The 72,089-nt window shown below is 32.9% G+C and overlaps 2 protein-coding genes and 2 long non-coding RNA genes across 4 annotated transcripts; 2 read left to right on the top strand and 2 right to left on the bottom strand.

Moving 5' to 3' along the window:
• Positions 1-24,851: 24,851 nt before the first annotated feature.
• LOC121211308 (uncharacterized) lies at positions 24,852-25,660 on the bottom strand. Its single transcript, XR_005906616.1, has 2 exons — positions 25,508-25,660; positions 24,852-25,206 (listed from the first exon to the last, which is right to left on the bottom strand). It is a non-coding gene; the product is annotated as an uncharacterized lncRNA (long non-coding RNA).
• A 5,588-nt stretch (positions 25,661-31,248) lies between these two features.
• On the top strand, positions 31,249-33,535 carry LOC121211365 (uncharacterized). The gene is made up of 3 exons (XM_041084120.1): positions 31,249-31,878; positions 31,990-32,238; positions 32,384-33,535. Exons 1-3 carry the CDS (start codon positions 31,249-31,251, stop codon positions 33,533-33,535), a joined length of 2,031 nt encoding a protein of 676 aa, XP_040940054.1.
• Positions 33,536-61,916: 28,381 nt separating this feature from the next.
• On the top strand, positions 61,917-62,971 carry LOC121211309 (uncharacterized). Its single transcript, XR_005906617.1, has 2 exons — positions 61,917-62,188; positions 62,729-62,971. It is a non-coding gene; the product is annotated as an uncharacterized lncRNA (long non-coding RNA).
• Positions 62,972-64,339: 1,368 nt separating this feature from the next.
• LOC107945801 (cold shock domain-containing protein 3) lies at positions 64,340-65,532 on the bottom strand. The gene has a single exon (XM_016879930.2). The coding sequence runs from the start codon at positions 65,336-65,338 to the stop codon at positions 64,607-64,609; it is 732 nt and encodes a 243-aa protein (XP_016735419.2). The 5' UTR covers positions 65,339-65,532; the 3' UTR covers positions 64,340-64,606.
• Between the last annotated feature and the right edge of the window lie 6,557 nt (positions 65,533-72,089).

Here is a 72,089-nt window from a genome sequence, read left to right on the forward strand (position 1 = left end):
ACACAACCTGAAACGCAAACAAATCCAAGTCAGATCTAAAAAAATTAAAAGAAGCAATGAAAATAGATAATTAAGATAGAAAGAAAATAATTAAATAAATCAAATATTTGAATAATTAAACAAGAACAAAATAGAATAAAGAAGAACATAAAGAAGATAGATGGAAAAAGATGACATGTAGAAGTCCTAAGGAGCTTTGGGAACCCGGTGACTCCACAACCCCCTTTAAACGACTCTAATTTTCCTTTCAAAAAAAAACTTTGCAAGAAAAAACTTGAAGATGATTCCCACAATCTGAAAAGATTGTTAAAACTCTTCTAAAAGAAAACTCAAGAGAAATTTTTAAAAAGAAAACTCAAAGAGAATTTAATTAACTCAAAGTGAATAATGAATGAATTGATTCCTTATTTTGTAAAATGAAGAGACCTTTATATAGGCTAGCTAAGTAAATCTAAATAAAACTTTTAAGCATACTAAAACTCTAATTAACCTAAATAAATAGTTTTAAACTAAATTTTCTCATTGACATAAAACTCCTAAATAACTTAAAATACTTAAAAACATCCAAAATTCAAAATAAATAAATAATAAAATAATAAGAGCTAATAAATACAATATTAGACTCATATATAATAAAAATTAAGCCTAAAAATTGAACCCAGTATGATTTAAACTCGAATTAAAAATATGAAACTCTTAATTTTCATAATAATCCCATCTAGAAATTCTACTTGCACAGTATTTACTAAAACGATCATAACTTGAGCTCTCGAACTCGAAATCGAGTGATTCAAAGTGCATTGTGAAGCTAAGATATGCATATCCAAACACTATACACACATCTAACCCCATTAATTCCTAGATCTCATCAAAAAATGCGTTTCAAATTGACTAATCTTTTTAGCTTGAAAATTGGCAAATTGGTCGAATTGACTTTAATAAATTTCACCTATTTTGTGCATGTATCATTCCCCCTTTCATTGAAAAGATTCATCATCACACATTGTCCTTGACCAAATATTGATTTGATTTGCTTAACCTTGACCTTGTTATTGGGCCTTGAGGTAGTATAAGCCTATCACATCCATGAGCATAAAATTGGGCCTTAAGACTCGGATCAGATTCTCACACTTTACTATCTCAATCACTTAGTAAGTATTTTCTAACAAATCATCTAAAATAATAATTTATCTTTCTAACAAAGCATCTAAAATAATAATTTATCTTCTAATAAAAAAGTGCCTTGATGAATATATTTTCCACTCTAAACTATCCTCATTAAATCTTCATCAAAGCTGAGACATTCTTTGTTTAATATAAACATTTTAATATCAACATTATCCCTTATCTTCGATTCAAAAGCATGATTCACTCTTTATGTTAGGATCTAGTGCCCTAAGTGTAATTTATTCGTCAATTGTATGTGTAATTTTTCAATTAGATTGGTTTAATAAAATTCCATTACTGACATTATAATTGTTTATATTTGTCCTCAACGATTCTTGTACGCAAAGCAAAATATAGAAAAATATTGGCTTTCTGATTGCTTAATATTTAACTAATATTAAGTTGCATTATATTAACAAATACAAAAGCTCCTTAAAGCTTAGGATTTTCCTGATTCCACAAAATGATATCTACAAGGGAACATGAAAAACAAAATGAGTAAGCTTCAAGGAGTTTAGTAAGTTCAGAGGCTGAAATGATATAACTTACCTTGAAAACATAGTTTAATAATTAACAAACTCTTTAACTAATATTAACCCTGTCAGCCACAAGCATTCAATAGGTGATGTTCTAATTTGTATGATATCAAACATTACCAAGTCACGATATAATATCAGAAATCATGAAAAGCTGTAACAGCCCGATTTTAGGTCTAGTCGGAACAGTGGTTTTGGGACCAAAAATTTGACGCAGAAAAATTTATTTTTATTATATTTTTATGATCTACAGTTTTATGGAATGATTTCGTGAAAATTTCGTTCGAAAATTTTGACGTTTGAGCACTCAATTTAGCAAAAAAGACTAAATTGCAAAAAGTGCGAAGCTTGAGTTCTATTAGCTAGAGGTGTTTAATTGCTGTGAAATTTTAAATTGGAGGTCCTTAGATGGGAATTAGACCATTTTTTAAGTTAGTGGACAAAAATGGACATGATTAGGTGAAATTTTTAAAGTTATGCATAAAGGGCATTCTGGTCATTTGGTAAATAAAGCCAAAATAACTAAAATAAAATATGTTCATCTTTCCAATTTCATCCCTTAGTGCCAAAAATTGAAGGGTCTCCATATCTAGGGTTTTGGCCAACTTTCAAGCTCGATTGTAAGTCCGTTCTTGCCCCGTTTTTAATGCTCTTACATTTTTGAAGTTGTCGTAACTTGATCTACCAATTTCTAGACTAATTTGAGGTATGATTAAGGTCTAGGGTTTGACCCATGTTAGATATGTGTGTATTTTGATGGCTAATGGTAGAAAATACATGTTTGTTGTTAGAAAAACAACTTTTGCTAAGTGATTTTCGGTAAAAATGTCAAAAAAGACTTATTTGTAAAAGTTATAAAATTAGAAAAAGTGTGATTAAATGAAAAATGTGAGCTGGTATAAGTATGAAAGTGGTTCGTTTAGGCTTGGGTTTTGAAGAAATTGAATACATTTCTTTTTACGAGCCTAGGGACTAAATTGTCAAATGTGAAATATTCGGGGAAAAAATGTAATTTTGTAATAATATGATTTTTGGACTGAATTGAATAATGTGTGTATTAAATAAGTTAAATTTGTTATTATAGATCAAGAAAAACAAGGTTCGTACCTAAATCGGGGGAAAATTAAAGTGTTTGACGATTAGGTCCAATTTCTACTATTATTGTACCGAGGTAAGTTCATATGTAAATAATGCATTGTTATAATTATGTTTTAAATGATTTAATGTTGTATGAATTGTGATTTAATCTTTGGACGTATTCGACAAAGTTTCGACAAGCGAGAATTCTCAGTTGAGCCTTAGGAATAGAATAAGATACGAGTGACATGTCACTAGGAACCCATGTGTTTATGTAATCCGGGTGTTGGTCTCGTATTTCCTACCAGTGACTAGGTAGTTCAGCATATGTTATGGATACCTGGCAGCTTGTGTAAACAACACTGTGTAGCTACGTCCCGACTGACAACTTGTGTGAGCAGGCCCGAGAATAGCTCGAAAAACGATCCTATATGTATTGTGAGATATGTGGTAGCTTTGACTACATATATGACACTTATGTGCAAGATTTTCGAGTATCCGTTAATATTCCAAGTGTTCAATAGGAATGTCAAAGTTGTGAAATACTATGGTTATGTTGCGAGTTGGTACAAGTATGTGCGTAAAACTCATATAAAATGAGCTCGATATTTGATGAACTGTTGGTAAGGTTGTGATTGAATAAGTTATGACTATGAGAATTCAATAACAATTATGCAAATTATCTTCATGTTAATTGTATGTTAGATGTGTGGTTATGATGCTTATTATTTGCATAGGAACTTACTAAGCTTTAAAGCTTACTCCACTTCCTTTCCCTTGTCTTATAGTGTCACCAAGCTAGGCCAGGGATTGGAGACCATCGGAGATTCCCTCACACTATCAAAAATTATTTTGGTACCAATGATTTCAACATTTTGAGTTATGGCATGTATAGGGGACTTGGTCATTTTGTTATGTGCCATAGTTGATTTGGCCAAATGTGTTGGCTATTATTGGTTGAAAGTTCAATTTGTATAAGGCCATTTGAAATTGGCTACTATTGGTATAAGCAATTTATATGATGATGTCTTTCTTGGATGTGGGATTTTACTTGATTTGAATTGATAAGTATTTGATGTTTGTGTATGATAGATGGTAGCATATGAATGATGTGTTGATGTCTTGGTTGTGGCTGATTTGGTGGTACATAGATGCTTGAATTGGTGTTATGTTATGTTGTGTTGTGTAGGTGTGTGCATCAAAAGGTGGCAAAATGGCTTGGTAAATATCCTTACTTTTTGTCCACATGGGTAGCCACCCGGGCGTGTGTCTAGGCCGTGTGTGACACACGGTCTACCTCATGGGCATGTGCTTAGGCCGTGTGCCCCCTGCACCTAAATTTTGAGAAACAAAATGCTCAAAATTGAGTACACGGGTAGAGACACGGGCTATTTCTCAGCCGTGTGGATGACATGGCCTCAGGCACGGGGGTGTGTCCTAGGCATTTGAAGTCTGCACCTATTTTATGAAAAATTATAATTTTTAAAAGCCTAGCACAAGGGCGTTTGACTCGGCCGTATGTCTTCAATTTATTCTTGGGTGACAAACAGAGAGTTACACGGGTGTGTGTGACCACACCGCCTGCCCACACAGGCATGTCCCATATCCACACTGGCGTGTGACCCCTGTTTGGTGAAAAAAATTTCCAAGTTTTATAAAAATTTCTAAAGTTCTCGGTTTAGTCCTGAACTGCCTCCAAAGCATGTTTTGGGCCTCTTAGGCTTGTATTAGAGACTTTATGATTAATTGCAAATGGTTTTAATTTGGACGAAAATTTACAGCTCGAAAGTGTATGTTTGTTTGTGTTTAAGTCCGGTAACACCTCATATCCTGTTCCGATGTTGAATATGGGTAAGGGGTGTTACAACATATACAATTCATCAACAAGACATCATAATCAAATAACAATTACATATCATCACCATGTCATATAACCATTGAAAATCTGCTCGATGAATGATATAAACAGATATAGATAAGCGCTTATCCACCCAAGACATGCCAGAATGCTTAACCGAGCCAATCCAACCAAGGACACACCTGGGCACCAAGTGCCAATCCTGTAGGCTTTACATCCACCCCTAGAAACATGTCAAAATCACTGTAAATATAACTCAGAAATCCACAACAAATGTTAGACTCTGGTATATTCAGTGAATAATAACAAGTCAAGATCATCATATCATCACAAGTCAATCTCGTGCAGTGCGCAAAATAATTTATTGGCATGCCAATTGTATCGTATCCTATGTTCATTTGGGTCCAATACACAAATTCACGTAATACTTTATAGTTTAATTACATTTCTCACCTTGAATCAATTTGATACAATTTAATTATATATAAACATATTCAACAAATTATAAATCACAAGTCGATATAGTATTATATATTGTACTAAATTAAACTGTATGAACTTACCAAGGCTAAACAACAAAAGTTGCAATATCAGGGACTAATTAACAATTTTCTCTTTTCCACGATTATTTACTAACTCTTGACCTAAACAACAATTTATTTCAATTACCAACCCAATTATTTTATAATAATCCATTTTATGCATATGACTTCTTTATTGACTTTTTTCACAATTGCCCTAAACTTTTACATTTTATACAATTTAGTTCCTAAACTCAAAACTAAGCAAAATCACTTTACAAATTAGTCCAAAATCATCATCAAGCTTCAAACCAAAGCATTAACATCTAAAAAGCTTCAAAACATCAATGGAAAGTTATTGAAACTTTGGCAATTTCACAAAATATTCTGTGGGCTAGATAGATTAAATTACAACGATTTAAAAAACCTAAAATTCATGAAAAACGAGTGAAAATAGACTTCGATTAAAAACGAGTGAAAATAGACTTCGATGCAAGTTTAAAAACAAGGCCGAAGCTTGGAGGTTTAACAACAATAGTGTTCGGTGGTGAGACTTCAAAATGGAGAAGATGACAACTTATGCTTATGTTTTTAACTTTTATTATTTTAACATTTTAACATAAACATAAAATTTATTTACATCTTATTTACAACTGCCCATTACCATTATTATGTTCTAATTACCATGTTAATCCTTCCACTTTATCCATTTAATCTATTTAATTAATAAAAACCATTAGCGAGTAACTTTTGCATCTTCTACGATTTAATCCTTTTTTTAATTAACCTATCAAACATCAAAAAATTCTGGACCAAAATTAAATACGCCTATATAGTAACTCCATAAATATTTAATAAAAATATTTACGATTTGGTTTACAAAAACGAGGTCTCAATACCTCATTTTCCAAAATCACTTGACTTTAGGGACAAACCACTTGTACTTAACTAATCGTTCAATTAATAAAATTTATCATATCAAAATTCTATATGACACCATATTTGACTTGTAAATATTAAATAATAATATTTACAAACTCACTCGTCGGTTTTGTGGTCCTGAAACCACTATTTTCGACACCACTGGAAAATAGATTATTACAAGATATCTTCTGCAATGAAGTCTAAGTGTCTATCATTAAAAAACTCTACTTATATATTTTTCAAAATAATTCTTCATTACACTCTTCATGGAGTTAAATAAATCAAACCAATCCCTTCTAATTGTTCAACGAGATGGAAGACGAAACTGTGGGCATGCTATAGAAAGAAAGCATTTGAACCCCATTCCCTCTACAAGTTTAAAAGGTAGTTCATCCATAATTATCATATGAACCAATATCTTTCTAATGGCATCTTAGACAAACACCCAAGTTGATAAATCCATTGTTTCTTGGCTAGTCTTCACAAATGTTAATTTCGATTGCTCCGAGTCAGAAGTATTACCTCAAGGTCTTTTTAAGCATGTCTTCAAATGATTATTCAAATTGGTTGTAGAACTCGAAGTTGATTCCATGTTGTAAGTAACATAACAATCATTGCACCTTGTTCTCTTCTCCCCCTCTTCAGTTATATATTTGGTGAAATGGTTCCAACCAACTACTTTTGGAGTAATCTTTCTTCTAACACTTCCTTTGGTTGTTGTTTGATTATCTTTACTTGGAGAAGAATTTTTTGAATTTTGAGTTGAACCATTTCATTCTAAATCACTCATCTACAAGTAAACAAAGAAATTTAACAAATTAATTTATATTTAATACATATAATATTTATAACAAATTCTACTTGTCTTTATGTCTTATTGTGAATAAACATGTTGGAACTAGTTTTTGGCTTATTTCTTTGGAAACTTGATTATTAGTCTTTATGATTGATATGTTTTAAAATTTAGTATAATAAATGAAGTTCTTCAATTTCTAAATTCACGCCTTGGCTTCGTAGTACTGGTATAGCTTTACCTTAACACTTAAGCACCTAAAAAACATGTATGTATGTCATCAGTATTGAATACTTAAATGAAACTTTTAAACAATGTATTAGGACAAATCTTTTGGATCAAGAAAACAGTGTTAGCAAAAAAAAAAAAAAAAGCCATAATTGACATAAACTAAACTTTTCAGATTTTGAAGTTTATGATCCAGAAAACCATGATTTTAAAACGATAAACTAAAAAACTTTTAATTGTATTTTGATTTATTAATGTTGTTTCACAGATATTATTTCCAGATTTGAGGAAGACAAAAAAAAGTTGTTTGTGCGATATGAACAATTGAGTAAGCTATAAATAAATAAAAATGTTGTTCCTTAGTTTTAATAAAATATAATTTATACTAATTTTGGTGTTGGTTGGTACATTAGGAAAGAAAGATAAGAGCTTGATACTCAAGCAAGAGAAATTCTGTGCTGATAAAATTGCTCAGTTGGAGGAGTCGTTGAAGAAGAAGAAACATGTTATTAAACAATGAAACTAGCAAATTTGTTGACTTGGAAAAGCTTTACACATCCATTTTTATACATTATGCAATTTCAAGATGACAGAACTTTCAGCATTTTGAGGAAAACTTTTGGGTCTTTCATCCACTGCCACCCACTGTAATCAAATTTGTTATTAACTTTCATCCCTTCTTAATATTTTAAAAGTATCATAACAAGAAATAAGGACAAGTCAATCAGTAAAAGGTAGCACGATTCATCGAAATAGACCTTTTAAAAGTAATCAAAAGTTTAGTTGACATACCTTCTAAGGACAAACGCACCTTGATAAGGCTCACGCAACTTGATACTGAAGAAACATGATAGTGTTACGTCATTTCAAAAGCTTATTTTCTGATAAGGCTCAGTTTGGGGGGTTTGCAATTTGAATGAACTGATGAAGATTGAAGAAGAAGAAGAATGGAGGGTTTGAATGAACTGATGAAGAAGAAGGATGGATGGCTTGATTTAGGAATTTTGATTTGGGGGTTTGAAACTTTGAATGATCCGATAGGTTTGATTTAGGGATTTTAAATTTTGATTTAAGGGAAAATGGTGGGGTGGGGTAGAGGCGGCAAAGTAAACTAGATTTGAGGGGAAAATGTAAAAAAAAAATAATAAAGAATAATATAAATTTAATTAATTTGGTATTTGGTTTATTCAAATTATTCGAATTTAAAAATTTAACTCAACTTGAACTCAAAATTTGAAAAAAAAAATCGAGTTGATTCAATTAACTCGATTCGAATAATTCGAAATTTAAATTTTTTATTATTTTTCTAATCGAATTAAATTTTACTCACTCTTACCCAAAAACCCTTGCCTTTAGCTGAAACAGCTGCATTGCTAACAGCAAGATTGGGTTCTCCAAATATTTTTCCAAATAGAGAAAGAAGTTCAAATCTCAACTCGCCCTTGAAATCATCCTTGAATTCCTTGAATCCGGTCTCCAACTTAGCATACCATTGTGCAAGTTCACCTTGGAGCTTAGCAACCTCCTATTGCAGCACTCCAACATTCCTTTGCAGCTGAGTAGTGACCCCATCGCCAACCATGGAGATCGTCGAAGCTCCGATACCTTTGATGCAACTAGAAAATCGAAAGAAAAACAATAGAGAGAAGAAAAGAGAAAGGGAAGAGAATTGAGAAAAAGAAAGAGAGAATATTGAACTGCCCAACAAATTTGATAACCAACTTCCCCAAGTAACAAATGCTTAAAGAGGGAAAGAAAATGGCCATTACAGAAGTTCGTCGGTCCTCTAATAGCTAAGATCATTACCCCCCTAAGTGCACCGTTTCATTAATTCCCTCCTATACACATCATGTATTTTTTTATTTCATATTGTTTCAAGTTTTTTTATTATTTTTAATTAATGTTTATAATTAATAAATATATTTTTCATGTTTTTATTTTTAATTTATCTTTTTAATTAATAATTCTTTTATTTATAAAATCAAATAATTATTACAAATATCATTATTTTTAGTAAATATAATTTTTATATGTGTAATATTTATCTTTCAATTCATATCATGAGTGTAGCAAATTGACATATTATATATTTTTGTATGTGTATTTGAAATATTTCACATATAAAAATATTTCAAATATCATACCCACAATGCATATGAAAAAACAATGATATTTGAAATAATTATTTGATTTTATAATATTAGAAATCACTATACCCCCACAATATAGGTGGAGAAAATAAATATTTGACATATAAATATTATATATAAAGAAAAATATATCTAAAGAATTAGTTGATGTTTTTAAAAAATAATTACATATTTATTATTTTATTTTATAAATAAAAGAGTTATTAATTAAAAAAACTTGAAAACAATATATGAAATAAAAAATACATATTAAAATGCTTATAAGAGAAATCGAACTTAGTGCTCAAAAATGAAATTACAATTATCTAACAATTTAACCAAAAGAGCTAATGTGTCGAAAATATTAATTAAAAATAGAGTGAAAATCGAACAATTGGAGCATATTTCAGGAGCCACACAAGCTGCCACACGGCCATGTGTCAGACAATGGGGATTTCGCGATTCGTACTCTGAACACATGGAAAAATGTAATTTTTAGTTTTCTCAGGCATTATAAGACCTATAAATACCAAATATAAAAAGAGGAAAGGGTGCCGTTAGAAAAGATTAAAAGAAAACAACTAGGAAAATACCATTGAAGCTAACTCTGAAGCAGATTTCCATCAAGATTGAAGATCTCCTTTTGATTTATTTGAAGTTTATTATGAGTTTTTCTATTTGTTGTGGTTATACTGACTTTGAGATGTTTTTATTCGCAATTATAAACTAATTTTCTAAATACCTAAGAGAGATGAACCTTATGATAAATTCTGTCTTTTGATTTCTATTTTACGCAATAAATACTTGAATCTTGTTCTCAGTTATGTATGCTTAATTCTTGATTTAATGTTTTCGGATTATTAATTCATGTTTGATGTGCTTAATTTTGAGGAGGAATAGACTCTCTCTAAGAGTAGATCTAGTATAATTGAGTGAAGTTGCATGCAGTCCTAAAAATAAGATGACATAAATCTACCAAATTAGAGTTAAATCTAATAAGGGAATCTATAAATCGAGTTAATGCGATAATAGGAGTTTTAATTAGAAAGAAATTTCAATTAATCAACCTAGAGTTAGCTATTTTTAGTCTTGAAGAGAAATATTAGCATAATTTAGGAATTTCTACACATCAATGTATTAAGTGAATAAATTGTTTAATTCATATTTAAAATGATAGATGCAGTCTAGGTGGATTCTTTCCTAGGTATTGTTTCACTTCTTGGTTATTATTCGATTATTTTCTTGATTTGTTCTCTGTCAGGTTCTTAAAAATTAATTTAGTTAATTTTAGTTTAATTCAATCACTTCGATTTGCTCATTAAATAATAGAAAAACGGTAATTACTAGTACTTTTAGTCCTCGTAGGAACGATATCTTTACTCACTATAACTATACTATGTATCGATAAGTGCACTTACCTTTATCGTATTTTTAATTAATTTCGTGGACATCACTAGCTCCATCCGCATTTTCTGACTTTCCAATATTTTTTTAATTCCAACATTTAGTCTCCTAAACATTATATTTTATTAAATATTTCCAAATTTGAAGTTAATAACAAGTATGTACTGACTCTTATTGTTTAAATATTATTATTAAAACTTAAAAAATTCAATACTTATGCCATCTGTATAAAAATTACATAGATAATAATAAATTAAATTTCTCAGTAGTTTTTTAATATGGATTATATCAATAATTATGTTACATGTTTTAAAATTTTTAATCACTTTAAAAAAAATAACAACTTGATAAACATAAATAACTATATATTCATTTTTATTTAAAACTTTACTCTAAAAAATATAAGTTGTGACTTCATATTAATTTCAATAAATTCTAAAAAAACATGTTCATAAATTATTTTACATTCCACATAAATACTGAAATTACATTAAAGAGTAAAAAATTTACACAATATTAAAATTGATTAAGTAAAAATAACAGTTTACACACATTTCATTATTTTAATTCATTATTTATATTATTTTTACATTCATTATTTTTAAAAAATATATAAAATAATTTATAATTTTAGTTATTAAATATAATAAAATATGAATTAATTAATATATTATGATTTATCCATTACAGTGCATCCAGGTATTAGTATACATTTTTTCTACTGAATATCATTTTTATGGTTAAATTAAATCTATGATATTTGTCAGTTACTAGCATTGCCACATTTATAATGGGTTATTAAGTCTTACCTTTCATAAATTCCATTTAAATGCTAGCTTTCTTTATGGGAACAAATTCCCATTAATCAGTAAGTTTATACTTTCTTTTCTTTTTACAAAAAAATTACTTAAATTAATTACAAAATTTAAATCATCCTCCTTAACGGGAAGTCTTCGTAGGAACATAAATCATAAAATCCATAATGCACTAGTTTAACCAATCTATCTACATTCAAATAAACATTCATTAATAGATTAGTAATATGTTTTGAAATTTATCCAAGTCAACATAATCTGACAAGGATAAGTTGCATCAATATCTGTGAAAATAAAATAAAATGCACATAGATTTTTACGTGGAAACCCTTTTGGGAAAAAAACCACAGGCAGAGGAGAAGAAAATTCACTATGTTGAATTCGAATAATTACAAGAGAAATAGACTATGTCTATTTATAAGCTTGTAAAGCTATATTCTAATAGGAGTGTAGTAAGATTGAGACACCTTGTTCTAATCAATATAAAATAGTGGAGTTTAATAAGGTTTAAAAAACCTTATTCTAAAATAAAATAAAAGAAGTGTAGTTCTATATGAATTTTACTTTTATTTTCTTTTACCACTATATTTTATTTAAATAAGGATTCGAATCATTTAATTCTAACAATCTCCACCTTGATACGAATTCTCAATGAACAAGTTCTTCATCACGAACTCTCAACGAATAAGTTCTCCACCTCTTCCATAGAACCCTTTAAGGGTTTAACTTCAACAATGAACACCAACCAAGTCTAAGCAATACTCAAACTTAGTTATAGGAAGTGACTTAGTCATCATATCTGCAGGATTTTCATGAGTACTAATTTTGCTCACAACAATATCACCAAGAGCAATAATATCATGAACAAAATGATACCGAACATCAATGTGTTTTGTTCTCTCATGAAATATTTGATCTTTTGTAAGGAAGGTTGCACCCCAACTGTCACAAAATACTGTACTGATTTGAAGGTCTTCATTGAGTTCACTAAAGAGTCCCTTCAACCAAATAGCTTCTTTACAAGCTTCAATAATCGTCATGTACTCAGCTTCAGTGGTAAACAAAGCGACTGTATTTTACAAAGTGGCTTTCCAACTGATTGCACAACCTCCAATTGTAAAGACATAACCTCTGAGGAATCTTCTTCTATCAAGGTCTCCAGCAAAATCAGCATCAACATACCCAATGACTTCATCTCTAGTTCTTCCAAATTGTAAGCAGACATTAGTAGTACCTCGTAAGTATCTTAAAATTTACTGAACTACTTTGCAGTGTTTTTTACCGGGATTCGCCATGTATCTGCTAATTGCACTGACTGCATATGACAAATTTGGATGTGAACAAACCATAGCATATATGAGAGATCCCACTGCACTAGAGTATGGAACATGTGACATGTACTCAATCTCATCATCTGATTGTGGAGACAAAGCCGATGAAAGTCTGAAATGGGCCGCTAAAGGAGTACTAACAGGCTTAGCACTCTGCATATTGAACCTGCAAGGAACTTTCTCAATGTACCCTTTCTAACTTAGTACAATTTACTTGCTTTTCTATCTCTAAGAATCTCCATACCAAGTATTTTCTTTGCTGGTCCCAAATCTTTCATCTCAAATTCTTCACTTAGTTAGGCTTTGACCTTTCTTATCTTTCTTTTATCTTTTGCTGCTATCAACATGTCATCAACATAAAGAAGTAGATACACAAAAGAACCATCACTATTTTTCTTAAAGTAAACACAACTGTCAAAACTACTTTTTTTGAAATCGTAAGAAGTCATAAATGAATCAAACCTCTTATACCACTATCTTGTGACTGTTTCAAACCATAAAGAGACTTTTTCAGCAAGCAAACATAGTCCTCTTTTTCTGAGACTGTAAAACCCTCTGGTTGTTGCATGTAAATGTCCTCAAGTTCTCCATGCAAAAATGCAGTTTTTACATCTAACTGCTCAAGCTCTAAATCATGCATGGCCACAATACCAAGAAAAGCTCGAATCGAACCATGCTTCACAACTGGGGAGAACACATCTGGGAAGTCCACTCTTGGAATTTGACTGTAACCGTTTGCAATAAGCCTTGCTTTATATCTGGGTTCTTCAACTCCTGAGTCTTTTTTTTCTTTTTAAACACCCATTTACAACGAACAGCCTTTTTACCTTTAGGAAGTTTCATAAGATCCCATTTTTTATTTTTTTAGAGTGATTCAATCTCCTCTTGCATAGCAAACATCCACTTTTCTGAGTCTTCACAGCTAACCGCCTCAGAATAATTAGATGGCTCTTGATTCGCATCTATATCTTCAGCCACATTTAAAGCATAAGCAACTACATCAGCCTCGGCATACTTCTTTGGAGGTTTAATTTCTCTTCTAGTTCTATTTTTAGCAATAAAGTATTGTGGTGAAGAAGCAACTCTATTCTCAATTTTTGTACTGGCTTGAGGAGTCGACTTTGTATTAATCTGATGCTCCGCCTACTTTTGATTTTCTTTATTGGAAGAGTCTTTAAGAGATAAGTTAGGTAGCATAGCAATTTCATCAAAAACGACATCTCTGCTAATCACAACTTTTCTATTTTCAGGACACCATAACTTATACCCTTTTACACCGGCTTTATAACCAAGAAAAACACATTTAATGGATCTCGGTTCTAATTTTCCATTATCAACATGAGCATACGTAGGACACCCAAAGATCTTTAAGTAAGAATAATTAGTAGGATTACCAGACCATACCTCTTGTGGAGTCTTTTTCTCAATGGCAGCGGATGGAGATCAGTTGATCAAAAAATATGCAGTAGAGGCTACTTCTGCCCAAAACGACTTTGGTCAGTTGGCATTTGACAACATACATCGAACTTTCTCCATGATCGTTCTGTTCATTTGTTCTGTAACGCTGTTTTGCTGTGGAGTATGACGAACTGTCAAGTGTCTCATGATCCCTTCTAACTTGCACAGTCTATTAAACTCATCAGAATAGAACTCTAAGACATTGTCTGTGCGGAGGTATTTTATTTATTTTCTTGTCTATTTTTCAATTATAATTTCCCAAGAATTAAATGCGAAAAACACATCGCTTTTCTGCTTCAGGGAGAATGCCCAAACTTTTCTGGAAAAATCATCAATAAAAGTTAGCATATAATTAGCTCCACCTCTCAAAGGCACTTTGGATGGCCTCAACAGATCAGAATGAATATACTCCAACGTTCCATTCATGTTATGGATTCTTCTGGTGAATCGAACTCTCTTTTGCTTCCCAAAAATACAGTGCTCACAGAAATTTAGTTTGCAAATTCCTTGCCCATCAAGAAGTCCTCTTTTTCTCTATTCTGCCATGTCATTCTCACTCATATGCCCTAGGCGTATATGCTAAAATTTAGTAATATCATCATCTAACAAGGAAGAGGAAGCGACAACTGCATCACCAGTAACAATAGAATCCTACGAAACATATAACTTGGAAGTCTTTCTCTGCACTTTCATCACAACAAGAGAACCTTTGGAAATCTTTAAAACTCCATTTTCAGTTGTGTATCTTTACCCTTTTGAATCAAGAGTACTCAACGAAATTAAATTTCTCTTCAATTCTGGAACATGTTGTATGTCACTAAGTGTTCTGACAACTCCATCAAACATCTTAACTTTAATTATTCCAACACCTGCGATTTTACATGAAGTATTATTTCCCATCAAAACAACACCTTCAGATCAAAATAACACCTTCAAACACTATTTCGTAAGTTGTAAACCAATCCCGATTGGGACTCATAGGAAAGGTGCAGCCTGAATCAAGTATCCATTCCTCGCTCACTTTAGAATTATTGACAGAAGCAATTAGAAGTTCACCATCACTGTAGTCTTCTACAATATCAGCTTCACCGAAATTTTCTAGTTGTTTTCCCTTTTAATTCACAGCCTCCCTTTTAATCTTGTTCTGTAGCTTATAACACTCAGATTTAATGTACATTTCTTCTTGCAGAAGTTACAAGTTTTATCTCTGTCTGAAGACTTCGATCTACCCTTAGATTTACCGTGAGGATTCCATTCCTGTGTCCTTCCACTATCATCATCAACATTCCGGTCTTGTCTTCCACGAACAATAAGACCTTCTCCTTGAGAGTCGGGTTTAACCACAAGATGCTTCATCTTATCGTACGAGGTCAAAAAATCATAAACCTTATCAACTTTGAGAGACTCGCGGCTATATAAAATCGTGTCTCTAAAGTTTGAATAAGACGAGGGCAACGAACAAAGTAGAATCAACCCTAGATCTTCCTTATTATACTCAACCTCCATGGCCTCCAAGTTTAAGAGAATTTTTTTAAACACTGTTAAGTGTTCGTGTACAGACGCACCTTCCTCCAAACGATGAGCATAAAGACACTGTTTCATATGCAACTTGCTTGTTAGAGTTTTCGACATACATATTTGTTTCAGCCTCTTCCATAATACAGCGACAGTCTTATCCTTCATCACATCCTGCAAAATTTCGTTGGAAAAATGCAGATGTAATTGTGTTAACTCATTTCGATCCTTACGCTTCTTCTCTTCATCTGTTAATGTCGAAGGCATCTTATCTATCCCTAGCAGGGCATCCTCCAGATCCATCTGCACAAGAACTGCTTGCATCTTAATCTGCTACAACGTAGATCTGGTGTTGTGATCCAACAGCGGAATTTCATACTTCAAAGGCGCCATTACCGTGATCGAGATGAACAACCTGGAAGCTCGAATACCAGTTTTTGAAAATAAAATAAAATAAAAAATAAAATACACACAGATTTTTATGTGGAAACCCTTTCGGGAAAAAATCACAGGCAGAGGAGAAGAAAATTCACTATGTCGAATTCGAATAATTACAAGAGCAATAGACTATGTCTATTTATAAGCTTGTAAATCCATATTCTAATAGGAGTGTAGTAAGATTGAAACACCTTATTCTAATCAATATAAAATAGATGGAGTTTAATAAGGTTTAAAAAACCTTATTCTAAAATAAAATAAAAGAAGTGTAGTTCTATATGGATTTTACTTTTATTTTATTTTACCACTGTATTTTATTCAAATAAGGATTCGAATCATTTAATTCTAACAATATCATTACAGATTGTGTTTTCAAATTTATCCAATATTTACTAAAGAACAAATGTTCACATGTGAAACATCTTTGCAACATTGTGATATGTTTTCTATTAGAAATATGTGATACATGTATTTAAATTGCAATTAGTTGCACTTATTATTGTTTACATGCATCTTCTTTAAATGTCGTTAGGATTGAATTTGGATGGTTTAGAGTCTGCAAACATATGGTAAATTATGGTATCAAATTAAGGGATGCTCTAATACTCTTTGATGTTGGTGAATGTGAAAAAAGAGATGAAAGCAAGAGGGATATATCAGTGCAATAGATCTTACAAGGTGCTTATACTTCTTTTTATATATGAGCTTAGCCTCCATTCCCTAGTTACTTGTTAGTAGTCTTTTTGCATTGGAGTGTGTGGTCCTTTTATGATAATTAAGGTGTCATTTTTTTTAGTGTCATCTTCAGGGACTCTACACATGTTTCCCTTCTTTTTATTTTCCATGAAATGCTTGTCGAGTTGTGATTCTTCTAGCACCGAGTATAGTATTGTGATGAGAACTTAACTATAAATATTAGGAGTTCGAGCTCTTTAGGACACTTATTCCTTTAGCTTTAAACTTACCATCATAATTACATATATAAAAAAAATTGTATTATACCCAATTGGATGGGTATCAATAATACAAAAAAAAAATACAAAATAATGAAGCTACTTTATTTATTTGAAGTGTTATTCCAGAAGCTTGTGAGTCGTGTAAGCTTTCTGGACAGGGGCATAGCTAGGGGGCTGGCATGGGCCTCGGCCCCTCTAAAATGTAAAATTATATTTTTGGCCCTTTAAATTTTTTAAAAATTTTAAATTAGTAAAGATAAAATTATACTTTTACTTCCCTTAAAATTATAAAAATTTAATTTAATCCTTTACAAATTATAATGATATACATCCGACTCTCCTAAAAAAAATTTTTGACTTCGCTTCAATTTTTGGACAAGCTTGATGTGAAGCTATTGGACATATTGTTGGAAAGAAGGAAAAGATATGGGTGATGAATGATGATTATGCGCTTTGTAATGTTTTCCACTTCTCGATCGGTCCCATCATAGTCCATGAAACGTGTTGCTCTCCACTACAAGTCAAACACGTGTTCTTCATGCATCCTCTACTGCCTTTATAAACGAAAGGGTTGAGGAAAAAACAAAAGTCCCTCAGGCTTGCAATTTCAGACCATGATTTTATACGTTATTTCTGAAACAAGAATGATGGGCTCTTCTGAATTTAACTTTATAATGTATGTATCTGAGTCTGGAACTGGGTGAGGCCTGCGTAATCTCATTATGAACCCAAATCTTGCTCCAATAAGGTCCACTTTAATATCAGTAGTTGATGTATTATATAGTAGTAATAGGTATGGGCTTTCTCTTCTGTGGCTACTATGGGATCTTAAGTATAGCGAATAAAGAGGATAAAGAATCGACAAATGGTGAGCCATCGTCTCATTCGGCCGTCAAATTGTATTTTATTCATAAAAATAAAACTGAGCCACAAGAAAACAATGTAGGTTGCAAGTTCAAGTTGATTTTTTTGGTACAAGTCAAAAACATCAAGTTATGGCCATGTGAAACTAATGAAGGCTTTTGAAACACCTATAGCCCAACGGGAGGTTTCTCTTTTCATGTTGTCCACGTCTAAAGTTTGCCACATGATGTTGATCTCAAGGAGAAGGAATTTGATATCTCCAATTGCCGGTTGTAGCTTCCATCCAAAATTGGAACGTCTTGTGATAATATTCCGCCATTTCTTGCTGGATTTGGTTAATTTGCAATAATTAATACCAAAAGGTCTTAGCAGAATAAGAGCAGCTCTGAGAATGAGAATGCCCACAAGAGCTTTGCTATTGGTTTTGAAGCTTTGAACAATTGTCAGTTGAAAATTGTTGGGGTCTTGGGCCATGGCAGCTCCTCCAATTAGGTTGTTCTGTCTGTTCTGAATGATGTAGAGAGACAGTAGCCATTGTTGGGTGTTGAGGATGATAACTGGAGAGAAAGGTAACGTTCTTTGGTTGGGAGAAGGTGGAGAATTGTTTGAGAATGAGGAAAGGGTTTATTGGGTTAGGTCAGAGATAATTTTGGTTGCCAACAGAGGGGATGTGCTAGAGTTTTTAAAGATAAGGTTACTTTTGAAGTTTCTAGATGGTCCATAGTGTGCAGGTCGTGGCGGTGTATTTACTTCTTCAAGATTCTGCTGGATTATCATTTTCTTAACGTCATTAGAGTATCTATCTAGAGATGGGGATGCCGACTAAGGAGTCAGTTCGAAAGGTCAGGGGGGATCCAGACCAAACTACCCTTGCGAAGGTTCAATTGAGGAAGAGATGATCCGAAGTTTCTTTATCAGTTCTGCAGAGGTAGCAAATTGGGTCATTGGTCGAAAGTCTCCTGACAAGAAGATACTTAGTTGGAAGGTTGTTTTTGCAAATTTTCCACAAAAAGATGATGATCTTAGGGTATCTTTAAATGCCAAAGGTTTTTCCATGCGGATTGTTATGGTCTTTCAAGAGCTACACCATGATAGCTCTTGTAAATTAGTGAGTAAGCGCTTTTAACCAAAAAAAGACCTTTGAAGTCATCCTTCCAAATGATTCTATCTTGTCCATATTGGATAGAAGTAGTTCTAGTGATCAAATCAACAACTCTATCGGGGTCAAGGAGGCCTAGGGCCTTGGATTGATCGACGGTGAATTTATAAGGGATAATGTAGGAGTTTGCTGGGAGTCAAATACTTGATGCCCAACTGTGTCGATTAGAGGCTTGAGTGGGTCAGCTGATATCCAACTATTTTGACCGCTCCATAGTTGGATATCTTACCCTTGTTACAGATATCCCTACCAGAAAGAATGCTTTTCCACACCCATGAATCGAATGGTTTAGGTTTAACAAGTTCAAAAGGATCTTTGCAGCAGTATTTGCAGTGAGAACTTTGGTCAAAAAGCAATGGTTGTCGGTGAGGATACGCCAGGCCACTTTCAAAGGAAGGGCTGCATTGAATCAAGTTGATTTAAATATATCACTTTTATGGCACACTTAATATGTGAAAGGGAAATAAAATTTTAATTAAATTAAATACATGAGAAAAAAAGTAGGAAGTAGTCATTTTTATTTTTATTTTTAAAATAAATTTAGAAAATACGGAATTAGACTTTTTGATTTATTAAAATTAAAAGACTGAAAAACCTCTCCCTTCATTTTTTTATGGTGATTTTAATTTAAACTTTTAACTAAAACTATTTATATCAACCAACTTGCTTTTAAAGTCTGTGAAATTAATACTAGTATTTTGGTTATTTTAAAAAAAATAGGGTAAATTATACAAATGGTCACCAGACTATATTCATGTTCTTGTTTTAGTCATCCAACTTTAAAAGTTTTTAGTTTAGACACTAACGTTTAAATCCGTTCCTATTTTAGCCACCTATCGTTAAATTGTTAACAGAAAGCCTTTTTCTAACTAGTATAATAACACCTTTACTCCTCATTACTTACATATTTTATCAATTTGATCTTAATTCTAAATAATTCAATAAATTCCAACCTTCATATTTATAAATTCTATCAATTTGATCCTCAAACTTCTTAACCAAAGCTTTTAGCTTTTAAAACAAACACGTTCCTCATATATAAATCTGTAAAACCCAAAAAGGGGAAAAAAAACTTCTCAAACTAACGAGTTGTTTTTCGAGCCAATTTTTTATACCAATGAGTTTATCTTGAAAAAAATTTTCTTTTCTTTTTTTCATTAGTTTTCTTTTAAATATAATATTTTATAACCCTTTGATCGATAAAATTTTGGCTAAAGAAAATGAAAAAAACCTTAAAAAACACTTTAGATTTACTCTTACTATTAGTAGTAAAATATTTCCTTTTAAGGGACATAGAAATAGTTGTCGAAGTTGGTCTTTGAAATTGGAAATCAAATTCAGAATTAAAAAATATTACTTTGAAAATTCCCATTGTTCAAGCAATAATTATATAAGAAAATTTATGAACATTTAATTTTTTTTATAAGAAAACAATGTGAAAGAATTAATTGAATTTCCTTTTTCCATATTGATAATGATTTTTAAAATTTTATAAATTGGATAAGAGGTTATTATGTGTTCTATATATTTTTAGTTATTTATTTTTAATTTTAAAATCCACAATAAGTAATACATATTACTAATAATCTAATTTAGTATCAAATCACTTACCAAATTAGTTAAAAATTAAAATTATGCTATAGTGAAGATCTTATTTTTTACAAATATTAAATTATTTATATAATTTTGTTATATATTATGTTTTTAATATTTGTCTTTTCTATTGTTTTTAAAGGTCTTTAGTTAATTTCTAACACTAACTTCTTAAAAATATAAACAAAAAGGGTTATATATCGAGTTGGATAATTTCAACCATAAATAAAATAACAAATAGACATAGAATACATCTATTTTAAAAGTTTAAAGCTTTGGTTAGGAAGTTTATAGCCAATTATAATCCAACGCATATTCAATGATTTTATAATTTCTAAAACTTTCATGACATATTTAAATATTAATATTTTCTAAATGTCATATCAGCACCATCAATGACATGTCATCATTGACAAAATAGTCATGTGCCGCATCATCCATTCGAATTCCCCGAGTAGCAAACATTACCTCACTATTTCGTGGAGTATTTGATTCCATCGAAACCTTTTGTGTTGGAAGAACATGGTGACACAACCTGATCGTATTGTGTCCTTTGTTGATTCATTTTTTGCATGTTTGGAGTGATACGAATGTTGTGTTTCAATAGGTTCAATGTGCCTTTTCCAGACAATCTTTACAAGTGCAACACCAAACAAGACCTGCGATTGGATACTTTAAGTGCAATGTGGATGTTGTTATCTTATTGGATTGGCAAGTAATGATATTGGCAGCTATTTCATCAAGTGTAACATTGTTTTGGTGCAAGTTGGGATGGATTTGATATTGGCTAAAACTATGGTCATTTGTGAGGCTCTCTCATGGCTCAAGTCCTTTCACGTTGACAACATCATGGTGGAGCCTGATTGTAAGGTAGTCATTGATGCGTTATGTGTAAAATCTTTCGGATCTAAATATTATGTAAGTCAAATCCTTAAATTTGCATAAACAATTATTTTAGGATATTTAGAATAATATGATTTTCACAAGCTTAAGAAATACCTGATGCAAAATTGGAATTGACCATTAGACTTGATGAAGAATATGAAGAACACTCAGTAAATTAATTTCTCCCTTTTGACATCTTCCATTAATTACACAAACCCTAAGTAATGAAGGCTATAATCTTTAATGATTTTTTTTGTATGTAAAACCCTAATAGTAGAGAGAGGATCCATTTATAATGATCAACTGTTAATTAGGTGCGTCCATCAAGTAACCAAATGAATAGACAGAATTTAACTTCTATTCAAAGTAAAACTCTTATCTCTTTTAAACTAGGCCACATTATTTTAGACTTAATTGGGTTCACATAATTCGGCTAAAATCATACATTCTCCCCCTTGGCCCAATGAGGTAAAACATAAACTTTAAATGTTAAGCACGCATAAAAATAACGCTCATCATAATTGCCACATTATAGTGAATTGAAAATGTGTTATGATGGTCGTACATAGTTTAAGTCACATGCTTCCTTCCATATACTACAACATTGCAACTTAATACTCCCTTTTTGTATAATAACAATTCCTGTGTTGAACAATTATACATATTAAATCTCTCTGAAACTCTTTCCATATAGTTTTTCTAAGATAAACCTAACAATCTTTATGATCTATCACAGAATATTTCAATTCCTATAACATAGAATGCCTCTCCCGTGCCTTTCATTTCACTTTCATTCTACATCATTCTTTAGACATTGCATGAGACTAAATTTGTCCCCTTTTTGTATAAGAACAATTCTTGTTGAATAATTATACATATTAAATCTCTCTAAAACTCTTTCCATATAGTTTTTCTAAGATAATCCTAACAATCTTTATAATCTATCACGAAATATCAATTCCTATATGATAGGATGCCTCTTCTATATCTATCATTCAAAGTTATTTGAGGGAAAAACTTTCGTCTCGTGCAATATACTAATGAAACTAGATCTTTATTAATTCCAAGATCAAGTGTAAATAAACTACATAATCATCAGGAATGGTTGGTTTTCTCTCATTTTGAGATTTCTTAATGGTATCATTTAATTTTTCATCAGTCCTTTGTGAGTTAGTTTCTTTTAGGGGTGTTTTATCATTGTTGTTCAACACTATTTGGACATTCATTAATTGTTGAAACGATTTTTGTGATAGTTGTGGATAAAGGGACTTTTATAGGTGTAGGAAATTATACTCTAATTCCTTTTATATCTACAACTTATTTTGAAACACTCCCACTAACTCCACCATTTTCAAGGAATCTAGCATTACCAGTTTTTAGAATTCTTGAACTATAATTTGGCACATAAACCCTATATCTTTATATTTATCTGGATAACCAAAAAAGTATCCATTTATCATACGAGATTCTAGTTTTCTTTCATGTGGATTATATATTCTTGCTTCTGCTTAGCAACCCCAAACATATAGGTGCCCTAGGCTAGGTTTCCTTCTAGCCCACAACTCGAAATAAGTTTTTGGAACTGCCTTACTAAGAATCCTCTTTAATAAGTATATATCAATTTTGCGTACATGCATCCACAATGATATAGGTAATGATGAGTTACTCATCATACTCCTCACCATATTCAATAAAGTTTGATTACGCATTTTGCGACACCATTTTGTTGAGGTGTGCCTAGCATAATATATTATGCATATATGCCACGAATTTCAAGGAATTTTACAAATGGACTTGGCCATTGTCTCGATTCAGTAAATTTTTCATAAAATTCACCACCTCTATTAGATCTTTACTATTTTTACTTTTCTATCTAATTCCCTTTCAACCTCATTAATGTATATCTCAAAGGAATTTGTTGATTGACATTTCTCATCAAGCAAATACATATAACAATACCATAAAAAATCATTCATAAAGGTGATAAAATACTTTTCTCTATTAAAAGATGGAATATCAAAAAGGTCAACATATATCGATGTGTATTATCTCAAAAAGTTGGGTACTTCTTGTGGTATTTTTTTATTTTGTTTCGTTTGATTTCACTTAATACAATCCACACATACACCAAAATCAGTAAAATCTAGATTGGGTAGCATCTCATTCTTTACTAATCTTTATAACCTTTCTTTAGATACATGACCCAAACGTTTATGCCACAAGTAAGATTTTTATTTAGCATACTACACTTTATTCCAACATTGATATGATCAACAAGTAAAGATTTTGCAAAGACGTTATCCATTTTCAATTTATATAAATCATCAATAAGGTTTCCTAAACCTAAAGAATATTATTATTAAATAAACTGTCAAACTTAACATAAAACCTAGAAACATCAATTTTTGAAATAGATATAAGGTTCCTAGAAACTAAAGGTACATAAAAATTTTGAAATAAGTCTAACTGATGACCAATATCCAAGACCAAACGATAAGCACCTATGCCTTCAATCGGAACCTTCATACAGTTTTCCCATATATAGGAAATTTTTAGTTGGGTTTGTAGTTTGGATCGAAAGGAATCTCTACATCATGTTGGATACATGAGTAGTAGCACCAAAATCAAATCACCAAGTATTTTTAAGGATTTCAACTAAATTTGATTCGAAACATATAGATGTTGAAAAATCAGGTTCGAAAAATACAGCGAAAAATAGGTTTAAAGAAAAATCAGAGTTTTAATTTTTTTTCCAAAAACAAGAACTTGGTTATCTTATTATCTAAAATAATAAACACTTAATCAAAATCGTACATTTATGATTCATCTAAGATGAACACTTTGACCAAGTAGTCTTCTTCACTATCCTCAAACTCACATCTGTCGAGAATGGGCTCGCTTTGAATCATCAAATTTTTCACAAAATTACCAGTAGGCAATTTTGTAATCTTTCTAAACTTCTGGGGTCAATTTATAAATAACAAGAATATCTCTAGAAATTTTCTAAACTAATTTCTTCAGAGAATTTTCTCTCTACAACTTTTCTTGAACTCAAGTGTATGAGAATAATGACCCAGGCTCTCTTTATATAGGGAGAGTTTATAGAAAGTTTAACTAGGATTAGAATTAATCACATTAATATTAAATTAATAAAATATTATCTGTAATAGCCCAAATTTGCTCGGGCCCGTGAAATAGAATAAAACAATAAAAATTAATAAAATAAATTTAAGGTCTGTCCAGTTTACAAAACGGGCCTAAAGGCCTGATGACCCAAGACCCAATTAGCCTAAACTACCCGCTAGCCCATTACACCCTTAACCCAAAAATGAACGGGGCCCAAGAGGCCCAAACCATAAACTAAAGACAGAAGACCTAAGGTTTCAGAAACCCTAGGCGCCGCAAGCACCCAACCGACGCGCCTTTTCGTCTCGCGTCATTCCAGTGACTTTCCATCAACGTCTCCACCGGCGCCGTGACTCCGGCCTTGTATCACGCCACAATCAGTGCACAAATTAATGCCAGCACTCATCGCCGTGAGATCCTCGCTGATATCTGCAAAAGAAGGAAAGAACCACAACAACAAAATAAGCAAACTTGGAAAGAAATCAAAGGATTCTTTCCCCAAAAATGTAACAGAGGGTTATAAAAACCCCTTTTTTCTAATTTGTAAACACGGTTTTTTGGATATACACACAGATTCAATAAAAAGAACACAGTTATATACAGATATATGCAATAAAAGACCCACGATGAACTGAAGAAACAAAGGTGATTAGTTTTATTTTATTTTTCCTTTTCTCTTTACAAATACATACGAATATCATAAATAAAATAAAAGGAAAATGGGACATACCGTTAGATCTACATTAAAAAGGAGGCTTTCCAGCTTCTGGCTGCCATACGTGGCGGTGTTGACGGTGGCGCGTGAGCGCATGTAAGCCTCTGGACAGAGGCTCGACAGAGCTCCGAAGACCCTTCCAAACCCTCTTTCAAAGGGTTTTTTTGTTTTTTTTAAATCAGGTTTCAAAATGATTTTAAAGTCGACATTTGGCTTTTATAGCCTTATAAAAACGGTGTCGTTTTGCTTAAAACGATAAGCTTTGAAACGGCGTCGTTTCAAAGCTCAGGATCCGCATGTTGACCTATGACCCGGATAGGATCCGCGTGTTTTCGTTTAAAGGGCAAATTGCCCAATCGATCCTTTCGCTTTTTTAAAATTTATAATTTCATTTTTTTATTTTTAAATTGGCCGTAACTTTTATATTTGTTTTGATTTAGTCTTAATGGCCATTAAAACCTATTATGAGGAACGACGTCGTTTTTTGGGATTAGGGCTAATTGCCCAGTGAGTCCCTCTGATTTTAAATGCACGTTTTAATTAGGCCCAAAATTTTTAATAATTAACCCTGGATTTTTTAATTAAATTCAATTCTAACCCTTTTTCATATAAATTCAATTTATTTTAAATACTATATATTTTTTATAAACATTAGTTATATGTAAAATAGTATATATTATTTTTCTTTATATATTATTTATATTATTATATACCATATATATTATATTATATATTATACATTTTTATATATTATTCCATATATTATTTTTATTTTATCATAAATTATGTATTATTTTATCATTCATAAACTATGTAATTTAAAATTTGTAAGTTATTAATAAATAATCTATATATCATTATTAAATATTTAGTATTTAATCTTTTAAAAATTTATTATAAATTTTCTACTTGTATTGTTTTTATAAATTTTTATAAATATATATATTAGCTACTACATTATATAGTATAATTTTTAATGAATTATCCTTTATTATTAATATATTGTTAAATTTTTTATTTGTATTTAATCTTATCTTTTTTTTAACTTTTGTTATATATTCCTAATTTATTTTTGTATTATTTTGTGTTTATTTAATACAATTTTAATATGAAAATTGTATTTTATGAATTGCTTGTTATTCTTATTCCATTTATTATTTTATATATTTGCATGAAAATTTATGTTGTTATTTTAGGTTATATTATGTAACTTGTATTGTTCTATTCATTATTCTTTATGTTGTATTTTGCATGGAATGATAATGTATGTATATTTACGTTATTTACAATTATATATGCATGAAATGTTAATGTATACTGTGTGATTTACGTCATTATTTATCATTTTCCATACTATATTTACATAAAATGTTAAAATATGAATCAGGTAACTTAGTTTACTTAATATTGATCCTTTGTAATACGTTAAATACATCATTACTTTTAAAAAATATATCTCATTTAATCCAAAAGAATTTTAAAAAGAGAGGCAATGTTTTTGGTATTTAGAAATTCGAGAAATAGTGCCCTAATATACTGGGTTGCGATTTCCCGTCTGTCTAAATGTCTAAAGTATCTTTCTAGATAGATTTTGTAAATCACGAGATGATTTCAATTTCGAAAGATTAAGAATATCGTGTCCAATCATGCTGGATGTGATGTTTGTACTCTTTTGGAGCGAAAGAACCTCGATTTTCAATAAATTATTATAGCTTTAAAAAGGGATCTTATTTCTAAATTCTTTCAAACTTTTGACATCAAGACAGAAAATTAATTTGGTACCAATTTTGGGCGTTGCAAGGGTGCTAATCCTTCCTTGCACGTAATCGACTCCCGAACCCATCTTCTCATGTTTCCGTAGACCAAAATATTTTATAAGGTGATCCAATCACACCTAAAAAGGTTGGTGGCGACTCCTGTTTTCAAAATACCTCCCCTTTTAAAAAAGGAGGTTTCGACAATTTGGCGACTCCACTAGGGATAATAAGAGAGTCAAGCCAAGAAATTGATTATTTTCTGTCTTAATGTCAGAAGTTTGGAAAATTTTACAATTATTGATCTTTTTACATGTGTTTGCTGCATATGTTTGTTATCTTGTTTCCGCACACATTGCATTTGCATGACCGTTGTAGTCGCACCCTTAAGTGGGAGTGAGAAGCTACGCTTTCGTGAGGTTTTCACCTCCGTATGGGCTAGTGGATTATTTCCAGGATACATCTGTACCTATGTCTTCGTGAGATTTTCATATCCGTATGGCCATAGGGAAATGTGTTCCCTCGAACCGAACTTGGTCTATATGAGCCTATGATTGGTAAGGACCGAGGAATCCGCTGGTTCAGGTACCCTCGCTTTAGAACTGAAACGCATATAGTGAACTTTAAGTGCTTACCTTAGGGAGTATAGTGATAGCCTTTAGTAAGCTACCCTTATAAGTGCTTGTTTATTATACGTTTATATATAATACTGACTTATTTTATTTTGTTATCATTGCATGTCACTCAACATTTAAAGGTATTGATTCACGGTTCGATTTTTAGATTAGAAAGTTTTGTAATGAGGAACGAATATCTTGATAAAGTGGAAGACAATGCTTCTGTCTGTGCATGGTCAGAAAAAACCCAGTTACAGAAAGGAGATAGTGTCATTGAGAGGTACACGTCAGAGTTGTGGGACTTCACTCGTATCAGTTCAACATAGAATGAGTTTCAGGAGTTGAAGGACATTTGGGCCCAATGGGATGATGAGGCTAAGCAGCTGTTCTACCAAAATTATGGAGATCTTCCCTATTTGCTAGACATCAAGGTGGATAAGTATCTGTTTCGAGCTATGGTACAGTTTTGGAACCCTACTTATAGTTGTTTTACATTTGGAGAGGTAGACTTAGTACCTACTTTAGAGGAGTATACGACTTTGCTCCGCTGTCCAAAAATCCAAGGTAACAAGGCGTATGTTAGGGCTGCTAATCTCCCTACTTTCGTGAAGAAATTAATGATGATCACAGGGATGAGTGAACATTGGGCCGCAGCTCGAGTCCAACAAAATGGTGATGGTAAATGCATTCCGTGAGCAAGTTTGAAGGATTTGATATTGGCACACCCAGATGTGAAGAAGAGGGCTGATGTTTTGGCCTTAAGTATTTATGGTTTGGTGATTTTCCCTAAAGCTATTGGGCAAATAGATGAGGCAGTTGCGGATTTATTCGATCGACTTGGTAAACAGAACACACATGTGCCTGCAATCCTAGCTGAGACGTTTAGATCCTTGAGCGCATGTCGGAGAGACGGTGAAGGTAGATTCATTGGATGTGCACAGTTGTTGTTAGTATGGTTCCATAGTCACTTTTGGAAGGTTGATAAGGTTCCTTGTCGAGTGTTCTTTGAGGATTATTCTCCCCTAAGGGAAGCTGCAGCTACGACGAGAAGGGACGACATTACAGAGGAAAGATGGACGGAAATACTTTAGAATCTCTGAGAGGAAGATGTAATGTGGAAAGCTCCTTGGATGGCTCCTAATGAAGTCCTCTATCGTTGTGGAAGTTTTGATTGGGTACCTCTTCCTAGAATTTGGAAAGTCGTTGGTTATGCACCATTACTCGTCCTAAGGCAATACAAAGCGGGGCAATTTATACCGGTAACACAAGGGTTAGCTCAGAGTGATTTCTCATATAAGGGGGATCATTATAAGAAGAAGATGCAAGAGATTTTCGAGGCTTGGAAGAAAGTTTGCTGTGAGAAGGTTCTGACTGAAAGACCAACGACGACCCTTGGATACAAGGAGTGGTTTGGTAAGAGGAATATATGATAATATCCCTAGGCCAAGTTTGGGGGCTGCCCGATCAATGGAGGAGAGTTTACAAGTGATTCTATCAGAGTTGGAAGTTATAAAGCAAGAGTTTGAAAGGAAGAATTTGGAGCTTGGGAGAAAGATAGAAAAACTTGAGGAGGAGGAGATGTACCTGAGCTTAGACGTCGACGTTCATAGAATTGAGGTCGAAAAAGAGAGGAAAGAAAAAAGGAAGATTGAGGAAGACCGAAATGACTTGAAGATGCAATATAAGAGGATACAAACATCAATGAAAAGAGCTGGATTAGGGAAGTCTTCAGAGCAGTGGCAACAAGAGGTTCAAGAAGAAAGAGCCAAAGCCGAGTATTAGGAGAAGAAGTTCCAAGAGATGCAGGCGCATAATCAAGCTCTGGAGAAGGAGAATCAAAGATTAAAAACTAAGGTGACTGAGCTTGGACGATCTCTTCATCATCGAAGTCGTAACTCTGCAGTCGAGTTAAAGGCAAGCCTGAATAAGATCGAGGAAATGAAGCACAATATTGGAGGGGTGGAAGCAGCATTGCAGGACTATGAGCTACGGATTGAGCAGTTCGAGGCAAGAGAAGAACATTGGAAGGGAGAGCTTCACCATTTTCAGGATCAAGTCAGAGATAGGGACTACCTCATGGGAGAAGCTATAGTACAGATTCGAGAGGTTGCTGATCATTTGCAAGACCTGGCAGCACAAGCTAATGTATTGAATACAAAGTATGAGTTAGTTTCAGATAAAGGTATAGAGTTAGCTTTGTTATTGGATAGGGTTAAAACTCTATGCCTGAGGGTAAAGGCGTATTTGTAATCCATTTTGTGTAAAGATTTTTGTTTCTTAAATAACGTTTTTCTAAAAGAAACTAAATCAGAATCGATATCCTTTTACATTCATGCATTTGCATCTCATCGCATCATATGCATTCAAATTTATAGAAAGACCCTAATTAGTTAAAATTATTAAGGGAGAGAGAGAGTGAGAAAGAGGAAATCTGAAAGCAACACATCCTTACGGTACACGCACCAAGACAAAGAATATGGATCAAAGACTTGAGCAGATCCAGAAAGAAATGCAAGAGCAATTACAGGAACAATTGGAAAAAATCCAACAGGAGATGAAAGATCAAATGTTGGAGGCCCAAAGGAATATGATGGCTGAAATGGCTCAGCTGCTGAAAGGGGCAACAGATAAAGGAAAGGCCCCTATGACTATCACTGAAGAGGATAATGAGGACCATCCTCCGGGTTTTACTCTACCCCATGTACAAACTTAACCTGAGGCGTATCCCCGAAGGCCGTCCACCACAATAAGATCGCAACATAGGCAAGTTGATGCTGGAATACCCATAAATTTTCAAACTAGCTCGGGATTTAATCTAGGAGATAATCCTACCAATCCAGTCATCCCTGATTTAGATGTAGCAGAGAAGGAAGAGATGAGACTCGAATCATCAAGGCAATTAGAGGAACGTTGCAGATGGTTAGAGGAGAAATTTAAGGCATTAGAAAACGCTGATAATCGTCAGGGAATTGATGCTAAGGACTTGAGTTTGGTCCCAAATTTGGTGCTTCCTCATAAGTTCAAGATTCCGGAATTTGAGAAGTACAATGGGACTACTTGCCCTAATGCCCATATCACCATGTTCTGTAGGCGGATGACTGGCTATGTAAACAATGATCAATTATTGATCCATTGTTTTCAAGACAGTTTGGTTGGGGCAGCTGCTAGATGGTACAATCAATTGAGTCGCGCAAGGATTAGTTCTTGGAGAGACTTAGCACAAGCCTCTATGCAGTAGTATAATCATGTGACTGATATGACTCCTGATAGAATCACTTTGCAAAACATGGAAAAGAAGCCTAATGAGAGCTTTACGTAGTATGCGCAGAGATGGAGGGAGGTTTCCATACAAGTTTAACCACCGCTTTTGGAGAAAGAGACTACCATGCTGTTCATTAACACCTTGAAGGCTCCATTCATTACTCACATGATTGGAAGTACCACCAAGAGTTTTGCTGATATAGCTATGGCGAGAGAAATGATTGAGAACACCATAAGAGGTGGCAAGATAGAGGGAGAAACTGCTAAAAGAATGGCCTCAAGAAGGAAAGATAATGAAGTGAACAATACAAGTAATTATAATGCAAAAGTGGTTACGGTTAGTCAACCCAGAGTAACTACAGTTGGGAAACAAGATTCTCAAAAGCAGGTATCTGGTTCGAGACAAAATTCTGAAAAAGTCTCATTTACGCCTATCCCATTGACGTATCAGGAGCTTTATCAAAGTTTATTTAATGCGCATGCAATACCTCATTTTCATTTGAAACCTCTGCAGCCTCCATACCCTAAATGGTACGATGCAAACGCCAAATGTGAATACCATGCAGGGATATCGGGGCATTCGATCGAAAATTGTACTGGCTTTAAAAAAGTAGTGGAAAGACTTATCAAGATGGGGGTTGTAAAATTTGATGACACCCTTAGTAATGAGAACCCGTTGCCAAATCATGGTGATCAAGGGGTAAACGTAGTTGAGGATACTGGTATGAGAAGGATTAAAGAGGGCGTGGCCGAGGTGAGAACGCCGATGAAAATGATTTAGGAAGAAATGGTGAGAAGAGAGATGATAATCTCTAAATAAAGGAATAGAGGAGTGAGGGACTACTGCGAGTTCCATGCTGAGGAGGGACACGAGATCCAGGAATGTGACGAGTTTAAGGCCTTGGTACAAGGCCTTATGGATAATAAGGAGTTGGAATTTTATGAAGCTAGCTCAGATGAGGGACGTATATGCACATTAGAAGGTGGACCGAAGAATCAAAACCGGCCTAGGATTATTATTTCTTCACCAAGAAATAATGAAGTTGAAATACCAACGGTACCAAAAGTCATTATTCATAAACCTGTTTCCTTTCCTTATAAGGATAACAAGAGGGTACCTTGAAATTATAATTGCAATGTGACAATGCCGGAGAAGGAGGATATAGCTAGTGCTTCTGGGGAGATTCAAGATAAGGGTTCTTACACACGGAGTGGGAAGCATTATGATGTAGAAGGTGTCAGAGTTGAACCTGTGAAAGCAAAAGCCTTTGAAAAAGGAAAAAGGGGCTGAAATACTGGTTAATGAGCCAGTGAAGGAAGAAGAAGCCAAAGAGTTTCTAAAATTCTTAAAACACAGTGAGTACAGTGTGGTTGAACAATTGCGTAAACAACCAGCTCGTATATCAGTATTGGCATTGCTCCTAAGTTCAGAGGTACATAGGGAAACATTAATGGTGCTCAATGAAACTTACGTTACTAATGATATATCCGTCAATAAGTTGGATCGATTAGTTAGTAACATAAGTGCTGACAATTTCATCTATTTCAATGATGATGAAATCCCACCTGGTGGCATGGGATCAGCTAAAGCTTTATACATCACCACTCACTGTAAAGGGAATACATTGCCGAGTGTGCTTATTGATAATAGGTCAACCTTAAATGTCATGCCATTGTCCACATTGAACAGATTGCCCATTGACAGTTCTCACATGAAAACACGCCATAATGTAGTAAGAGCATTCGATGGCACGGAGAGAAAAGTCATGGGAAGAATTGATATCCCTTTGATGATTGGGCCAAACACATATGAGGTAGATTTTTTAGTGATGGATATCAAGCCCTCTTACAATTGCCTGTTGGGGAGGCCTTGGATACATTCGGCAGGAGTGGTACCCTCATCTTTGCACCAGAAATTGAAGTTAGTAGCGGATGGATGGCTGGTCACCATAAATACTGAGGAGGACATTATAGCGACAGTTACTAGTGACGCACCCTATGTAGAAGCAAATGAGGAGGCAATTGAATGCTCTTTCCGTTCATTAGAATTCATCAATACAATATTCATTTCAGAGGGGATTGAGGTGCCGGTGCCCAGGATATCCAGAACTACAAGAATGGGTTTGCAAATGACAATGGGGAAAGGAGCCTTGCCAGGAAAAGGATGGGGAAGGTATCTTCAAAGAAGGATTCAAATTCCAGAATTAAAGGAGAAGAGAGACCGTTTTGGCTTAGGTTACAGGTCAGATCACAAGCAAAGGAGGAAGAAAATAGAGAAGCGTCAAGAAAGAAGAAGAGCGCGTTTAAGTGGAAGAGAAGTAGAGAGAGAATCGATGACGTTCCCCCATATATCCGAAACCTTTATATCAGGAAGGATAATTCACTCTAAAGGAGGGTTGCTTGAAAAATGAAGCTATCATATAAATGCTGTGCATAATGAAGAGTCTGGACAAGGAAACCTTGAGGGCATTCGCCCTTACGAACCGGGAAGCTCTTTAAACAATTGGGTTGTAGAGGAACTTCCTGTAGTTTTTAAAGATTCTTCAGAGTAATTTTTAGAACACTCTTATTGCTCTAAAGCCTAGGAGTTATAAGATTTCATTTCTAAAATAGGCTCATGTTCGGATATTTACGTTTCAATAAGACGCAACTTTTGTTATCGATTCAAGTTAATATTCTTTTATACCGTTCAATATTCTTTTGACATTTAAATTTTTTTCCCTTTCATTCATGACATAATAAATTCATTCATTCTTTGTACATTCTTTCGTACCCCGCAGGTCCCTAGATATCAATGACATGAGCACTGATACTACAAATCCTAGATTCTCTTTTGAGCAAGACATGTGTTTAGAAGAACTTCAAGATTTTGAAGATGACAGGGATTGTGATATGTCTCCAGACCTGTTGAGAATGGTGAAACAAGAGGAGAAACAAATCCTACCCCGTGAGAAAGAAGCAATAGAGAATGTAGCCTTGGAGGAAGGGAAGGAGGTGAAAATTGACACACATATTGCTAAGGAAACGAGATAAGGTCTTGTTTAGCTACTATGTGAATTCAAGGATATATTTGCATGGTTGTATCAGGATATGCCGGGATTGAATACTAATATCGTGATACATCGTCTTCCTATAAGGCAAGATTGCAAGCTAATTCAACAAAAATTGCGAAGGATGAGGCCTGATATTGTGTTGAAAATAAAAGAGGAAGTTAAGAAGCAGTTTGATGCTAGATTCCTACAAGAAGTAAAGTACTCAGAATGGGTGGCTAACATTGTGCCTATCCCTAAGAAGGATGGGAAGGTACGGATGTGTGTTGACTATAGAGATTTAAACAAAGCTAGCCCGAAGGATAATTTTCCTTTACCGCATATCGACACTTTGGTAGATAATACAGCGGGATATTCGTTGTTCTCCTTTATGGATGGTTTCTCGGGGTACAATCAGATAAAGATGCATCTTGAGAACATGGATAAAACCACATTCATAACATTGTGGAGCACCTTTTGCTACAAAGTAATGCGCTTTGGGCTGAAGAATGCAGGGGAAACATACCAAAGGGCTATGGTGACCTTATTCCACGATATGATGCACAAAGAGATTGAGGTGTATGTTGATGATATGATTGCTAAATCTCGAACAGAGAAGGAACATATTAAAGTTTTGAGGAATTTGTTCTTGAGATTAAGGAAGTTTCAGTTAAAACTTAATCCGGCAAAGTGCACCTTCGGAGCTAGGTCGGGGAAATTACTAGGTTTTGTGGTTAGCGAAAAGGGAATAGAAGTTGACTCAGACAAAGTTAGAGCCATACGGGAATTACCTCCACCACGTACTCAGAAGGAAGTTTGAGGTTTTCATGGAAGATTTAATTATATTACTCGATTTATTTCACAATTAACAGAGAAATGTGACCCTATATTTCACCTCCTTAGAAAACACAACCAATGTACTTGGGATGAGGAATGCCAGAATGCCTTTGATAAAGTTAAGCAATACTTGTTAAACGCTCCAATACTATCTCCACCTAGTCTAGAGAGACCATTAATTCTGTACTTGTCGGTGTTTAGTAATTCCATGGGATGTGTGCTTGGTCAACATGATAAGTCAGGAAGAAAAGAGAGAGCGATATATTACCTCAGTAAGAAATTCACTGAGTGTGAAATGAGATATTTGCCAATTGAAAAGTTGTGTTGTGCTTTAATTTGGACAACTCAAAGGTTGAGGCAATATATGCTATATCATACGACTTGGCTAATTTCAAAACTTGATCCATTAAAGTACATGATGGAGTCAACAGTCCTAAATGAAAGAATGGCAATGTGGCAAGTACTGCTTTCAGAATTTGATATAGTCTATGTGAGTCAAAAGGCTATAAAAGGGAGCGCGATAGTAGAATTTCTGGCTAGCAGAGCTCTAGAAGATTACGAGCCATTAAACTTTGATTTCCCTAATGAGGAGTTGATGTACATGGCAACTATTGAAGAACATCCATAGAAGTTGAACTTTGACAGTGCATCCAACGCGGTAGGAAATGGAATTGAGGCAGTCTTGGTATCCCCAAATAGTGATCATTATCCATTTACATGTAAATTGGATTTTGATTGTACTAACAATATGGCCGAGTATGAAGCATGCATCATGGGGATTCAAGCGGCCAAAGAACGAAAGATTAGAACCCTGGAAGTATATAGAGACTCTGCGTTGGTAATATACCAGCTTGAGGGTGAATGAGAGACAAGAGACCCCAAATTGATTCATTATTGAAAGGTAGTTTTGGAGTTACTTAAGGAGTTTGATAATATCACCTTCAATTATCTCTCACGAGATGAAAATCAGATGGCAGATGCTTTGGCATCACTGGCTTCCATGATTAAAGCAAATAAATAAGAGGATGTTAGACCAATTCAGATAAGTATTTCTGAGGTTCCAGCTCATTGCTATAACATCGAAGAAGAGGAAAGGGATGACCATCCTTGGTATTAAGATATATTACGATATGTGAGAAATCGTGAATACCTTGAACAGGCAACTGAGAATGATAAAAGAACTTTGAGAAGGTTAGCCTGGGAATATGTACTAGATGGGGACATCCTTTATAAAAGAAGGAAAGATCAGAAACTTTTGAGATGCGCCGATGCTGTGGAAGCTAGACAAATCCTGGAAGAAGTACATGAAGGTGTTTGTGGGACACATGCTAATGGCTTTACGATGGCAAGGCAAATCATGAGGTTTGGATACTATTGGTCTACTATGAAAGGAGATTGTATCACCTATGCTAAGAAATGTCATAAATGCCAGATATATGGGGACAAGATTCATGTACGACCTTCACCCTTGCATGTTATGACTTCGCCATGGCCCTTTTCCATGTGGGGCATGGACGTCATTGGGCCAATATCACCAAAAGCTTCGAATGGGCATCATTTTATTTTTGTGGTCATTGACTACTTCACGAAATGGGTAGAGGCAGCTTCTTATGCTAGTGTCACCAAGTCAGCAGTAGGTCAATTCTTGAAAAAGGAGATCATTTGTCGATATGGAATGCCTGAGAGGATCATATCAGATAATACATTGAACTTGAACAACAGCACGATCGCGGAAGTCTGCTGCCAATTCAAGATTAAACATCATAATCCATCTCCATATCGCCCAAAGATGAATGGGGCAGTGGAAGCTGCTAACAAAAACATCAAGAAGATAGTGGGGAAAATGACTGAAACCTACAGAGATTGGCATGAGAAGTTACCATTTGCACTCTTAGCCTATCGAACGTCCGTCAGAACCTCTACTGGGGCAACTCCTTTCTCGTTGGTTTATGGGATGGAGGCAGTGTTACTCATTGAAGTAGAAACACCTTCTCTTCAAATTTTTTCGGAGATAAAACTGGATGAAGCAGAATGGATTCAATCACGGTATGACCAATTGAACTTGATTGAAGAAAAGAGGCTAAGAGCTATTCGACATGGTCAGATGTATCAGAAGCGAATGATGCGAGCATATGACAAGAAAGTTCATCCAAAAGAATTCCACGAAGGGGGACCTTGTATTGAAAAAGATTCTCCCTATACAGAAGGACTTTAGAGGGAAATGGATGCCGAATTGGGAAGGATCGTATGTTGTGAAGAAGGCTTTCTCTGGTGGTACATTGATTTTGACAGAAATGGATGGGAAGAGTTTACCCAATCCAGTCAATTCAGACTTAGTCAAGAAATACTTTGTCTAAAAGAGAAGGGAATCCAAAGTGAAAACCCGTAAAGGGCGCTTTGAGACTTCTAAAAAAAATTAAAAAAAATAAATGGAGAGACCAAGGTGAAAACCCGCAAAGGGCGTTTTGAGACCAAAGGGGTTTTTGAGTTGAAAACCCGGAAGGGCTGCTCAAATTTCGAGAGGCACGCAGTGACCTTGCTATACTAGATTTAACGAGAAGTGAAGTGTGTTACATACCGAGGCATCAACAAAGTACTTTGGATCTTCTAAACACATGTTAAACTCAAAATAGTCTTCATGGAATTTGTATACAGAAGCTCAAGCCATGATATGTTGGACATTTGATTTTTTTCCTATTTACTATCTTTGGATTCTTTTTCTTCTCAAAGATATGTTTTCAGGTTAACTTCCTGTTGTATTCTGATGATTTATCTAACTATTCTTAAGATCAAATTATTTGTCTTCCATTATTCATAAAGTGTGTTGCATTGAAATGATGATTGATGAACTAAATATTTTTACAAATGAAGTTTTGCATATTACTCTGGAAATCTCTAGAGAATACAAGAAACTAAAACAGAATAATTGTTTAAAGAATTCCCAAGAGTGAGGGGCGGAGGTACTCGAGGAAATTTCTCTTTCAGTCCAAAGGATAATTAGACAATTCAAATGATTCAATCTTAGGAGAGGATCGTCTCTAGAAAGTCGTAACGTTCGGAGAATGGTATAATAGAACCAATTTGATTCAAAGCATACAAGCAGAGTATGATTGATATTTCGAAAAAGAGGAAACTCGGAGGGAGGAATGAATAAAGGCGTCCAAAATAGGAATCATTTTCATAACATTTTGCATCATAATTAGGAGCATTTGATTCATTGAGAGCATGACATCTTAATCATCAGGCATGAGTACATATGCATTCTATAGGTTACGCCCTTTAAAGGACAATATAGATCACCGATAGCAGATTTGGCGTCTCTGTATTGTCAGAGAGCAGATCGAAGATAACAGGTTTGGCGTCTCTATATTGACAGAGAGCAGATCGAAGATAACAGATTTGGCATCTCTGTATTGACTGAGAGCAGATCGAAGATGACAGATTTGGCGTCTCTGTATTGACAGAGAGCAGATCAAATATGACAGATTTGGCGTCTCTGTATTGACAGAGAGCAGATCAGAGATGACAGATTTGGCTTTTCTGTATTGAAAGAGAGCAGATCGAAGATGACAGATTTGGCATCTCTGTATTGTCAGAGAGCAGATCGAAGATAGCAGATTTGGCATCTCTGTATTGTCAGAGAGCAGATTGAAGATAGCGGATTTGGCATCTCTGTATTGTCAGAGAGCAGATAGAAGATAACAGATTTGGCATCTCTGTATTGACAGAGAGCAGATCGAAGATAGCATATCTAACATTTGTATGCTTACATCGAAGTAAATTGAAAATGACAGATTTGACATTCCTGAGTTACGGTGAAACAAGTTTGAAGCTATCAGAATACCTTTGAGGAAGATGAGGATTAAGATTTCGAGACTTGGCCAGGCCGGGCAAATTTGGTTCTTTTATAATCTTTGTTCTATTCCTGTTACACAGTAATAAGCAAAGAGGGGCAACTGTAATAGCCCAAATTTTCCCGGGCCCATGAAATAGAATAAAACAATAAAAATTAATAAAATAAATTTAAGGTCTGTCAAGTTTACAAAACGGGCCTAAAGGCCTGATGACCCAAGACACAATTAGCCTAAACTACCCGCTAGCCCATTACACCCTTAACCCAAAAATGAACAGGGCCCAAGAGGCTCAAACCATAAACTAAAGACAGAAGACCTAGGGTTTCAGAAACCCTAGGCGTCGCAAGCACCCCAACCAACGCACCTTTTCGTCTCGCGTCGTTCCAGTGACTTTCCATCAACGTCTCCAATGCCACAATCAGTGCACAAATCAACGCCAGCACTCATCGCCGTGAGATCCTCGCTGATATCTGCAAAAGAAAAAAAGAACCACAACAGCAAAAAAAGCAAACTTGGAAAGAAATCAAAAGATTCTTTCCCCAAAAATGTAACAGAGGGTTATAAAAACCCCTTTTTTCTAATTTGTAAACACGATTTTTTGGATATACACACGATTCAATAAAAAGAACACAGTTATATACAGATATATGCAATAAAAGACCCACGGTGAACTGAAGAAACAAAGGTGATTAGTTTTATTTTATTTTTCCTTTTCTATTTACAAATACATACGAATATCATAAATAAAATAAAAGGAAAAGTGGATGTACCGTTAGATCTGCGTTAAAAAGGAGGCTTTCTAGCTTTCGGCCGCCATACATGGCGGTGTTGACGGTGGCACGTGGGCGCGTGTAAGCTTTTGACGGAGGCTCGACAGAGCTCCGAAGACCCTCCCAAACTCTCTTTCAAATGGTTTCTTTGTTTTTTTAAATTAGGTTTCAAAATGATTTTAAGGTCGACATTTGGCTTTTATAGCTTTACAAAAACGGCATCGTTTTGCTTAAAACGATAAGCTTCAAAACGGCGTCGTTTCAAAGCTCAGGATCCGCGTGTTGACCCGTGACCCGGATAGGATCCGCGTGTTTTCGTTTAAAGGGCAAATTGCCTAATCGATCCTTTCGCTTTTTTAAAATTTATAATTTCATTTTTTTATTTTTAAATTGGCCGTAACTTTTATATTTGTTTCGATTTAGTCCCAATGGCCATTAAAACCTATTATGAGGAACGATGTCGTTTTTGGGGATTAGGGCGCCTAGTGAGTCCCTCTGATTTTAAATGCACGTTTCAATTAGGCCCAAAATTTTTATTAATTAACCCTAGATTTTTTAATTAAATTCAATTCTAACCCTTTTTCATATAAATTCAATTTATTTTAAATACTATATATTTTTTATAAACATTAGTTATATGTAAAATAGTATATATTATTTTTCTTTATATATTATTTATATTATTTTATACCATTATATATTATACATTTTTATATATTATACATTTTTATATATTATTCCATATATTATTTTTATTTTATCATAAATTATGTATTATTTTATTATTCATAAACTATGTAATTTAAAATTTGTAAGTTATTAATAAATAATCTATATATCATTATTAAATATTTAGTATTTAATCTTTTAAAAATTTATTATAAATTTTCGTTCCTATTCAACATATTATTATTTTTATAAATATATATATTAGCTACTACATTATATAGTATAATTTTTAATGAATTATCCTTTATTATTTATATATTGTTAAATTTTTTATTTGTATTTAATTTTATCTTTTTTTAACTTTTGTTATATATTCCTAATTTATTTTTGTATTATTTTGTGTTTATTTAATACAATTTTAATATGATAATTGTATTTTATGAATTGCTTGTTATTCTTATTACATTTATTATTTTATATATTTGCATGGAAATTTATGTTGTTATTTTAGGTTATATTATGTAACTTGTATTGTTCTATTCATTATTCTTTATGTTGTATTTTGTATGGAATGATAATGTATGTATATTTACGTTATTTACAATTATATATGCATGAAATGTTAATGTATACTGTGTGATTTACGTCATTATTTATCATTTTCCATACTATATTTACATGAAATGTTAAAATATGAATCAGGTAACTTAGTTTACTTAATATTGATCCTTTGTATACTTTTAAAAAATATATCTCATTTAATCCAAAAGAATTTTAAAAAGAGAGGCAATGTTTTTGGTATTTAGAAATTCGGGAAATAGTGCCCTAACATGCTGGGTTGCGATTTCCCGTATGTCTAAATGTCTAAAGTATCCTTCTAAATAGATTTTGTAAATCACGAGATAATTTCAATTTCGAAAGATTAAGAATATCGTGTCCAATCATGCTGGATGTGATGTTTGTACTCTTTTGGAGCGAAAGAACCTCAATTTTCAACAAATTATTATAGCTTTAAAAAGGGATCTTATTTCTAAATTCTTTCAAACTTTTGACATCAAGACAGAAAATTAATTTGGTACCAATTTTGGGCGTTGCAAGGGTGCTAATCCTTCCTTGCACGTAATCGACTCCCGAACCCATCTTCTCATGTTTCCTAGACCAAAATGTTTTATAAGGTGATCCAATCACACCTAAAAAGGTTGGTGGCGACTCCTGTTTTCAAAATACCTCCCCTTTTAAAAAAAAGAGGTTTCGACATTATCTAGATAAATATTAAAGTTAATTTAATATCTCATATTAATATTAAATTAATAAAATACTATCTAGATAAATATTAAACTAAATTTAATATTAAATTCATTAAAACAATATTATCTTTTGAAAATTTAATTTGAAATCAAGTTACCAGGTATAGTTCCACTAGAAGTTTAATATTTCCACTGCTCTACCACCGAAGAACCGTTGCCGCTGACCATCCGTCAGTCATCGGATCACCACCGCCGCAGCTACCGTGCCTGGTGGTGCCATCGCCGACGCAACTCCTCTGACACTCTAAACCGTCATCGTTTTGCCCGAATGGGTCTAGCCAACTCAGTTGCTACCAATTCGGTTCGAGCCAATGACGACTTGAGTAGTTCGGTCTAGCCATCGGTTGGATCGTTGGCCCAATTTTATATATCGGGCTCGATTCAACTAGTTTTAGGTCTCGGTCTCAATTTTTGGTTTTTGGGTCCAATTATCGATCTCGAGTCCAATTTTCAAGTTCAATTACCCACTGGACCATTGTCTGATTTGAAATTTAATTTCCAAAAGTATTATATTTATTTTAATAAATTTGGTTAATTTAATTTTACTTGATCAAAATTAATTTTACCAAAATTCACTGAGAGTTTCCAAATTAAATTTTTAAGAAAATTCTTTAATCAAATTCTCTAGTTGAACAAACGTCATGAACACTTATTTTAATTACACATCGAATAAATCAACTCAATTAAATCATTTCCAAAGTCATAGATTTTTCTTCTAATTCAAATGCAGTCTGATCAAACTTTGGTTGAGCTAGTGGAGGGACCAATCGGACATATACAATTAGGCTCGAGTAATTGCAATTATGACCAGAAGCATTATGATAATTTGCAATTTACTTAATCATAGAGTCAGTCCACACGAAGTATCATGATTGAAAACTCCTTATTGTATACTCTTTATAAAAGCAATTCATCCAACTGCTTTGTCTAATTACCTCGTCATGTGTGTGTTACCCTCATATGATATCCTTAATTCCTTTCGGTTAAATTCGTTCACTCAATACAATTCTATTTTATCTCAATGTCACTATTGTGTATTGTTAATGATTAATATGATCACTATCAACTAATGACTGTGATAAATTGCTCGTTCGAGAACAAGCAACCTGTGGCCAAGTTCCATATTTATCAATCTACATAATGCCAATGAGAGGATACCGTTAACTCTTTAATCGAGTTATGAATTCCATTGCTTCTAGTAAATTCATGTCATACAAAAGTCATGTACCCAACATACTGACTATTGGCTCGATCACCTTTAAAGCATAAGTCTTCACTTACATCAAAGCATATAAATTACATATGCATGGTCAGTGACTAACTCATGATTTAGATAAACCACACCATGAATATCACAAGTGAATTAATTCACAAATAGATTCAGAATTAATTCAACTTGGGTTTAGTTTAATGTATCATCCTTCCAATGAGTACATCTATGTTTCTACCCGTGGAGTCAACTGCTCCGATAACTAAGACTAGTTATCTCCCCAATTGGAATTGTAGACAACAAAATAATTCTTCTAAGTATTTGGATCAAATGCTCATTTTGATTCTTTTATGGTATTAAGAACTTATTTAGATTATCTATTAAAGTAAGTTATCTTTCTCACAATGTAAACGTTCTTAAAATGCCACTTATCATCGATTTAAACTTAGACAATCAATGAGCTAATATTTGTTTGTCACAATTTCACTATATATGCAGAACATGAAAGACAGAAACACAAAATATATAATAGTCACTACAGGAAAATAGGGCTTTAGCGGCGTTTTATCAAAAAACGCCGCAAAAATTGTAAAACACAGAGCAATAGCGGCGTTTTACCAAAAACGCCGCTAAAAACTAAGAAATAGCGGCGCTTTTGGTAAAACGCCGTTAAAAGACAGAGCTTTAGTGGCGCTTTTGGTAAAACGCCGCTAAAAGACAGAGCATTAGCGGCGCTTTTGGTAAAACGCTGCTAAAAGTCATATAACTCAAACCCCCAAAAAATCATAAGCACTGCTTTATAACCCCTAAAATAGTAAACCCTTAAATCCTAACAAACCCTAAACACTAAACTATAACCCTTAAAACCCTAAATGACGCAATAGGTGCATTTTTAGCAGCGCTTGGTTATAAACGCCGCTAATGTTAAATTATTTTGTTCAAAACTTCGTCATTTATCTGTCTTATATATTTTTTACCCACACCTGATACACTTAACATTTTCTCCATTTTTCCCTAGTTCTATTTCCCCCTTCTTCCTCATCCTAAATCCCTAAAGTATTATCACCCATTCCCAAATTCGACATCCAAATCCCTAACGAATTTAATAATAATAATAAGTAATTTTAATAATTAAACTTAAATTCAGAAATTTGAAACATAGAGGAATTAAATTCTTAAGAATAGAAATATAATGACTAAATTTTAATTTTACGAAAAGTACAAATACTTATCGCATATTTTAGCTTTTACAGATTAAGTGGTTTAGTATTCAATTTGTTAAAGTATGTTAAGAGAATTACTTTTTCTTTTTTAAGATTTAACACTCCTATGTGAGAAAATATTATTTAACTCGTATATTTATTAAAAGTTTATATAAAAATTAATTTAAAAGTCTATATAAAAATTAATTGTTATTTTAATCATAAAATTAATTGTGTTTCGAATTTTTATTATAGAAAAATATTTGTTAAAAATGAAAAAAATTAAAATACTGTTATTTAAAATAATTTTAAAGTTTTTTGGGTATATGACTTATTGTTTTTTAATTTATATATTAAATAAATTCTTATATAATAGTAAAAGAGATATATAGTCTTAATAAATTTTAAAATATTGAATTAATTATCATTATAGTTTAAGATTTATGGCTTAGCGTATATGATTTAGGGTTTAAAATATAAGAGTTACTATTTTAAGGTTTATGGATTATGGATTATGGGTTTATGGATTATGGTTTACAGCTTATGGTTTAAGGGTTGGGGTTTAAGGTTTAGGTGTTAGGGGTTATGGGTTAGGGGTTATGGGTTATGGATTTAAGGGTTATGCTGTATGATTTAGGGTTTAGGGGATAAAAGTTAGGGGTTTAGGTTTAGATTAGTTAATTAGTATTTTTTAATTTATATATTAAATAATTTCTTATATATTCGTAAATGAGATAATATTAAGGCTCCGTTTGTTTGCAGGTAAAATGTTTTCTGGAAAATGATTTCTGGAAAATAATTTTTTAAAAAATGATTTATGGAAAATGATTTACTTTTCTGGTGTTTGGATGAATCTGTGTAAAATATTTTCTGTTGTTTGGCAGATTTCCTGAAAATATTTTCCTGAAAAGCTGTTTTAATAAAAATTTATATATTTAAGAATTTATTATCTTTTCCTTATTTGATTGAGTTTACTTTATATATATATATTAATAAATTTATATTTTAAATTTATATATTAATAAAAAATTTTCCTTCATATTTTACCCGGGTATAATACGTTGCTGCTGGTGCTCTGTTTGAAATTCTTACTTTACCCGGTTAAAGTGTGTTGAAACTCCAACAACATATTATACTTGTTATGGAAATATTTTAAGCAGCTTTCTTTTCTAACATTCACTGGTTTACATAAGAAAAAGACAATTCTAAATATCCCAACTCATATCTCCATTTTATGATGAAATTTGTTAAATGATGAAATTTTATGTAATCAATTAATGCTTTTATATTTAAAATATTTAATCTAAACAATTTGATATATAAAAATATATAAAAAAATTAAAATTTAATCTAATTATTTTAAATATTACTTAAATTTTTTTTAAAAAATTATTTAAAATTAATATAAAAGATATAAAAATTCAATATAAAAATTATAAAAAAGTCAAAAATTAGCGGCGTTTATGATAAAAACACCGCAAAAGACAAGCAATAGCGGCGTTTATATAAAACGCCGCAAAAGGCAATCAATAGCGGCGTTTATGATAAAAACGCCGCAAAAAGTAATTTATTTTAAATAAAACGGTACCGTTTTGATAAAATATGCGGCTAAATTTTAGTTTTGATTGAAACGACGCCGTTTTATTTCTTTCCCCCCCCCCCAATTCCCTTCTTTCCCGATTCCACTCTCTTTCTCAGCCATTCTCAGCCTGTACTTCTATTCTCTCCCCCGATTCCCTTTTCTTTCCCAATTCCTTTTTCTTTCTCAGCCTTTCTCTGACTAAGCCATTTGCCTAAATCATAGTTCCCCCGAAACCCTCATTTTTTCCCAAATCATAGTTCCCCCAAAACCCTAAAATTTCCCTAAATCAAACCCATTTGCTGTCTCCCTCTCTCTTTTCGATATCGACAGGTATTATAATTTTCTAATCAAATCCAAAGCTCCTTCTTTCATTTTAATTTCATTGCAGCAAGCAAGCCGTTTATTTTTGATTTCATTTCGACTTCGATTTCACTTCTGTTTTATTTTTGCAGCTAGCAGAAAGATTAAGGGATTTCATTTTGAAATCAAACCCGATTGAAGGCTACCTTTGGCGAGTCCATCAAATCAAGGTACTCTTATTTACTTGTTCTTCAACCTGGTATTTGATGAACCCATTTTGTAATCTGTACTTCATCTTTTAATCAACAACAGTTTCTTATGTTTATAATTGCTCCATTAATACCTCTTTACACTAGCATATTTGACTGTGTTCTTGTTTGGAACACATCAAAGAATGTCTCTAGGTACTCTGTCATATGCTTTCTCTAAATCAACAAGTTCTTTTGTTTGTAATCACTCCATGCATATCACAGTATACTGGCATATTTGAGAGGGATTGTGTTCTTGTCTAAAGCCCATCAAAGTTCATTGCCTTGGGGGCATGAATTCAAACTAATTTTCCACAATCTTAGCATGTTGTCGTAAATGTTACTCGAAGACTTTTTCCCAGTATTTCATATTATGACTCATAAGTTTTATTGGAATAATCTTATCACATTTGAACCTTTTGCCTAAGGTATAACACAGTGCATGTTAGGAGATCTGATTATGATTTTCTTGAGATTTGCGTCTGATTTTTATTTCTTAAAATTCCCTTGTTAGTTTAAATAAACTTTCCTTATAAATTAGTATACTTAGCTTTCTTATCTTTTTTTTCTTGGTAGAACATGAAATTGTGGTTTTGCATCTTGTTTTTTAAATTGTAAACCTTTACTTAAGAGGAATATTATTAATGAATAAAATGAGTCGAAAGTTTCAGTAAATCTATTCCAACGTATGCAACTCCCTTAGAGTTCCACAACCATAGGAAAAATTTGGAATTGAAATACGGGAAAAATCTTTCTTCAAATCTTAGTTCTCTATTAATTGTATGGTGGTTTGATCCCAGACTTGGAACATAACAGTGCACCAACTGTCATCTTCTGGATGTTAGTCCTATATATAGTAGTGATCTACCATCATCCTCTGGAAATTGAGCTTTTATGATTATGTCATTTCTTTCCAGATCAGGCAGTGAGCATCATTTTCTTGGTTTTGTGCCTTTGTGTCGAATAACAAAGAGCATCAAACCTGAAAAAGCATAGAGCTTCAAGTCCCTATAACCAAGACCATTTGATTAGGCACTCGCTTGATGCACCTAGGCATGCTGTTTTGTTAGGAAATATTCATAAAAAATGTCTACATGGTTGAAATTCTCTTTGCTAGTAAAAATGGGGACAATATCAACTTCTCTACTTCTCAGTATTTGAGTATTCTACAAGAAGCATGGGCTAGGAGATAATAGTGCATATTGACCTACATGATTAAAAGAAAAAGATTTCATGTTTTGTAGATATACCAAATAAATTTTGTGTTTTTTAATCATAATTATACATCTTAAGCTTATTTTACAGGCATCCCACATAAACGTGCTTTTTTTTTTGCACTTTGTGCATCTTGCGCCCTTAACAACATTGGTTTAGAAATTTGTTGTTGGATAAGCTTGTAGTGATTTTGCTTACCCAAAGCAATTTTCTTTTCTAAATTTTAATGCTTGCTGTACAAATGCGGCATATTTTCTATGGCTATTCCTTTTCAGGTTTCACTTTTGACTGATAATATTCAGCTGATAAAGGATGCTCTGCAAAGTTCAACAGTTGTGGAAGTGCAGGTACTTTCTATATTTGATAATCTTGGGATGTATGTTTTATCAATATTGAAATGCCTGGTCTTATTTTTAAGAGGTATGTATATTTAATTTGCTAAATCTTTATTTCTAGGAGATTATATTTGGTATGTATTCCATGAGCTAATTACAAGGTAATTACAATTTCAAATAGGTATGTATATTTAATTTGTTAAATTTGTTTTTAACTTGTTTTTTAATGGATCATTAATGGATCATGTTTTTAACTTATTTCAAGTCTGTCCTTTGATTATTTTTTTTAATTTGCTTATGATGTTTATCCTTAGAGACTTGTTATGTTGTCTTTAATTTTTTTAATTTGCTTATTCTGCTTATCCTTTGGATCTCTTTGCTACTAGTTCCAATGCGTATGTTCTTCTCATTGCTACTGGAAACCTTTGCGTATGTTGTTAAGTATGAATAAGTATGAATTAATTTTATTACCATGTAGCTTGCTTGTCCATTAAAATTACAACAATAGCTGACCTTCTCTCCAACCTTTTTTTAAATATTTTAAAGATTCAAAGTATTTAGGCTGGAAACCTGACGGGTTGCCTTATATCGAGCTGTAAGATATAATGGATCCTCCCTAGGTGTAACAACGCCACGTATGATGAATCTTAAAAATTCAAAAAGACTTGAAAAAAGTTCTATCGAGCTCATTTACTATTGAATATTTTTTACCATGTAGCTTGCTTGTCCATTAAAATTACAACAATAGTTGACCTTCTCTCCAACCTTTTTTTAAATATTTTAAAGATTCAAAGTATATAGGCTGGAAACCTGATGGGTTGCCTTATATCGAGCTGTAAGATATAATGGATCTTCCTTAGGTGTAACAACGCCACGTATGATGAATCTTAAAAAATAACTTACATAACTCACATAACTTACATAATTTACATAACTCACATAACGTACATAACAACTTACGGAACTTAACTAATACATGTAGTGTAATCTAATAGTTTCCTTAAAAGCATATTGTTTAAAGTTCAAATTTCATAACTTACATAATCTACATAACTTACATAAAACATAAAAATATATCATATCAAGACTTACATAATAAACAACTTACCTATGTAATTTATTGTCAACTTTAGAATTCAAGAACTACGAAATGGATAGGAGTTGGATGAAATTGTCAAGGGTAAGCAACGCCTATCGAAATGGAGTACAAACTTTTCTGAATTTTGCATTTCAAAATGCAAGCCAAGAGAATATGATTCTTTGCCCGTGTAAGAAGTGTGGCAACATCAATTGGCATACTCGTGAAGTTGTCTACGAACATCTAATTGTTGATCGCTTTATTCGGGGGTATAAAAAATGGATTTTCCATGGAGAGTGTACAGCTAGTGGAACTTCTTCAATGATTAATCAGAATTATCCTGATACTGATTACCATCAGTATGTCAGACAAGATGACATGGAAGGTATGTTGCGGGATGCATTTAATATGCACAGTCATGGTAAGCATGTTGCGGGATGCATTTAATATGCACAGTCATGGTGAGCAATCGTTTCCACCTGACTTTATTGCATCCAATGATTGTAATATTGGTGGAAATGTTTTTGGCGAAACGGGAACAAGTGCACCTTATGAGGAGCCAAATGAAGAAACGGCGAAGTTCTACAATTTACTTAATGAAATGAACGAAGAACTTTACGAGGGATCAAAATATTCGAAATTGTCCTTTTGCATTCATTTATTTCACTTAAAATGTTTGGGAGGGTGGACTGGAAATTCTTTTACAATGCTGCTAGAGTTTCTGAGAGAGATGTTTCCTTTTGCAAAAATCCCCCAATTTTCTCAAGATATGAAGAGACTAATAAAAGATTTGGGCCTTGGGTACGATAAAATTCATAGTTGCCCAAATGACTGCATGTTGTACTGGGGTGATCTGAAGAACCAACAGTGTTGTAATGTTTGCGGCAAGTCTCGTTGGATGAATGGGAATACAGAAGATATGAATGCGGATGAAGGCAGGGAAACAGTTAAGAAAGAAACCAGTCAAGGTTTTGCGATACTTTCCCCTAATACCAAGACTTCAAAGGCTTTTCATGTCATCAAAGACGGTCGAATCTATGAGGTGGCATAATGATCAACGGACCGATGATGGATTATTAAGACATCCTGCGGATTCTTTAGCTTGGAAATCATTTGACATGAAATTTTCAAGCTTTGCAAGCGATCCTCGAAATGTGAGGCTTGGGCTAGCAGCTGACGGCTTTAATCCATTTAAAATCATGAGTACTTCGTACAGCACTTGGCCTGTGGTGCTTGTTCCTTACAATTTGCCTCCATGGATTTGCATGAAGCAATCTTCATTTATTTTATCAATGATTATTCCTGGAGAGAAAGGTCCCGGAAATGATATTGACATCTATTTGCAGCCACTTATTGAAGAGTTAAAACAATTATGGTCGGGTGTTAAGACATATGATGTATTAAGAAAAGAGAACTTTTATTTACGTGCAGCTTTATTGTGGACGATTAATGATTTCCCGGCTTATGCTAATTTATCGGGTTGGAGTACTAAAAGACGTTATGCTTGTCCTTGTTGTGCTGCGCAAACTTGTTCGAAGTGGTTGTACAATGGGAAGAAGTTCTCTTACATGGGCCATCGTCGGTGGTTAGATGGAAATCATAAATTTAGATTTCAGAGGACTTTATTTGACGGTACAGAAGAGTACAGAGGAGCTCCTCAGCAGACCGTTAGATCTGAAATCTTGTTTATGTTAAAAGATATCAACTTCAGTTATGGGAAGATGAATCAACCACCTAACACGCAATCAAAAAGAAGATCGAGGGATGAATTCGATGATGAATCTGAAGAAAAGGATGATCCTAATGAGGCAGACTTGTGGAAAAAAAGAAGTATTTTTTTAGTTGCCTTATTGGGAGCATAATATTTTACACCACAATCTTGATGTCATGCATATTGAGAAGAATGTCTGCGAGAACATAATTGGGACAATTTTGAATGTCGATGGAAAATCAAAAGACAATCTTCAGAGTCGACTTGATTTAGTTGACATGAGAATTCAGCGTGATCTTCATCCTCAAGTACTTCCGAATGGGAAATATCGATTGCCACCTTCTATTTTTTCAATGTCAAAGGAAGAGAAAGAGGTGTTTTGTATGGTGTTGAAGGATATAAAGGTCCCAGATGCGTATGCGTCAAATATATCTTGATGTGTGAGTCTTAAAGATCGAAGATTATATTCATTAAAATCACATGATTACCACATCTTGATGCAAGATTTACTCCCAGTTGCTTTACGGTGCTGCATGTCAAAAAATGTGACGTCCTGTATAATTGAACTATCCAATATAATGAAAGCTATTTGTGGCAAAGTTTTGGATGTTGAAGAACTTAAGAAAGTACAGGATCGAGCTGCTTTGACTTTATGCAATTTGGAGAAGATCTTTCCACCTTCCTTCTTTACTATTATGGTGCACTTGGTAATCCATCTCCCTCACGAAGCAATAATTGGTGGACCGATTTTTTATCGATGGATGTATCCAATAGAAAGGTGCTAATTTATTTGTCAAGTATTTATTTATTCGCGTCTATACATTTAGTTACAACTTTTTATAAATATTGTATATCGTGTTTAGGTTCCTAAGCAAATTGAAAGCTTATTGTCGCAATAAGCGTTATCCAGAAGGATCAATTGCTGAAGGCTACTTGGCAGAGGAGTGCATGACATTCTGTTCTAAATATTTAGAAGATGTTGAAACACGATTGAATAGACCAAATAGAAATACTGGGCTCAATGATCATAACTTGGCCGAAACTTATTTATTCCAAAGTTATGGAGAACCAATCGGCAAAGTTGAAATTGCAGAATTAGATGATATATTGTGGATACAAGCACATCGATATGTACTTTTTCACCACGATTTAGTTGAACCGTTACGCAAGTAAGTTCTAAAATTTCCTAACATATTCGTAGTTTTGATTTGTTTATCTTCTAACCAATTACACTTGTTTTTAATATAGTGAGTACAAACAAATTTTGAGATCTCGTGCACGCTCTCGAAGATTGCAACATCGAGAGATTAATAAGTTATTCACAGAATCTTTTCATGAATGGTTAAGTCAAACGGTATGTAACTAAAGTTAATAAGTTACATATAATCCCGAAATTTAGTTAATTATTCAATTTACTTTCGATTCAATAGGTTTGGAGTGGAAAGGACATCAATGACGAAGTTAAATGGCTTTCCCAAGGTCCGAACAGAATAATAAAAAGATATAGTGCCTTCCTCATCAATGGATACAGATTTCATACAAAGTATCGTGAGAGAATGAGGAGAACTCAAAATTGTGGAGTTGTTGTTACTTCTTCAATTACAAGTTATGCTAGTGCTAGGGACAGTAATCCGGTTGAGGGTAATGTGGAGTATTGTGGACTTCTTACCGACATTATTGAGTTGGATTACTATGGCAGATGGAAAGTTGTCTTATTTAGGTGTGATTGGGCTGATTTTAATACTGCTCAAGGAATTAAAGAAGATCAATTTGGTTTTACAATGTTGAATTTCTCTCGCTTGATTCACACTGGACAACAATTCATGGACGAGCCATATGTATTTTCCTCTCAAGTGAAACAAGTTTTTTATTCGAAAGATCCAACTGATGAGGGTTGGTATGTTGTACTCCGGAACACCCCTAGAGACTTGTTTGAAATAGGTAATGGAAGTAGAGATGACATCGTCGAAAGATCAGAAACATTACCTTTTCCAGAACAAAACTTAGATGAAAATATCCCTAGTACTAATACACAACATCAATGGGTTCGACATGATGTGGATGAAGATATTTACGAATAATGATGTAGTAAGATTTTACAATTTTTTAATTATATGTAATATTATAATTTTAATCTTTGTCATGTTATATAATTTAACTATTTTATATGTACTACTATTGTTGTAATTTGTTACTAAAACTTTAACTATTTTATGTGTATTGCAGGAAAAATGCGTAGAAGAAGATTAAGAGATTTAAGTATTGTCCAGAATACTCCAAATTCGGAAGAAGGAAATAGTGAACAGCAGACAGTTGTTGGATCTTCGAATGTGCCGGAGACACTTGATGAGCCTGAAGAATTTCAAAGTAATGTTATGTTCATTTTACATGTGTTGACTTTTATTATTGAATTATTTGTCAATTTTAATATAATAATAGTATATCATTTTTCAGCTGAAAGTGGTGGGACGCGTAGAGTTCGAGGACGTACACTGCTTAGAGATTTATACGACTTAGATCCTGTCGAGCGTGTTAAAGTAAGTAGAAATACTCATGGTCAGCCTGTTGGATCTGAGGCTCGACTTTTAGCAGGCTATTTGGGCATTTTAGCACGAAATGCAAATATGTTGCCCATCAACTATGAATCATGGCATCACATGCCTAATAGCAACAAAAATCAGGCTCTCGCTAATATTAAGGTAACAAAATGTGAATGCAATTTATAATACTTTGGTTTAAGTTTCATTTATATTTACATTCTAAACTTATGTTTTTTAGGAGAGATTTGCTTTAGAAGTCTCCGATGATTATATGAAGAAGGTATTAGGTAAAAGATGGAGAGACAATAAAAGCACTTTAAAGAAACAATACTTTAAGAAAGACATAAGCCTCGAGGAAAAATTGAGAAATGTTCCGCCGGGAATGCTGAGGTATCAATGAGAAAATGCGGTTAGATTTTGAAATTCAAGGAAAGGAGAGGTATTGTGTATTTCCAAACTCTTATATATAGTGTTTACTTTATACATAATAATAATTTTATTATGTAGGACCGTGAGCGAGTTGGAACAAGCAGCAGGCAAAAACAAAAATTCATACACACGGCAGGGTCGAGAAGTTTTGCTTCTGGAGCTGAGGCCGAGGTATTATGAATTTATTAATTCTTTCAAATATTAATAACTTTCTATTATTAAATAATATTCTTACTACTATATTGTAGGAAGTTAAATCCGGACAAAAAGTTGGACGCCTTCAGCTTTTTGAGATTACGCATAGGAAGAAAGATGGATCTCCTATGACATCCGAAGCTGGAGAAATTATGGTATATTTACTTAATAATATTTGATTTATTCTAAATATTTATAATCTTTAATGATAATTTTTTAATTTGATTTATTCTAAATATTTATAATCTTTAATTATAATTGTTTAATTCAATTCATCATTAGTAGTTTTAAATAATGTTAAGTTATGTTGCATTCCTTTTTATTATATATTTCGTTTCTAACTCTTTAATTGATTTTTTAGGAGAAACTAAAGGAGAAGAAGGCAGAATATGAAGCGATTGCTTCGAGTGATAGTTCTGTTAATCTTGAGAACATTGATAACAGAATTATCACTGAAGTTTTGGGTCTTGAAAAGTACGGCCGGGTTCGATTTCAAGGATCTGGTGTTACCCCGACCCAATATTTTGGATCCGGCTCCCAGCAATACATGCCTTCTGGAAGTTAAGCTCAAGCTGAAGTTCAGAGGTTAAGAGACCAGATAGCTCAGATGCAAGCGAACACGGTTGAGCAAATTGCCGAGGTTCAACGAAAATATGAAGAACTCCAGCAACAACTTAGAGCGGAGGCAGCAGAGAGGGAGGCAGCGGCTGCAGCGAGAGAGGCAGAGGCACGAGCGATGGTAGCAGAGCAAAGCAAAAAGTACGATGACCTCCAGCTACAGCTTCAGCAGATGATGCATATGTTTCAGCAATCGCAAAAGCCGCCATCTTAGACATTAGTTTTCTTATTGTAAGAATGTTTTTAAGTTTTGTCACGTTTAACAGTATTGTAAAAATATTTTAAATTATACTTTATTTATTAATTATATCATATATCTTTAGTTAAATTTGAAGTATCATTTAGAATTAATTTTTTTGTTGTATTTTTATGCTAAATTTGCTGTTTTTGGCTGCATTTTATACTATATTTGTTGTATTTGGTTGGAATTTAATGCAGGAAAGGCTGGATATTGGTAAAAAAAAATATTGCAAATCTGCCAAAATTAGCGGCGTTTGTAGTAAAAGCGCCGTCAAGGCTTTTAGCGGCGCTTTTCCCACAAACGTCGCTAAAAGTCAAGGCTTTTAGCGGCGCTTTTCCCACAAACACCGCTAAAAGTCAAGGCTTTTAGCGGCATTTTTTTCAATAAACGCCACAAAGTTTTGTGGCGTTACCTATAGCGGCATTTTTGGCGGCGTTTTAGAAAGTGCCGCTAAAGGCTAAAAAAAACACCGCTAAAAGTCTATTTTCCTGTAGTGAGTGAAATGTAAAATTAAATTTATTTATTTATTAATCATTAAAATACATACAAAATAGTTACATATGTTAAATATGACTCCTATTTTCAGTCAAATTTGAAAAATAGTCTTTCAGTTAAACTCTGTTTACTTGTTTCAATCAAACACTGATTAGTTTAGATTATTTTATTATTATTTGATCTATGAATTTAGCCTATACAGCCTTAGAAAATACACCCATTAGAGATTAGAACTCATAACACATTTAGAGAATTTTGTGTTTACGTTTTGTGGGTTCTTCGTTTTCAGGTTTTTGGGGTTTAGTTTTTTTATCTCCATCTTTTGTACTCTTTGTTCTTTTTCCATTATAGTAAAATTATCTTTGCCCGTGGTTTTTTATCCTCTTTGGAGGGGTTTTTCTACATTAAATTTGTGTGTTCAATTTCTCAATTTATTCTGCTATTCTCTTGTTCGTTACTTAATCGGGTTAAAATCCTAACAAGTGGTATCAGAGCTAGTTCAATTTTCATAGATCAGCCCGTTTAGAGATGGCAACAACAAGGTTTGAAATTGAGAAGTTCAATAGTGAGACAAATTTCAATCTGTGGCAAGTTTGGATGATGGCAATTCTAGTTCAATCAGGCTTCAAAAAGGTTGTTATCGGGAAAAAGCCTGAAAATCTAAATAAAACAGAATGGAAAGAGCTTGATGAAAAGGCTTTCTCTGCAATCTAGTTGTGCCTCGTGAATACGGTATTACTGGAGGTATTGATGGAGAAGACCTCATCTGCCTTGTGGAAAAAGTTAGAAACTCTTTATGCGACTAAGTCTCTGGCTAACCGTTTAGTGTTGAAACAACGTCTATTCATGTTTCACGTGAACGAAGGTGAGCTTCTTAGAGATCACATCAGTCAATTTATTACTCTTTTAAATGATTTAAAGAATGTTGAGGTTCATATTGACGATGAAGATCAGGCTATGCTATTATTGTGCTCTTTACCCCCTTCATACAAGTCTTTCAGGGAGACCCTGATTTATGGCAGAGACAAACTCTCGTTCGAAGATGTGAAGGGTCATTTGTTAAGTAGAGACAAACTCGACAATGAGCTTCATTTGGATAGCAAGACAGATAGGCAAGCTTCTGTTTTGGTAGCATCAAAGAAACGAGATAAAAGGTGTCGCTATTGTAAAAAGTTAGGTCACGTCAAAGCAGATTGTTATAAACTGCGAAATAAAAAAGATGCTGAGACTAACGAGGAAGATGTAGCTGGTGCCAATTTGGCCGATGAAAATGGGGATGATTTCTTGTTAGTGTCAACAAGTGATAACACCAAGCTCACGTCCGAGTGGATCCTAGATTCAGGATGTTCTTTCCATATATGTCCCAATAGAGAATGGTTCTCCACATACAGTTCGATTGAAGGTGGAGTTGTGCGCATAGGAAACGATTCATCTAGTAAGGTAATTGGTATTGGTACTGTTAAAATTAAGATGCACGATGGGACGATTAGGACACTCTCAGATGTCAGGTATGTACCTGATTTACGAAAGAATCTCATCTCCTTAAGTATTTTAGACTTGAAAGGATGCAAAATCAATATCGAGTCAAGCGGTATTAAAGTATCTCGTGGAGCTCTCGTTTTGTTAAAAGGTAAAAGAACCGGCGGTCTTTATATTCTGGAAGGTTATACAGTGACCGGTGAAATCGGACGTCCCTCGTCCGTTACGGAGTTGAAGTCAACTTGTTTGGAGCGGAGGCAACTTGGTCATAGGAGGGAAAAAGGTATGACTGTTTCGTTGAAGAGAGGTTCTCTTTTGCATGCAGGTTTTGAAAAGTTAGGGCACAGTGTTCGTGAAAATCAGACCCGGGTTAGTTTTTGATTTGGCAGTGTACAAGTTGAAGGCTAGAAGTCTTCCAGTTTCTAAGCATAAATTCGACTCAGTTAATTCCCTGCATAGTTCAAGATAGGCTCGTGGCGGGCTTTGGCAAAGATGATGTTGTGGAAATATGAGTCAAGGTAGAGATTTGTTAAATATGACTTCTATTTTCAGTCAAATTTGAAAAATAGTCTTTCAGTTAAACTCTGTTTACTTGTTTCAATCAAACACTGATTAGTTTAGATTATTTTATTATTATTTGATTTATGAATTTAGCCTATAAATAGGCTCTTTTACAGCCTTAGAAAATACACCCATTAGAGATTAGAACTTATAACACATTTAGAGAATTTTGTGTTTACGTTTTGTGGGTTCTTTGTTTTCGGGTTTTCGGGGTTTAGTTTTTTATCTCCATCTTTTGTACTCTTCGTTCTTTTGCCATTATAGTAAAATTATCTTTGCCCGTGGTTTTTTATCCTCTTTGGAGGGGTTTTTCTACATTAAATTTATGTGTTCAATTTCTCAATTTATTCTGCTATTTTCTTGTTCGTTACTTAATCGGGTTAAAATCCTAACAACATATTTACTACAATATGGATACAATTCCCAACAAAAGAAACATAAAATTTACCTTTATTTTTGAACGAAGCTTTGCGTTTGTAGCACTCTTTCTAATAGTGTCCTACTTTCTTACAAAAGTGACACTTATCTGCTATTCCTTCCCTTTTCACACCATTAAAGTATTAACAAGCAAGTTTTCTTCTTCTTAAACATGTTGATTTTTTCCTAAAGTCCTTTGTTAGCTCTTTGACCCACAAGGTTAATGGAATTGCTTTCTTTACTCATTAATTTTACTTCCTCCTAAACGAGCTTACTGGCCAATCCATTACCATCCTGCTTATCTTTAGTGGTGTTATAGTTAATTTGAAATGACCCATAATTTGAAGGTAGTAAGTTCAATATGAACTACACTAAAAATGAGTCATCCACCATTATCCCCAGGGTTTTTAACATTGCTGCAATATTATTCATCTCGATGATACGCTCTTGCATTCCTCTTAACCCGTCATACTTCATGGTCGTGAGTTGTGTCATTATGGTACCAATTAGTGACTTGTCTGCAAAACAAAAATGTTCTTCCACAAACTAAGATATTCTTTCGCACTTTCAGTTTCTGGAATTATGGTCTTAATGTTGTTGGCAATAGTCATTTGCAAAAACATAAGGCTCAGTTTGTTTGATCGTTCCTACTATTTATGGTATAACATCTCTTTCTCACTGTTTGAGTCAATAATAGTAGTAAGTTTATCCTCTAATAGTACCAAGTCAAAATCTAAAACACCTAAATGGAACTTGAATTGTTCACTCCATTCAGAGAAGTTTAACTCATTAAATAAAGTAACAAATGAAGCTTATGAATAAAGAAATATAGCTAGAAAATAATACATAAAAGCAAAAACAATACATAAATGCTCAAATATTAAATTCAAATATGCAAACAATCTGAGTATATTCTAGTTCTCCTTTGGGCAAATACTATAATATACTATCATAAATAAATGCTAATAACCTTAATGGACAAATAAATAATTTTCATCAAATATATACAATGTCTTTGGACATTCAAATATATATCTAACAAAAATATTAATTTGTCACTATAATGTTCACTATTCATAGAATAAATAATTCACCTTTGGACAAATTTTGAAGTTCTAAAGATTATTGAAAGTCAATTCATCCATTTATACATCATAAGCATTTATCCAACAAAAATGATGGAGGGGAGATCAATTTATAATGATCAACTTTTAATCTGATACATCCATCAAGTAACCGAATGAATGGGTAGAATTTAATTTCTATTCAAAATAAAATTGTAACATATCATTCTTCAATGGTATCGAAAACGGCAGTTTCAGAACCCCTTTTTTGATGTCCGAGCCCATAAATACTATTATTTAATATTTACAAATTAAAGTTAGTAATATAGTGAATTATGATTTAATAATTTTATTTAATTAATAGTTAATTAAGATACAATAACTTAATCACTAATCATTGACTAAGGTTTAAAATGGCAATTAATCGCATTTTAAAAGTGATGGACAGTTGGTGATTTGTCTTAGGAGAAAAATATGTTAAAATTTTAATTAAATTATTATTATATTGTTAAAAACATAAAACCAAGCTATCATCTTTCATCATTTCTTTCTCCACCCTTTGAAAACAAGAAAAAGAAACAAAATAAGCCATTTTTAAGCTCTTATCATTCTATCAAGCTTTCACCCATGGTGAGTAAATTTTTTACTCTTATTTTGCTGTGATTTCGTTCTTGTTTTGTTTCCATTTCGTTATTATATTGTTACTATTTTGTTGCTATTGCTTGGATATTATATAATTCTTTTTATTGCTAATTTTATTACTATTTTAGAGATATTTGTTTGTGAAGTTACAATTACTTAGTGTTATTTAAATATAAATATTTTTTTAATGTATTTCTAATTTATTGGGAAACACTTATTTTATTAATACAGGCGGGACAGGTCGAGCTTAAGTTTAACATTTTTAATCTAGGTCAAGCTTAAACAGAATTTTAAACTCATTTTTCAGGCCAGGCTCGAGCCTAGAAAACAAATCTATAATTTTATATCAACTTGGCCTAACTCGTAATCAAATCTACTCATAATGTTTCTTGGAATTCTCCTCTATTTTTTTTTTAACTTGATTGTGTACATTTTTATTTGATGTCTTCTGGCAATAACTTCCAAAGAGCTTAGGACCGAGTATATTGGGAAGACCTATTGGCATGGGATTAGATTCTTGTTGATGTTTGCCTTTTTGTTATCTCTTTTTTATTTCCTTAATAATAATGTTTAGCTTCAAAATTTTAATTTATATTTTAAAAATACAATAAGTTAATTGTAAGATGGTTATATTTTAAAAATTAGATAAAAAGATTTTTTCAGTCCCTTTTAATTTTGAAATTGATTAAATTGGTCCATCTCAAAAGAATCAGAGTAATTTAATCTTTATCAATTTTGAAAGTGAATAATTAAAGTCAATTAATTATGACGTGAATGTCTTACACCAATTGTACAGAATTTTGATTGGTATAATAACAAATTTAGCCCTCAATGTTTACATATTTTGTAAATTTGGACTTTATTCTAAAAAAAACATAATCTAACCTAAATTTTTACACATTTACACAAATATTGCAAGCTAAATTTGTTAAATCAAGACTAAATTAATAGAATGTGTAAACTTTGAGTGCTAAATTTGTTATTATATCAATCAAAATTATGTACAATTGATGAAAAACAAATAATAGATTATGGGTTGGTGTTGACTTATCGTTGACGACTGAGCATTGACCTACCAAGTGGCATTATTAGAATACACCACGTGTTCTTTTTTTTATTTTTACTTTTTAATATTATATATTATATTGAATAAAAATGTAAAAAATTTCATATATAATATATTAAAATTTTTTAAAAAGAAGTTTAATGTTTTTATATAGTTACAAATTTTAAGAAATCAAAATAAAATATAAAAGTTGAAAATTTTTATAAAAATTAAAAATATATATTTAAGTTTCAAGTAATTACAAAAAAACCCTTGAAATTTAAATACTTTTCTAGAATTTTATATAAAAATATTTTTATTTTAAGTATTTTTGTAATAACATTATTAATTTCAACTAATTTCTTTTCTTTATTTTTATAAACTTTTATAATTTACATAATTTCTTTTTAAATGCTACATATATTTCTGAATTTTTTATATATTTATGTTCATTTTTCATATTTTTAATGTGTATATACGTTTAATAAAAGAAAATATTTATTTTTTTACAATAAAGATGTCACATGGTATTTTGTGATTGACTATTAGAATTTTTTTTAATATCTATAAAAAATAAACTCAAAAATATAACAGAAACATACTTTAAGTACCAAATTAAGAAGTGATTACCGTATATATTATATATAAAAAAATGGATTACAAACTTTATTGGAATTTGGTTTCCTTCAATTTGGCCCAAGTCTTCCAATTTGATTGAAGGGCACAAATTACCCTTTCATTCTGGTCCATTAATCACAGAATATAAAAGAGTTGAATGACATTTCCAAAGCAATATGTCTTTTAACAATCTCAGTTCTGTTAAAATCATTATCCCACATTTTCAACAATTTTATTCCTGAAAAAAAAAATTATAATTAATTTTAAATATTGTACCAAAAAAATTATTTCCAATAGTAAGATAGGCACCCTCAAATTTTCTACAATTGATTTTAGTGAGAATTTCGTGACATTTGAGTGCTTTATAGTAAAAAAATTTAAAGCACACCCTTAACTAATTAATGGTGGTAAAACTTTGGATGAATTTCGAATAAATCCACTTCGAATTTGTAATTTTGTAATTTTTTTTTCCTTTGAATGTGAATGTAAATTAGTGTGAAATAATTATTTTTCTTTTGGATAGTGAATATGAAACAATTATGATAATTACTTATCTCACCTGTCTAACTCCTAAAATTATCATTTTATCTTTGTATATGTAAACTATTAGAAAAGTAAAATTGTAATAACATAATATAGAAAAAAAATCATATATTTTAAGTTTTAATATTTTTTGAAGATTTATGTTTAAAAATTTATTTGATTTTAAAAACACTAAAAATTAAATTGAAACAAAACAAGTGACATGGGATGAACATTCGTGGAATTAATAATGATTTTCAACATTATGCGTCTATAGTGGAGTGGAGCAAGTGGTGAAGCAACCCTAGCCAACTTAGGAACAACGGTAGATTTAATAATAGGCATAATTGCAAAAAAAAATAAAAAAAAACCCCTCAACATTTGGAGGCTTTTGGTTTTAAGTCCTTGATCTTTTTTTATTTATTTGCACCCTCAACATTATGATTTTTTCAAAAATCAGTCCAATTTTAACCATGAGTTGGTAGTCAATAAGTCTACGTGGTGTGCCACATAAGCACAATGACATCATCTAAAAAATTGTTGAACAGTTTTTTTTTTCATTTTGTTTCCTTCTTTCTTCTCTCTTTCTCTCCTCCTTGTTACATTAAAAAACACACAACACCATTTTCATGCCCACACCTGCATTTCACTCTCTCAAATATCCATTTCAGTTGAATATATTTGTTTATTACTTTCTAAATGAATATATTTTGCTCTCAAATATTTCTGGGTTTTGAATTGTTCTCTGTTCAATTGTTTCTTCCATTTTGCTTGACGATGGTTTGCTTGGTTTCTTGTACAGTAAGGCACTTGCAGCGATACGATGACCTTGGCTACCACCAAGTCGTGAGGTGAGTCCTCTTTTCCTGCTTTGAAATATCTGAAAAGTTGGAATATTTGGGTTTTTTTAAAGAAATGATATTTTGATTCTTAAATGAAGTTCATAAAATGGGTGTTCTTTATTTATGCGAAAACTCTTCCTTTTATGATCTTTTGACTTGTTTTTCCTACGTTAATGTTGTTGGATTTTTGTTGATTTTGCCCGAGATTTAACTTGTCAATTATATTTCCATAATAGGCTATTACCTTTCTATAGAAATCTTGAATTTTTTTTTATCTTAATGAACAAAGCAAATTGTGAAACTCAACTAACTGTGATTAAAAATGATAATCTTTAGATTGAAGGATTTAAGAAAAAATTAGCAGTTAATGATGAAATTTGAGTAATTAATTTTTCCATTTATTTAGAATCATATTTTTCCTTTCCCTTGAAGAAAACTTAAATGTCTTAGTTTTTAATAACTTACAGTTTTCAATAACTTACTGGTTTAGTGAGGAAATGAACTTTTGATCTTAAGAAATCTCAAATTTTCTCTTTCTCAAATTTTCAGATGAAAAATGTTCCAACCAATGTTGCCAATAGAGACTGGGAATGTAAGTGAGGGAAGTGAAGCAAAGATAGGTGTTTGTAAAGGGAGAAAATCTGAGAAAATCTGGGAAATCAGTTAGGTGAAGAGCGAAAGAGAGAAGAAAGAACAAAAATTTTTAAAAAAAATTATTTTGATGATATCATCATGCTTATGTGCACACCACATAGACTATTACGATTAACTTACCATTTGCCTGAAGGTTAACTCACATTTACTGTTAAAATTAGACTAATTTCAGAAAAAATCATAACATTGAGAGTGTCAATAAAAAAAGGTCAAGGAAACACAATCAAAAGTCCCCAAATGTTCAGGGGTTTTTTGTAATTATGCCTTAATAACATTTACCCCGCCCCACTCCATGCCATCCCTATCCTTAACAGCATGTCAAGGCATAGATCAGCAGCTATCCTCAGAAAGCCTAAGTTAAAATAGGCATCTTCAAGCAAAGCATCATGCAATAAGCCAATAACACCACTAATGAAGCCTTCCTGAAATTACTTGTATTATGAATAGCAGTCAAAGTAATTGGAAAAAATGAAGATCCTTTATTTGAAAGATGAGCACTAAATATCAATGACCTATCACTTAACACAGCTGTATGCAACTTCTATAAGACGGCAAGATTAGGTTTACAACTGTTGGATCACTAGCAAGTGAATCATATATAGACCATAATCTAAATTTATATTCAAACCATTAATAGATGACCCTAATATCTATGTTGGACAACACCAAACCCAACTGAACACCCACCATACCACTATTAAACATCATTATCACACTTGGCTCCCTCTCTGAGCGTCAAGAGCACATTTTACCAACGCATATGACAACCAATACCAAGATAACATCCAAAACCCAGCTGGAACATAATAAGATGGCCCATATACCACTTTCTACAGACAACCTGGCAAGGAAAGTAAAAGAAATATTACTTGCATCCTGGTTGCAGTTGTCTTATAACTAGTCAATCACAATATGCTCCATGGTAACATTTCTAGTAGGTTCCAACTCTTACAATCTAATCATAATGGCCATATGATATATTGTTACAAATCAGGCATCTATATAAAACCAAGGGCATGGGAAATTCATGCCTGGACTCCTTTCACAAGAAAAGCTAGACCAAAGCGACATCAAGAATTCAAAACTTATTCATCCATAGTTCCAATAACAAGAAGCATGGTGCATCAGTATACCATTCATGAAACTAAAATCCTGACCAATCATGACCATACCTCCTAAACTTCTAAAGAAAGACAGCACTTCAATTTCCAATAATGATATTTTCTTTTTGAGAACTATGGAGAGAGCTTAATGTCAAAAGCTAAGACAGGATATCAGAAAAGCAATCTCAACCAATTGCCATTATGCAACAATAATTATTTAGTGCATTAAACCAAGTAGTAGAATTAAAAAACTAACATGAAATATTAATACTCAATTCCCAGATACAACCAAACTTAGACAATTAACTTCCTCCAAAGCATATATGATCAGTGCAGACTAGAGAAGGATTCGAAAGAAAAAAAACGCATCACTCATGAGAACATAGAAAACATTGATTCACACTTGAGAATAGATGCTGCTCGATTGAGAAATAATCCATGTCACTTCCAACAATTGAAAATAACCAAAACAAGGACAAAAAACCTAAATTCTTATCCGAACCAGCTCATCTATGTATCAAAACTGGAAATATTCTCCCTGTAGAAGAAAAATAAAAGAGCTGGATAACCCAAAACATACTTACGTATAACCTCTAAGAATCATAGGAACCCAAAACATAGAAAAAGAGAAATATTTACTATTACTCTTTTTTTTTTCCAACATTCCAATTTAAGCTGAAGCCTTCAAGTTAGGGCACTCCCTCGCAAAATGCCCTGCCTCGCCACATTTATAACATTCTGATCCTTTGTTATTGCTACAATCCCTCGCCAAATGCCCAAACCCTCCACAATTAAAGCAGCCTCTGCCTCCACCGCCACCGCCACTGTTTCTATTGCACTCTCTGGCAAAATGCCCAAATTTCCCACAGTTGTAGCACTTCCCAGCCCCACCACCAGCAGATCCGCCGGCATCTCTCCTACACTCTCTTGCAAAATGCCCGGCCTCACCGCAATTATAACAAGAACCGCCACCACCACTGTTGTAAGCGGAGTTGTTATAGTTATCATTGTTTTCGAAAGAGCTAACGTTGTTACTGCAATCCCTGGCGAGATGATTCAGATCCCCGCAGTTATAACAACCGCCGCTTCCGTTCCTCCGATCGTTTCCAGCCCTCCAACCGCCGCCGCCAGTGCGACGGTCCTTCTTACTGATTTGAGAGCCACCGATTGCGGTGACATCAACAGCCTGGGTCTTGCCTCCGTTGCCTTGGGAAACAGTGAACTCGACAGATTCACCCTCAGCGAGGCTACGATAGCCTTCGGATTTGATGGAAGATTGATGAACGAAGAGATCTTCGCCACCATCGTCGGGATGAATAAAGCCGAAACCCTTTTGGTCATCGAACCAAAGGACCTTGCCTGTGGATCTTGATTGCTGTTGTTCCTGCTGTTGCTCAGCCATGGAAGGTAGTGGTGATAGTGATGGGAAAGAAAGTTAGATGATTAGATTTAGGGTTTTGATTGAGAAAATAGGAGAAGAGAGGAATTTATAGGGGAAGATTAGATGATGAATCCGTAGGCGCAAAGGCAAAGGCTACTCTAATTGTGGGGGCACCACCGACTTTTTACTCCTCAACTACTAAGGTTTAGAGTTGTAGGTCATCATCATCTTATTCCTTTCCTTTCTTTAAATTATTTCAATTTATAGTTTTGATCCCTCTATTATACTTAAATTTAATATTTAGTTATTATCCTTTAATTTATTTCTAATTCCAAATCTTAAAAAAAAACACTCAATCAATATATCATTATTAACCATGAAAAAAGGCACATGTCAATCAACTTCTTATATTGGTTTTTTGGGAATTAAATATTGCTTTTACACTAGTTTTTTAAAAATCAAAATTGCATTATTTTTAGTACATCCTTAGCCATTTTAAACAGAGATTATTTTTATTTTGATTACTTAAATAAAATTTATTAATTTAATCATCAAATTCACTACACCTTTAAATATTAACAGAATGCTTTTCACGGTGACTTTTCACATATTTTCCTTTTTCTTTTTATTTCTTTTTTACTTTTTCTTTCCTTAATTCTTTCTTCATTTTTTTTTTATTCTTTTTCCTCATCCTCTTCCTTACCTGACCTAGCCACCACCCAATTCTTTCCACCATCATCATCAGTCTCCTCCGACCCTTTCAACTCTTTCCAAACCCTAACCTAAACCAAATCTACAATATTTCAAACTCAAATCTCTAATAACCCACAACAAAGGCAAAGCCTAGAATATTTTTTTGGGAGGTGGAATTTAAATTATAAAATGCACAGGAGCTAAAATGCAATTTTATTGGTGTATTAACTTATAATTTTGTTATTTTTAATATGGACCAAATCAAAAAATTATTTTTGGAGGGCCAATATGTAATTTTATCATATTTTAACTTAAAATTATAAATTTTAGAAGGCTTAACGGAAAATTTTCCTTCTGAAAGGGCAAAAGCCTCTGCCAACCCTCTTTTGGGATCTAGTATCCTTAGTATAGTGATATCATCAAGTGCACTTGTAGTTTTTAGAATAGATTGGTTTAAATAAAAATTTCATTATTCACATCAATATCTTTTAGGTCAAATTCTTCTATTAGACCCTGTATTTTGTTGTTAATTGTGAATTTAGTACTTATACTTTAATTTGATCAATTTTTGTCCTTGGACTTTTCAAATTTTAGTTCCAACCCAATGGTAACAATTAAATATGTTTGGTTAAATTATGTCATTATTCATGTAATATGCGTAAAGTTATAGATGTAGTCTCGCTCGCTAATTAGGTGATTCTTAGTGGCTATTTTTTTGAATTTTAAAAATTAATTCTTAATGCAAACGAAAGTCGTTAAATCTATTAACTAGTTTTTTGTGAGCAATATGGGAAAATAACAAACAGACATAACATTACACATGTGATAATATATTTGACACATCAAATTTTAAAAATAACATAACTTAACTTAATGAATGTAATAGTTATCATCTGGTTAGGACTAAAATTTTCAAATTCTAAAAGTACAGGGACTAAAAATGACCAAATTAAAGTACAAATACTAAATTCACAACTTATGCAAAGTATAGGGTTTAATAGCAAAATTTGACCTATCTTTTATAAATGTCCTCAATAGTTTTTTGCACACAAAGCAAAATGTAAGCAAATATCAGTTCATTGTTTATCTAACGTTTAACTAATTTTAAGTTGCATTGTGTGGTTGAATCATAATGCAGAAAAGACATATTATATTAGTAGATAATCTAAATGGTCCATAGTCTAGTAGAAATTGAGCAAGTTGATTAAGATACTATTATGTCATCTGCCATGTCCAATTAGGGACATACTTTATCTTAAGTATCAGAGTGGATAACTCTCAAAAGATAGATATATAGATATGATTATGTACATTGATAGTACATCGAACAAGACCTATGTAGAATCAATCCTAAATTTGTTAATGGATTTAATCACTTGTGATAGTCATAGTGTGGCTTACCTTAATCTTGAGTTATAAGTAATAGGCCATGTGTTTGTGACTCGTAGACTTTGATGTATTAAAAGCTTGAGTTTAATTGGTAATAGAGTCGAAATCTGGCATGTTGGGTATACGAATTCTACATAACATAACTTTACTTAAAACAGTGGAATTTATAGCCCAATAAAAGGTAAATGATATACTATTATAGACATTACATGATAGATAAAAAAGTAATGTGACCACTGCTTATTTCTCTAAGACAAATGATTTGGTTACTATTTGTTAGTAATTGGATTTTTCATGAAAAAATATGTAATGGTTACCATGATATAAGATAAGATCATGTTACGTGAATGGATTTAACCCGAAAAGATTAAGAATATCCTATGATGGTAACACACATAGGACAAAGTCATTAGGCAAGCACATGAAAAGTTACTTTTTTTATGGTATATAATAAGGGATAACTCAATCATGGTACTTTATTGGAATGATTCAATGACTAAAAATGTCGTAATTAATAAACGAAGAGTCGAAAGTTAATTACAAATTATAGTAGCCTTAATTATATATGTCTAATCAGTCCCTCCATTAACTCGGTGCTACTCTGAATGGTTTGAAATTGAACTAACAGGATCAATAAAAATAAGAAATTAAAGAAATAGACTGCATATATCACTATCTGTGTAATAGCCCAATTTCGGTGAAATCGGAACAGTGGTCTCGAGACCACAAATTTGAGCCAAAAATAAAATTTATTTTTATTTTATTATATGGTCCGTATTATGATATACATGTCATGTGAAAATTTTGATAAGAAAATTTTACCTATTATGTGCTTAATTACGAGAATGACCAAATCGCATAAAATGCAAAAGTTGAATTCTACTAGCTATAAGGATTAAATAGTTATGGAATTCAAAAATTGAGGTACTTATATGATAATTAGGCCATTAAATAAAATATGTAGATATTTTGGTATGACTCATCCATGGAAAAATAAAAAAAGGCTAAGGACTAAATTGGAAAGATGAAAAGTTATTAAATGACAATTTAATTAAATGAAAAAAAAACAATTTCATATCATCTTCCCCAAATATTTCCATGGAAACCCTAGAAGAGAGAAAGAAGACTTATGAAACTTATTTGGGTAAGTAATCAAGCCCCATTTTTAGTAATTTTTATATTTTTGAAATTGGGATAGTCTAATCTATCTATTTGGGGGATCAATTTGAGAATTTATCAAAGTATGGAAAATGGGTCATGGATGTATATGCTGAAAATTAGAAATTTATGGTAGAAAATGAAAGATTGTTGATAGATAAACAACTTTTATAAAGTGATTTTTTAAGAAAATGATTTAGGGGCTAAAATGAAAAGTTTTGAAATTGAAGAAAAATGCTGAATTTTTTTGAATACATGTGCTATAGATTTTGTAATGGATTATGGTTAGGCTTGGAATAGGGAGTAAATTGTACAAATTTTATTTTCCGAGCCTAGGGACAAAATGAGAATTTATGGAAAAGTTAGGGGCAAAATGATAATTTTGCCTAGGACATAAATTAAGTCCAAATGTATATGAGATGTGTGAATTTGATGTTAAATTTACTTGTATAGATCCGGATAGACCAAATTTGGAGCTAGAACAAGGAAAATGTCGGATTAGTATATGTTTGTACACGAACCTTTGTCGAGGCAAGTTCGTGTAACTAAATCGTGTTTATTTACATGCCTGCATTGATTGTGTTTATGTAAATTGCATAAATGTCATAAATATGTTAAATGATTACATATCAGATCAAGCCCGATAAATAAAAATGTTTAAATTAAATAATAATACCCGATAAATGATAAAGGATAAACGATGAAAATGTTACTTATATGCTTGAAATGAATGCGGAATGTGTTTATTTGAATTACATGAATGTTGTGGATGTATGAAATAACCACATGCGCGATAATGCTTGAGAAAAATGTTTAAATCCCGGTTGAATAAAATGGAAAATCGATGGATATGTGATTTCCCGAAATGAATGAGGTCCTACATTTGTTGCTGACGGAATTTAGCTCAGACGAATAATCCTATTGACCTCATTACAGAAGAGGATTTAGCCCGAACGGGTAATCCAGATCAAGCTCCTTAGAGCATATGACATAAAAAGATTTAGCCTGGACTGATAATCCTGTTGTATACATGTATGACTCGAGAGTGTACTCTCTGATATAGTACCTTATGGGTACCATTGGACATGAATTGAAGAATCCTAATTCGTACACCTCGAATGTATTACTTGCGTATCTATTAATATTCCGAATAAATTCAACGGGAGACAATTCCAGACATGAGAAGATATGAATGATAAAATGAGTTATTACACGTATATATCTGAAATACAAGAAAATAATGATACTTGACAAATGATATATGAAAACATGAGATGATGATATTTGTACATAGACTTTATTTGATGAATATATGTTCATTCTTGATTATAGACTTGTACACCTTGAGTGTGTTAATAGTGACCTTGATATTCCGAATAATATGAGTAAAGTTCTGATACAAAATTATCTGAACTCAAAATGAACTATTATGAAATTATACTTGTAATATGAAGAGATGATTTATACATGTTAAATGAATATATGTTGTGAAAAAAATATGTGCATGGAAACTTGATGGTTGTTGAACCCATATATGTTTGATGATATTATGGAATATATGACTAAAAAGGGCAATGAGAATATATGTAGGGCGTGAGGTCAAATTGATTGATTATGCCTTACATAGTTACCTTAAAATAGAATGAATGGTAAGTTAAGTACCATGTTATACGAACTTACTAAGCATTTTATGCTGACTTAGTTTTATTTCCCTGTTTAGAGTAAACCGGAAGCTCGTTGGATTGGAAGCTCAGCGGAGATCACCCACACTATCCATCGGCCCATGTCGGTACATTATGATAAATCAATTATGATTGTAATGGCATGTGTAGGATATATTGGCCATATTGGCATGTAAATGTAAATGATGCTTGTAATCTAGCTATTGGAATGGCTAGTAATGAGTCGTTTAGATATACTTGTAATATTAAACTATGGTAGCTACCTATATGTTAAGTAGTTGATCAAAATATGTTTAACACATGGATTGAACCAAGGTAAGATGGTAAATATGTATGCATGCAATGATATGCCATGTTGAATGATGGAAATTACTTAATTTGAATGCTTGGAATGGTTAGATTGTACTTGGTATGTTTTAGCGCAGGTAATGGGTGTGATTTTGGGTGAGAAATGAAGTTAGGAATGGCTTTGTTTTGTCCACACAAGCAGACACATAGCCTGGTACATGGGCGTGTGGTTAGGCCGTGTGTCCCCTACACCTTAAATTCGAGAAAACAGAATGCTCAGAATTGAGCACACGTGCGTGTGTCTCAGCCATGTGTGCTACACGACTGGGAACACAAGCGTGTGTCTTGGCTGTATGAAACCTGCACCTAATTTGAAAGAATTTAATTAACCACACGGCCTAGCACACAGGCGTATGGCATGACTGTGTGCACAAGTCAAAGAGTTACAAGGGGTTCAACATGACCTGCAGCATAGGTGTGTCCCTTAGACCATACGGGTGTGTGAGCCCTGCACCTTGGAAAAATTTTGAAATTTCACGAAAAATTCTTAGAGTTTTCAATTAAGTCCTGACTCGATTCTAATGCTCGTTTTGGGTCTCGAGGGTCTATTTAAGGGACATTATGAATAAATCTCGAGGAATGAATAGCACATGTTTGAATTATCTAAAAATGTTCTGAAAGTTCTTATGAATTATCTAAAAATGTTCTGAAAGTTCTTATAATGCTCTATAACCCTGTTCTGGCGACGGATACGGGTTAGGGGTGCTACAATTCGAGTAAAAGTGTTATTAATTTCTTCGAATTATTATTTAATTTATTGTAATTTAAGTATTTGAAATTCAAAGTGGAAATTGAATTAGTTAGTCATTAAAGTTTCAATGAATGACTTGTCGTCAAATGTAGTAGTTAATTCAGGTCATTTCTCCAGTTAAGGAGCTTGTTTTCTAGTCAATTTAGTATTTTATATTACGTTTTCGGTATTTAGGACTTAGGACTAAATGTTAGTAAAATAAATTTTTTAACACATTTTGTGAGTGTTGTGACCCAATAGGCCGACACGGGCCTTAGGTAGTACTAATATGTTTAATTGAGTGTGTAGGATGAAGATTTGAAGGCCCAATTGATGTGGAAGCAAGGGAAGAGTGATGTACAAGCTTCCCAAGACTTTAAAGTATGAAACGAATGACACAATGTGTATTTTACAGGTCGTGTCACGCCATGTAAGGGCTATGGCACAACACAGGTCAACTTGCCACCCAAGATTGTTAAGGTTATTTTTGTAAACACAATCAACCTTATATGGAGACCTAGGACGTGTCGAAGACCTAATATGGATTGCCAACACTTTTATAAATAAGACATTAAGGGTTTAATGTAAATAAGTCATTATAGATGCAGTAAAAAATTATATGAGGTAGTTTAAAAATCATATAACACATATAATTAATATCCAATACAAGGAACAAGCCCAAAGGCTCATCTGATTGCAAATGAGCGGCAACCTTAGTCCTAGAGACTAGGCATAGTAGCGTGTCGCTACCCCTAAGTATTCTCAAAGGGGA

The sequence above is a fragment of the Gossypium hirsutum genome, chromosome A12 (genome assembly GCF_007990345.1).
Source record: "Gossypium hirsutum isolate 1008001.06 chromosome A12, Gossypium_hirsutum_v2.1, whole genome shotgun sequence".
In the NCBI taxonomy this organism is placed as follows: Eukaryota; Viridiplantae; Streptophyta; class Magnoliopsida; order Malvales; family Malvaceae; genus Gossypium; species Gossypium hirsutum.

Bases quoted from the DNA above. Each gene is read 5' to 3' on its own strand.
- LOC121211365 (XM_041084120.1), top strand. From the start codon at position 31,249: ATGCTGTTCATTAACACCTTGAAGGCTCCATTCATTACTCACATGATT. The intron at 31,879-31,989 runs GTGAGAACGCCG...CATGCTGAGGAG, and splicing joins TTAAAGAGGGCGTGGCCGAG to GGACACGAGATCCAGGAATG. The intron at 32,239-32,383 runs GTACCTTGAAAT...AACCTGTGAAAG, and splicing joins CTTATAAGGATAACAAGAGG to CAAAAGCCTTTGAAAAAGGA.
- LOC107945801 (XM_016879930.2), bottom strand. From the start codon at position 65,338: ATGGCTGAGCAACAGCAGGAACAACAGCAATCAAGATCCACAGGCAAG.